Here is a 72,089-nt window from a genome sequence, read left to right on the forward strand (position 1 = left end):
TTTGTTTCGGTTATAAAATGTTGTTTTCTCCTTCACTGGCGGGCACTGATGAGTTGGCACTGATGAGGATGCACTGATATGTACAATTGATGGTTACAAATAGGCGGCACTGATAGGCAGCACTGATGGGCACCAATAGGCGGCATTGATGGGCACTGATATGTGGCACTGATGGGCACTGACAGGTGGCTGTGATGGACACTGACAGGTGGCACTGATTAGCACTGATAGGCGGTACTGATTGGCACTGACAGGTGGCACTGATGGGCAGCACTGATGATGAGGTACTGATGAGGTTCTAACCGGTGTTACTGTAGGGCACTAATTAGCAATGTGATGGGCACTGATTGGCACTGTGATGGGCACCTACAGCTGTTTCTGATGGTGCAGTGACTGGCAGCTGATGGGCACAGAAGCCCCCCGACAGGGAGAGCTGCCAATTGGCTCTCCCTGTCAGCACAAACCAAGGAATGCCGTTTATCAGCACTTCCTGGTCCATGCGATGATCAACTGTGATTGGTCAGAGCTGATCACGTGGTAAGAAGCCTCTATTTTTTTTTACATACAAAATGAAAAATGTTTTTACTTATGTCATTTTTTATTTCTTTAGGTTACACCTATACATCTTCACCTAAGGATAAGATTTATCGTGTCATTCATTTATTACCATTATGTATGCTTTCAACGTGTCAGCTTGATTATGGTGTTTTAGGTGAAAAAGGCTTTTTCCTTTCATCCATTTAAATGTACTTTGGATGTTCACATGTGTTTCCTTAAAGCGGTAGTAAACCCGCACATTTTTTATTTTTTTTTAAACCTGCAAATCAAAAGGCATAATGAGCTAGTATGCACCGCATACTATCTCATTATGAAATACTTACCTTAGAACGAGGCCCCGATCCACGCCGAGGGAGCTGACATGCTCCCTCTGCGTTTCTTCCGGGTATTGCGGCTCCGGCGCTGTGAGTGGCCGGAGCTGCGATATCGTCACTCCCGCGCATGCGCGCGGGAGATTTCATTCCGGCCGGCCGGCCACTGCCGGATTTTCAGGCCGAGAATCCCCTTGTGCGCATGCGCCGCTGCAGTCAGCGGCGCATACCGAGGGGAATATCTCCTAAACCGTACAGGTTTAGGAGATATTTTTTTTACCTACAGGTAAGCCTTATTATAGGCTTTCCTGTAGGTAAAAGTTAAAAAATGGAGTATACAACCACTTTAATTGCTATCTTGTCATACACGTATTTTATTCATTTGTCTAATTGCTTGTGTGTGTGTATAAAGCTCTGTATGTATATTCTGCTCATTAGCTATGACTAAGCACCGTGTTCGGTGTGAAACATGTCAGGGGCTGTGCAGTTAGTCTGTTTACCAGCCTAGATGCTATGATTTTAATTATATTTTTGAAATAAAGTTGAATAATTCGGAGTGCGGCTATCCAGCTACATCTTTTCTACTTCAGTTCCTGTTGCAAACAGAGCCAGCACCCTGTGGGACTTTGGAGACAGCTGTTTTGGGAGAAGTCATTACCTTAGAGCGGTAATTCTTTGTGGTAAGAAGCCTCTGTCAGAGCAGAGGCTTCTTACTGCAATCAGAAATGCAGTGTGTCAGACTGATACGCCGTATTCGCGATCGCGCACCGGCATGTTATCCTGCTAGACCACTTCCCAGCCGTCAATCTACTATAGGCTGGGCGGGAAGTGGTTAATAAAGACAAGACATGTAGCAGAATACATTCTGGCCGAAATGTATTAAGAAATTATATCTTTTTTGTATATATATATATATATATATATATATATATATATATATATATATATATATATATATATATATAATATTGTTTATACATATCTCCCAGCTGTCCCTGATTTTGGGAGACTGTCCCTAATTTAGAACAAAGTCCCTGTCCCTCTTTTCTCCTCTTTTGTCCCTCAGTTTGGTCTGATCTATATAGTTGTGCAATCTATAAAATGCACTTTTTATCTTTCGAAAAGTTTCCCAGTCTCAACCCTTTCATCCAATTTCTAAACTGCTGCATTTGTAAATTTCAAAAGCCAATATAAGGGATTAGTATTGGTGGGTTTAATCATTTTTTGTATAATTCTCCTTTAAGGGGGTGTGGCAGGGATGTGTCCTATGCCTACAGACTTTTGCTAATAGATGTCCCTCCTTCGCATCTGGAAAAGTTGGTAGCAGGGCCATCTTTAGTATTAATTGGACCAGGCCCGGACTGGCCATAGGGCAGACCGGCATTTGCCCGGTGGGCCGCTGCTCGCCTACCACCATACGGCTGTGCCTGTGTCATGCGGAACTGGCGGCTGCATGGGCTGAGCTGTGTGTCTCTCTCACACACAGCTCAGCCTCAGCGCCGCGCTGACAGTTCCGCTCTCCTCCTCCTGCCATGGGTGTCCGCACGGTGGGGAAAGCTGCTGCTGTCACTATTCCCCCCTCGCTCTCCCTCCCCTTCTCACGTCGGCAGCAGGGGAAGAGAAGGTGTTCCTGTATGGTCATTTTCCCTCCCCATTGGCCAAAACAGATGGCCAATCAGAAGAAACTAGAGGGGCATCATGGGAAATGTAGTCCCAGAGATACATGGAACCATTGGTCTCAGCAGGGAGCATACTACAGTCCCCAGCATGCACTCTGCTGGGGTGAAAGAGAAAACCCAGAAACAAGCTGAGGAGTGCTTGTAGCAGCTACTACAGGAGACATGGCAAATGAAACAGGGGACTGTGCTGGGGGAACTAATAGCCCCAGCACAACCAGAGAGAGAGAGAGCTACGCTGTACCTGCACCACCAGAGAGAGTGATGCTGCACCGCACCACCAGAGAGAGCGACGCTGCACCGCATCACCAGAGAGAGCGACGCTGCACCGCACCACCAGAGAGAGCGACGCTGCACCGCACCACCAGAGAGAGCGACGCTGCACCGCACCACCAGAGAGAGCGACGCTGCACCGCACCACCAGAGAGAGAGAGACGCTGCACCGCACCCCCAGAGAGAGAGAGACGCTGCACCGCACCCCCAGAGAGAGAGAGACGCTGCACCGCACCCCCAGAGAGAGCGACGCTGCACCGCACCCCCAGAGAGAGCGACGCTGCACCGCACCCCCAGAGAGAGCGACGCTGCACCGCACCCCCAGAGAGAGCGACGCTGCACCGCACCCCCAGAGAGAGCGACGCTGCACCGCAACCCCAGAGAGAGCGACGCTGCACCGCAACCCCAGAGAGAGCGACGCTGCACCGCACCCCGAGAGAGAGCCACCCTGTACCCGCAGCACCAGAGGGAGCCACCCTGTACCCGCAGCACCAGAGGGAGCCACCCTGTACCCGCAGCACCAGAGGGAGCCACCCTGTACCCGCAGCACCAGAGGGAGCCACCCTGTACCCGCAGCACCAGAGGGAGCCACCCTGTACCCGCAGCACCAGAGGGAGCCACCCTGTACCCGCAGCACCAGAGGGAGTCACCCTGTACCCGCAGCACCAGAGGGAGTCACCCTGTACCCGCAGCACCAGAGGGAGCCACCCTGTACCCGCAGCACCAGAGGGAGCCACCCTGTACCCGCGCCACCAGAGGGAGCCACGCTGTACCACACCACCAGAGAAAGAGCCACGCTGTACCTGCACAACTAGAGAGAGAGACACGCTCTACCGCACCACCAGAGAGCAGGTCAGTGTCACTGGGCCATGGACACAATAGCAGACAGACAGTACTGGCATGGCCGCAATAGGACTGGGAGACTATAATATAAAGGGGACTGTCCCGTAAAAGGGCACTGTAATCATTGCAGTGCCCCTTTTTAGTGCAGTTCCCTTTTATATCACAGTGTCCCTGCACATTACAGTGTGGAGGACCAACACCAGCCACCCCCGCTAATGTCTACCGAACCCCACCCCACCCCGGTCCCTGGAAAGGTTGGCTGTTCAATCTAAAATGCCCGGGCCTATTTTTTGTCCCAGTCCGGGCCTGAATTGGACCCTGGGCAAACATTTTTTTGGGCCCCCCCAAATTCACTTATCAACTTATTTGCAGGCAGTGTGGGCTCGAGGGGCTCCACAACAATGACTGGGCCCGGAGCAGCTGCCCCTTTTGCCCTGTGCTAAAGATGGCCCTGGTTGGGAGGTATGGTTTATGTAATAATAATAAAAAAAAGTCAGTGGTGATTAAACCAACAAAAGAAATCTCTATTTGTGTGGAAAAAAAAGCAATATAAAAGTGCTGCATGACTGAGCAATTGCCAGCTAAAGTAGCACAGTGCTGAATAGCAAGAAATGCAATGGTTATAAATGGGGCAAAACCTTCTAGAGGGCAAATGGTTAAAATTCATACCAACGCATAGAAATGCATTGCAATGTGTTTAAAAGTATATAAAAATGTATGTTACCATGGATGAATTTTCATTTGCGGTGTATTTTTTTATGTTGTAGGTGTGACACATTTAACACTTGTAGACAGTTAGCTGTCGCTAGAAGATTCCCCCTACAATGTCGCCATCTAGTGGTCATTACGGAGAATGCACGCCCATAGAGTTCATTAATCCCGGTCAGCTGACTTCGATTACACAAGGAGGTGACGTCAGTAATGTCGGGTCATCGGTCTGCATAACTTCCTGGTTTGTGTTCCACGACTGACGGGCCAAATACGACATGGCTCTAAACAAGAACCACTCTCAGAATGGGGGAGTCATTGTTAACAATGGAGAGAGGTCAGTGCTGGGGCTGGGATGTGGGGAGATCATGTATGTCTATGACAGCTGTTCTAGGACTATGTACCCCCTTCCCCACCCGGAATGATGTGCCCCCTTCCCCCCCCGAGCAGCCTTGTACTGGAAATCTTTTCATTGTGCTGATGATCAGTAGATATCTATGATAAGACATGGACAGCTATTGGGGAACTACAAGTCCCACCCAGGCTGCGCTGTCCTGGGGCCCCCCTGTGATTGTACAGTGCCATTATAACTGGACCGCATTGCTCACCCACATTCCCAAGTGGTAGAAGTCCTGGGCATGTCACATGACCTGTCATCACATGAGAAAGCAGCTGATCGGGGCATCCTGTGTTGCATGTCATTGGCACTGAATGTGGTGAAATGAGGGCATACAAGATTATGATGAGGTTGGTATAAAACAACAGACATATGCCATGTCAGCTCTGAGATTGAGAACTGACAGATCACATGATTGCTGATCGCTCAGCTCACAGCAGAGAATAGACGTCTGTCACTGCACCCAATATGTCTCTGCAGGGCACAGGCTAGGGAGGGGCATGTGTGCACCTGACTCCAGATCTCAGCAGTGGCCTGAAAGGTGTAGCCAGCTGTCCAATCAAACAAGTGGGTGGATCCTGACAATGTTGTCAGATCCTTCACAAACTTGGCACCGCTTTGCTATATCAGCTGATAGTAGACATTAACACGCTTATTAGCTGAATCCGGAGACCAAAGTAAATGGACTCCTGTATGGCCAAAAAAAATTTTCTTCCATACCTCTCTTATAAGCAGGACAGCAAAGCAATTAGCATTTCAGTGGGAGGTCTGAAAGGGCAGTCTCAGTATTTTTCTCAGCACAGGTCGCTTTTAGATGAAACGTACACTGAGGAAGTATAGAGGCTGCCATTGCTTATCCTGAAAATGCTAGTTGCCTGGCTGCCGTGTGTAATGTCGGTGACCTGCAGAAAATTTTGAGATTAGAAGTTCTGAATTTTTTGATCTGTGTGGTTATTCTGGGTCAGTGACTTAGATCAGGAGTCTCCAAAGTACGGCACACAGGCAACATCTGGCCCACCAGGCCATTTTTTTCTGGCCCACGCTGCAAGGACAGTCCCTTAATGGCTCTGATGGGGACACAAACATTTTGGGAGTCTGATGGGGACACAAATATGCAGGCAGGAGTGGGCTGTGCTGGGGACACAAATGTTTGGAGGTTCTGTGGGAGACACAAATGTGCAGAGAGACTCTGATGGGGACACAAAAACGTGAGAGACTGTAATGGGGACACCAATTTGCGGGTGTTTCGTCATATTAAGCGACCTGTCGGAACGTGTAACGGAAGTGACGTTCCCTTGCCGCCATCTTGCTACACCCCACACTCCTCCACAGTAAGGATTCAGTGAGAAGGGGGCAAACGGACATCTTGTTACACCCACCGGAGTTTTGCATCTTACACTTATTTTTTACAGTAAATTGAGTTTATATAGTGAAATACAGTTTTTAGAACTCTGCGTGAATGTTTAGATGTTAAATTTTAAAAGCAGTGAACTTCTTTCCGATTAGCAACCTGTGAGATCAGCAGGGTTGCCGTGGCTTTTACAATTCAACATCTAAACAGTCAGACGAAGTTCTAAGTATTGTATTTCACTATATAACCTCAGTTTACTGTTAAAAATAAGTGTAAAATGCAAAACTTTGGTGGGTGTAACAAGATGTCCCCTTCTCGCTGTCGGGTGCGGGGTGTAGCAAAATGGTGGTGACTAAATGTTACTTCCGTTACACTTTCTGACCGGTCACCTACTCTGAAGAGTGATGGGGACACAAATGTATGGGGACACAGATGTAAAGCTCCATGGACATTGGAAGTTTAGTCCAACTGCATGATGCTGCAGCATTTAAGTGCCGGTTTTCTGTCCAAAACAGTCCGGCCATCGGATAGTGTCCTCCCCGTACTGCGCAGGAGCAGCGCTTACGGAGGAGAAGGAGACTCCGAAAGTCTCCGAAGAAGAACGGCGCCTGCGCACTGAGTCCAGGTGCAAGCCCCACCATCCAAGTGGATATACGGTAGCACATAGTAACGGCCCCTCGCGGGCTCACCACGCTTCAGGCACGGCCTCTCTTCAGCTATTTTTTATTCTAACTCTATGTCCACTTGGATGGTGGGGCTTGAACCTGAACTCACTGTGCAGGCGCCGTTCATCTTCGGAGACCTTCGGCGTCTCCTTGTCCTCTGTACTGTGCAATCGCAGTACAGGGCGGGCACTATCCGATGGGGGGCAGTATTTGACACATCACCGGCAAAGGATACAGGAGCACCATCCAGCCCTGCTGTCATTAGTATGTCAATTCTATTCTATTCTACTACTGTGGATTTATTTATAAATTATTTTTCCGGCTTACAAATATGTGTAAAATATGCAGCCCTCGAAGTAAAAAAGTTTGGCGACCCCTGACTTGGCATATTGAAGTCGTTGGGTTGCCATGGCAGCCACACAAATGGCATTTTCAGCAATTGCAGTTTCTCTTGGTACAGATTTGATATAAGATAACTTGTTTTATATCTTGACAGACCTGCTATTTACATTTCTTTTTTTCTCCCTTAGTATTCTTAAAATGTGCAAAGATGTGGAACTCACATTCAGTGATATGGCTTACAAGATGGATGCATTTAAAGGCACAAAAAAGGGGTTATTGTATCTCACCCCATTTAGGGTAAGTGCTAACAAAAATGGAACATGGAAATTTTAAAGGCATACTTAGGCATTGCAGTAAAACTCTGTGTCATTTATTCATCAGAATAATCTCCTTACTTGTCCCAGGTCAGACAACAAAAGTGCTGTAATTGTTGACTAAGCGTGTCATACAGGTATCTGGCCTTTTCGTGTTTAATGGCAGCCCAACATAGCTAAGTAAAGCCTTACTCCGGCATTCCTTTCACATTGAATAGTTTGCTTGGGCTAGCCTGGCCCAAACAATTTTCTTTACTAATTCAGGCAGTCACTATCAGCAACGCATAAACTACAGGCGGCATCCGCTACATACAGTATACAGCACTGTGTTCCCACATCACGGTGACTTAGGCCAGCCATAGACCATGGGTTGCAGGAAAGAAAATCGCTTGATTCCCCCATCAACACAGTGAGTGCACTGAGCAGTGATTATTGGTAGTGGCTATAACAGTCACTACCAATAATCACTTTAGGTTGTACCCAAGTTAATCAATCAGATTGGGTACATTTAGCCTGCCCATATGTGGTTCGCATCTCGGATGGTTCCCGCCGGCTTTCTTGACTGTTGACAGAACAAAATCGAGTCCGATTCATGATGTCACAATCTTCACATCTTCAGTATAGAGAAAGCCTTGTATTTACTGATAAAATACAAAGCTTCCTGCTTAGATCCACTCGCCCAACTTTTGTTCTGGCAGCAAACAGAGTCCTCGTGCTGCAGTGAGACCAAAGTGCTGTTTACTGCATGTACTGTAGCTAATGCTACATACAGTTTATACAGCACTGACAGCAGCCATATCAATTAATAAAGTAAAGAGTTAATTTGGGTCAGCTTGGCCCAAACTAACTATTTAAGGTGAAAGTAAACCTGGACTTTGGCTGTAAGCTGGTGATACACTAGTCAAATTAATGTTTTTGCGAACATTTGTACAGTACATTCAGGGACCTGATGAAAGTATTTCAAAATTTGGTTTGCTTTAACCCCGAAAGGTTTACCCCCTTCCTGACCAGAGTACTTTTTACAATTTGGCACTGCGTCGTTTTAACTGGTAATTGCGTGGTCATGCAATGCTGTGCCCAAACGAAATGTGCGTCCTTTTTGTTTCTCCACAAATAGAGCTTTTTTTTGGTGCTATTTGATCACCTCTGTGGTTTTTATTTTTTGCATTATAAACAAAAAAAGAGCGACAATTTTGAAAAAAAACAATATTTTTTACTTTTTGCTATAATATCCCCAAAAATGTTTTAAAAAAAAAACAAATTTCTTCATCAGTTTAGGCCAATATATATTCTTCTACATATTTTGGTAAAAAAAAATCACAATAAGCGTATATTGATTTCAATCGGTGCCCGAGTGCCCAAATGGTCAGTCCGCCCCTGGCCCTAGGTCAGCTAAAAAATTTTGAAAGCGGCAGTAAACCGCCCAAAAAATTGCTTAGCATACTATCACATTATGAAAAACGTACTTTGCAAAGAAGCCCTCCAGCTGCACGCTGTCCCCGCCGACTGGGTTTCCATCTTCACCTGGTCTTCCTTCCGGGTTTGCGGGCTTCGGCAGTTTGACTGGCCGAGCCACATATAGTAAATATCTTATAAACCAGGGATATGCAATTAGCGGACCTCCAGCTGTTTCAAAACTACAAGTCCCATCATGCCTCTGAGTGTCATGCTCGTGGCTCTCAAAGCCTTGCTATGCCTCATGGGAATTGTAGTTATGCAACAGCTGGAGGTCTGCTAATTGCATACCCCCTGTTCTAAACAGTGCACGTTTTAGATGTTTACCTTATTTTAGGCTTAACTGTAGGTACAAGTAAACAATGGAGCTTTACTACCACTTGAAGTGAAACCAGGATAAGGGGGACAGACAGAAAAGGCCCGCCAGATAATAGTTATTAGCACTTTTATTTTTATAAGGGTGACAAGTTTTAAAGTGGTTGTAAACCTCCAGAAATGAAGAATGAACAAAACATCATATCTTTCCCCCCTCACCTTCCAGGACAGCTACTTGAGAGATGATTGGCTTTGCCCTCTACAGGAAACACAAATTGGATACAGGCCCCTCCCTTTCCTCTGAAGCTCAGTTGTTTTGTGTTTCCAGACCCTCCAGGAGCACCGACGCGTTTTTTGTTTTTCTTGGGTCTGGTAACTATGGTTGGTGGACCCCCCTTCTCTGGTTTCATCCAGGACTAGTTGTGGCCAAGTCCTGGGTGATAGTTCCGGGCCCGCCTGCCTCTCGAGCCCATAGGTGGACGAGGCCCAGCCCGACTACGGCACACAGCCCTCTCCCCCCAGAGACGAGGCTGGCCCTCCTACCAGAAGGGTTCCCTTTTTTGGGGTTACTTGCCTGCTTGTGTGAATGGTGGCAACTCCCTACCATTTTTTCCCCAGCTCTGCTGTGTGAAACTGTGTCCTCCTTATGCTTCACCGTGGTGTACCAAGATGGCGGCAGAGGACTTCCGGTGACGCGGCAAGATGGCGCTGGAATCGGAAGTCGCATGACACCCTTCCGGGTGCCTTTTTTTTTTTATTAAGGAAGCATGGGGTGGATACATTGAGGACATGCTCCTTGGCAGTCTGGCTGAACGCCAGACCAGCGCATTTAGCGGTACAGAAGCTGTCTACTCTACGGCCAATCTCCACTTGCTTAATTGAGCTTGAGGACAGGTTTGAGGATGGAGTGCCCGCTCATAGCAGCGGCAGCATCTGGGTCCCATACTGCCCCCAAAATAAGCCCTTGTCTGTGGATAGCTATACAGCCGGGGACCTTTTGAATGGAACCTCTTTTCATTTATGGTTATTGTTTCTGCCTTTTTTATTTATTTATTTATTTATTTATTTATTTTTTTTTTTTTCTAGGCCAAATCGGTGAAGAAGAAATATGGTAACTGTAGGGCCAGGCTTTCTGATATTTATAGAAAATGATTTTGTGAGGATTGTATTCCAGCCCTCTTTTAAAGAGTTAATGTCTTCCATGAAGGAGGTTGTGAACTCCTTTCGGTCCCTTAATGACAGGGTATCTGGTCTAGGGCCTTCCTCGTCTAGACCCGTAGCTCAAGAGCCTTCAGCCTCTAGATACTTTCCTTTTGTTAGTCTCTGAGACCATTAGTTCACTCAATCCTTCTGATCTAGAGTCTTTCCGGTGCACCAGTCACTTAGGGACATTCTTTCTGAGTGGAGAGAACCTGAAAAGAGGTTGTTCCACTCCAGAGGATACAAAAGAAGATTCAGCAGATTCAGTGAAATCGACAGCCTGAGAAGAGTAAACGGTTCCTTTCTTCCCAAAAGGTTAAAACCCAGAATAAGAGGCCTTTTCGTGGCTTCCAAAACAAGGCTAATTTTAAAGCCAACAGGCAAAGAAGAAGTGGTCTTTTAACAAAGACAAGAAAAAATCAGGGGCTCTCTGCTCCTTCAGCCCCTTCAAAAAATCCCCAGTGATGCCAGAATAGTAGGGGGAAGTTTGTCCCATTTCATCAAGAATGGGCAGAGATTTCCGACAATTCCTTTATTCTTCAAACATTGGAAAGGGGTTACAGGTTGGAAATAAAAAATCTCCCCCCTAGAGGTTTTTTTCTTGCCTATCTGCCGAGAGACCAAGAGAGACAGCAAACCATGTCAAATCTGATTTCTGTGTACGAAACAGAGTGAGTTTTTTTTTCTCCTGTTTTGGAAACTCAAAAATTCCGGGGGTTTTATTCTGACATCTTTCTGGTCAGGAAAGCTTCCGGCGGCTTTCATATGGTCATCGATTTAAGTGGCCTGAACAAATACATGGTCTACAGATGTTTCCGGGTGGAGAACATTTATTCAGTAAGGAATTTGTTGTTGCCAGGGGTCTTTATGGTTACCCTGGATCTTCAGGACACTTATCTTCATGTATCAATCTGCCAGAGTCACCGAAGGTTTGTCAGGTTTGCAGTTCTCATGGACAATGAGCCAAGTCACTGGCAGTTCAGTGCCCTTCCTTTTTGGTCTCTCGGGAGCACCCAGAATTTTAACCAAAATCATGGGCGAAGTCATGGCCTGGTTTCGGATTCAAAGTATATCAATCGTCCCATATCTAGATGATTTTTTTATCTTTGCTCGAGACAAGGATTCCCTTGTTCAGGATTTGCAGTTGGTTTTACGGACCTTTCAGAAATTGGGATGGAAAGTCAACCAACAAAAGTCTTGCCTGGTGCCCTCCCAGAGCATACTTTTCCTGGGTTATCTAATAAACTCTGTGTCATGGTTATGCAGTGATCTTCCTGTTTGCTTACCTCCCCTCATGTGTTCAGGCTAAGAGGCCAGCCACTTCCACCTGGTGGTTTTTATAACCTCTCCTCTAAGCATGGCTCCACCCCAGGCCCTATCAGGGAACCTTATATTAACCTGTGCACTGCTAACCAACAGTGCTGATCAACCATTGTGTATTCCTTTGTGTGTTTTAGCTTCCTGTTACCTGCCGTGCGCTCTTCTGTTCCGTTACCGACTTTGGCATGTCTTTGACTATCCCTTTTTGCCTGTGATCCTGACCTTTTGGTGTGTCCCTGACTATTCCTGTCTGCTTATGGCCCCGACCTTGGCTTTGTCCCTCACCATCCCTATCCTCCAGTTGCCTACTGTGGGTGTGAGCTGGGGGACCCTGGGGGTCGCGACCTGGAGCCAGTTGCAGCCAAGTCCATCCTCACCACTCGAGGCTCTGGTGAACACCTGCTGGCTCTTAGACTCCGCGCCCCAAGGAATCTTACGCTCTAACCCCAGTGGGACCTGTCTCCCGTCCGCAGCAGTCAGCCGTAGGGTCCACAACCTTGCGGTGCACTCCTGATCCCTACGGTGTGCATCTGTCACCTCACCTCAAGGTGACCTGACACTGCTGTCCAAAAGATCTTTCTTCCCGAAGAGAAGATTTTGAAAATTCTTCTCTCCGTGCAGGCCTTCAAGTTGCTCCCTCAGACCTCCCTTCGGCGGATCATGAAATTTCTGGTGTTGATCACTGTGGCCATTCCAGGGATGCCTTCAGCCCAATTACACTCCAGACACCTTCAGGCATTTCTCTTGCTCAATTGGGATCGTAGAAGAGTTCTCTAGATCATTGGGTGCAGTTGCCAGGAGAAGATTTTCTCGCTCTCTCTTGATGGGAGCAACGAGAACATCTGCAGAGGGGGAAGGATTGGGCTCAACATTCCCCGGTAAAAATTACCACGGACGCCAGTCTGTGGGGTTGGGGTGCTTGCTCACAAGACTGGCAGGCCCAGGGAGCCTGGTTGCCAGAGGAGGCAGCCCGCTAATTTCAGAGAACTTCTAGCTGTGGGGAGAGTCACTGTGTGTCTGGAAGAGAGGGTCTATTCAAAAGACCTATTCATTTTCTCAGACAATGCCACAACTGTAGCATAACTAAACAAGCAAGGGGTCACTCGCTCAAAGTCTCTTTTGTCATTAACACAGCAGATTCTGTCCTGGGCAGAGATCAATGTCACTTCAGTCAGGGCAGTCCACATCAGGAGGTCAGAAAATGTGCTGGCAGACTATTTGAGCAAGGTGAGCATCAGTTCCAGCGATTGCGAACTGCATCAAGGCACGCTCCGGGAGGTGGTGCTAAGATGGGGTCTTCCCACAGTGGATCTTTTTGCCTCCAGTCTCAACAAAAAACTGCCGGCGTTCTTCTCTCTGAAGGGAGAGACAGAGTCCTTGGGTCGGATGCTCTCTCCTTCCCGTGGGATTTCACTCTGGCTTACGCCTTCCCTCCTTTTCCCCTCCTACCTCTAGTAGTTCGGAAAAGTTTTCAGGACCAGGCAGAAGTTGTTCTGATTGCCCCTTGGTGGCCCAGGAGGAGTTGGTTTTCCACTCTGAAGGGCCTCTCTGTGAATCCTTCCTGGCCTCTACCAGTTCGGAAGGATCTGCTCCATCAGGGACCAATCTTGCATCCAACCTTCTATTTGACAGCCTGGAGGCTGAGCGGCGCATCCTACAGTTAAGGGGATGTTAAGAGAGGGTTAAAAAACTTTTATTTCCTGGCTCAGGAAAACTGGTTTAGATTCTTTTTCCAGTCCCTTTTTAATTTGAATGTTTTGCAGGCAGGAGTGGAAAAGACTCTGTCAGCACCCTTAGGGTTCAGATTGCTGCTCTATCTTTGTTTTCAGAGAGAAAACTAGCGGAGGATCCTTTAGTCAGGAGGTTCCTTTTAGCCAGATCTGGACATGCTCCCAAGGTCATCAAGCATATTTCTTCCTGGGATCTGTTGTTAGTCTTAAATGCGCTAACAAGGGCTCCTTTTGAGCCTTCGCATGAGGTTTACCTGAAATGTATTTCTTTTAAGATTTCCTTCCTTTTAGCTATTACGGAAGGAGGATTAGGAAAAAGGATTTCTGATCTAGAGTCTCATTCCTTTAAACATCCCTTTCTGAGGATTCTAGTGGACAGGGTAGTGATTAAGCCTAATCCTTTCTATTTACCCAAAGTCTCTTCCAACTCTCATAGGTCACAGGAGGTAGTCCTTCCTGGTTTCTGCACCTCTCCCAAGAATGCGGAGGGAGAAAGATTTAGTCTTTTAGACATAAAGAGATGTCTTCTACTTTATCTAGAAAAGTCCAGTCGTTTTTGGAGTTCCTCCCAACTGTTGGTATTATTCAGTGGCCCCAAGAAAGATTCCAAAGCATCGAAAAGTTCTATTGCTAGGTGGATAAGGGGAGCTAATTGTGAGGCATACAAAGCGTCAGGTCACACCCCTCCTAGAATTAGGGCCCATTCAACGTGATCCATGGCCACATCATGGGCAGAAAGAGCGTGGGCTTCATGGGAAGAACTTTCTAAAGCTGCTGTCCGGTCCTCCTCTCATGCAACTTTTTATTTTTTCTTGGCAAGGTTGCTTTAATCTGACTTAATTTGCGGACCAAAGTTCATCCCTTTTGATCTGTAAATGAATAAACCGGTTGACAGATAAGAAGATACAATGGGGTTGATTTACCAAAGGCAAATCCACTTTGCACTACAAGTGCACTTGAAAGTGCAGTAGCTGTAGATTGCTGTAGATCTGAGGGGAAGCTCTGCTGATTTTATCATCCAATCAAGTGCAAGCAAAAAATGCTGTTTCTTATTTTCCTTGCATGTCCTCCTCAGATCTACAGCGACTGCACTTCCAAGTGCACTTGCAGTGCAAAGTGGATTTGCCTTTAGTAAATAATCTGTCTAAGGGTCGTTTCACATTGGGGCAACACAATTTACAGTGTGACTTTGCAAGGCGACTTCAACGCGACGTTGAGCAACTTGCAACATGATTCAAGTCGCCCCCAGGCCAGAATAATCGGCTCTCTGGGAGGGAGGGGTTTGCCTCCCTCCCAGCCGCAATATTGTGTCAATCATCAGTGAGATTGACACTTCGGGAGCCAGCGCAGAGCACTGTGTTTGGTATGACTCATGAGGGGGAACTCCACGCCAAATTTTAAATAAAAATTAAAAAAAGGCATGGGTTCCCCTCCAAGAGCATACCAGGCCCTTAGGTCTGGTATCGATTTTAAGGGGAATCCCCTACGCCGCAAAAACGAACGACCCCCCCCCCCCCCCCTCCTGAACTGTACCAGGCCGCATGCCCTCAACATGGGGGGGGTGGGTGCTTTGGAGAAGGGGGTGCCCTTGGGCGCTCACTCATCCCAGGCTGCATGCTCGGATAAGGGTCTGGTATTGATTTTGGGGGGACCCCCATGCCGTTTTTTTCGCGTACGGGGTTCCCCTTAAAATCCATACCAGACCTAAGGGCCTGGTATCCCCTTGGAGAGGAACCCATGGTGTTTTTTTTTTTTTTTTTTTTTTCATAGCAGAGGCGCTTCTTTCTCACGCTTGCTGCAGTAGGAAAATGTGTTTTTCCTATTGCAGCCAGCGCCAGATGTACAGTACCCTGTCGCCGAGAATTAGCACGATGGGATCGAGCTGGAAATACATTCTCGTGGTCAGGTACTGTAATTTCTTTTCCTGTAAAGTTGCCTCAATATAGATGGAGAGCCGACTTGGAGGCGACTTCCATTGAATTCTATGGGTACAAGTCACCTTGAAGTAGTACAGGAACCTTTTCTGAAGTCGGAGCGACTTCAGTAGTGTACGCTAAGACGGCTCTCATTGACTGACTATGTTGGAATTTCTGATGTCAAGCGACTTGGGGCGACTTGAGGTCTGACAAGTCGGATCCCAAGTCGTGGTAGTGTGGACCAAGCCTTGGCGCTGAGCAATGTTGTTGATAAACATTGCCAGCTGCTTTTTTTTTATTTTTTTTGGACAGCTGTGAGCCAGGGAACTGCTCTGCAGTTTTTACATGAATCGCGGAAATGCTGGATTAAGATCATGTGGGGGTCGAATCAAGGCCAAAATCTTTTAACAGTGTCTCTTTATTGGTCTTTTATACGTTTTAGCTTCCCAAAGAAAAACTTGTTGAGTATAATCAAGATGTTTTGTTGGCAAATTTGATATGAGACTTTGTGTTCTTTTGGTCAGCAGTGGCTTTCTCTTTGGAACTCTCCCATGGATGCCATTTTTGCCCAGACTCTTTCTTATTGTTGAGTCAATAACACTGACCTTAACTGAGGCAAGTGAGGCCTGCAGTTCTTTGGATGCTGTTCTGGGTTCTTTTATGACCTCCTGGATGAGATGTTGTGTTGCTCTTGGAGTAATTTTGTTTGTCCGGCCACTCCTGGGAAGGTTCACCACTGTTCCAAGTTTTCTCCATTTGTGGATAATTGCTCATGGTTCACTAGCGTCCCAAAGCCTTAGAAACGGCTTTGTAACCCTTTCCAGACTGATGCATCTCAATTATCTGTTGAATTTCTTCAGACCATGGCATGCTGTGTTTTTTTTTTTTTTTTTTTTTTTAATCTTTTAGCCTAGGTTCACACTGACAGCAGGATTGAAATCATGGGAGTGCAGCTGAACTCGCACAATTTCATACCTGAATGTCAGTCTGACTTCGAGAACGATTTCAGAGGGTTTTTGGAGTGGCCTAGTCAGTCTGGGCTTGAATCCAACTGAGATAGTGTGGCATGACCTTAAACAGACCATTCATGCTTGAAAGCAGTTCTGCAAAGAAGAGGGGTGCCAAAATTTCTCCACAGCGTGACTCTGTCATCGCAAATGCTTGAATACAGTTGTTTTCGCCAAGGATGACACAATCAGTTCACATAGGGTCAGGCACATTGAACAGCATTTTTTTCCCTTAAGAAAAATGATATCGTCATTTAACCACTTGCTTACTGGGCATTTAAACCCCCCCCCCCCTTCCTGTCCAGACCAATTTTCAGTGCTGATGAACTTTGAATAACAATTGCACGGTCATACAACACTGTACCCAAATGAAATTTTTATCATTTTTTTTCCCACAAATAGAGCTTTATTTTGGTGGTATTTGATCACCTCTGCAGTTTATTTTTTGTTAAAAAAATAAATAAAAATTGAAAGACTGATTTAAAACAAAAATATTTATATTTTGTTTTAAAATTTTGCAAACGGGTCATTCTTCTCCTTTGATGTACACTGATGAGGCGGCACTGATGGTTGGCAATAATGGCCACTAATCAGCACTGGTTGGTTACACTTATAGGCAGCATTGCTGGGTGGCACTGATTGGCACCACTGATGGGCACTGGCAGGGGGTACTGGTGGCACAGATGAGGCAGAATTGCCTCTTCCTCTTCGGGACCAATGTCCCTTGCACATAAGCCAGGGATCGGCTTTTTTTTTTTTTTTTTTTTCCTCACACTGTCACGCATTACCAAGCTTTTGTTTATATCATGTGATCAGCTGTCATTGGCTGACAGATGATCACGTGGTAAGGGGCCGAGATATGCCCCCTACTCGGATCTGTGATCACCCGAGTCTCAGTGATCACAGCGCGCACCCGTAAAGGGGAGGCCGTCATATATGACGGCCTCCCGGAAATTCAGGTCCGTACTGTGGCCGTCATTCGGCTTTAGCATGGATGCCAAGAGGTTAAAAACTGCATGTTGTATTTACTCAGGTTATCTTTGTGTAATATTAACATTTTTTGATGATCTGAATCATTTAAGTGTGACAAATATGCAAAAAGAGAAACAGGAAGGGGGCAAATACTTTTTCACAGCACTATATGTGTATGTATGAAAGTGAGTTAGAGACCTCAGATTGTAAGCTCCTTGAGAGCAGGGACTGATGTGAATGTACACTATATGTAACGCTGTGCATACATTTACAGCTCTATATAAGTACCTGTAATTAATAAAACATTTTTCACAAATATATTTGTGATCTCGCTGACCATTTTAGTTGTTAAATTTGAGGAGGAGAATTGCAGGAGACAGCACTTTTAAATGTGTTGTTGTTATTGTGATTGTAAACACAACAGGAAGAGCCGGTTCACACAGGGGCAACCTGAGATCCGACTTCAAGATGCGCGGTTGAGAAAATAAATGTAAGTGAATGAGAGCCGTCTTAATGTACACTACTGAAGTCGCTCCAACTTCAGAAAAGGTTCCTATACTACTTCAATCTGACTTCTAGGTGACTTGTACCCATTGATCTCAATGGAAGTTGCCTCCAAGTCGGATCCCCTGTCTTAACTGAAGCAACTTTCCAGGAAGTAAAAATCGTTTTCTAGGCCCCTCCCTCCCACAGAGCTGATTATTATGTGATTGGCCACTGGCAAAGTCCCCTGTCCTGGAGGCAACTTCAAGTTGCCTTGTAAGTTGCCTCAAGTCGTGCTGTGATTCGTACTCAAGTCGTGTCCAAGTTGCCTCCCAAAGTCGCGCTGGAAGTCGTGTTGCCCCTGTGTGAACCGGCCCTTAATAGTGAAGTGACTGGCCTTAGGTGATACACAGAGATGATACCAATCCTCCTACATACCTGTTTCTCTGCAGTCTTCTCTTCTCTAACATCAGTTCAAATTTCAGAATTTATACAGCATATATATATATATATATATATATATATATATATATATATATATATATATATATATATATATATATATATATATATATACACTGTACTTGTTTGAGCTTTTGGATAGCAGGGGGCTGAAGTTAGCGGTACACTCTACAGAGTTGAATGAGAGCTGATTGGAGGTAATGGGCAGACCCCCTTCACACAGCATTTTTTTTTTTTTAAAGTGACTTATTTAGAAAGAACACTGTGATGTTCAGTCTTTAGTTACCCAAACGCTGGATTTAGACAAGTACACATAGATCGAGGGAGATGCATGTTCGTATTTCATGTCCGAGGTTTACAACCACTTTAATTAGTAGAGGTATAAGAAAGTGATATTCCCCCATTTGGCCCCATTCATACCTGCACACTGCTGGAACGCCTGCTTTTTTGTGCAACAACATAGTTCAGCCAGTTCACTTGAAAGGGATATCCTACACCCGACAGTTTGCGTGATTTTTTTAATGTGAGTTTTGCCGTGTGACACACAGTGCTTGTTTCCAATTAATTGCACCGCAAGCACAACGTGTGTTTTTTGGCACATTCTGGAACGTGCAGGTGTGAACAGAGCCTTCTTTTTCTCTTCCAATATTATGCATTATTTTTAGTTACAGGAATGTATCTTGCAGACTTTATAGTTCTCACCCTTTTTCAGGTAATCTTTGTGAGCAAAGGAAAGGATCCAATGATGTCATTTATGATGCCTTTCTACTTGGTGAAGGGATGCTCCATTGAACAGCCTGTTTTCTCTGCAAACTACATCAAAGGAACAATAAGTGCAGAACCCGGTGGTACGTAAGTGACATAAACTGACATATCTCATGGTGTACTGCAAGATATTTGCTGTCATCATCTAGCTAAGCTGCAAAGCTTTTTTCACATTTCAGCTTTTACTCAAGATATCAAAGCGAGACTTTCTTTCTAGTAAAAAGTGCAGAAAAGTTGCTCGCATAAAAAAAAAAAAAAATTGAGGATTTTTTTAATTTTGTAAATGTGTTTTTGAAAAAAAAAAAAAAAAAAAAAAAAGCACCACAAATAAAAAGCATTAGTTTGCCATAGATGCTATTAAAGATTCTATTCACCAGTCGTGTCCTGCCTTACGCTTATGCTTGTGCATATGCGTAGAATCCTGCGGTTTTCAGCTTTCAGCTTAAGCACCACGTAAAGATCTCCTCTGTGCTCCATTTTCATGGGAAGTGACTGTTTGGAGAAAACTTGGACAAGTATATCCAAACAATTTCTAGTGGAAAAAGTACTCTTTTGCCAATCAAAAGAAAGTATAAACGCACTTCATTTAAATTGACGACGAATCCATCTGACAATTCGACCGTGTGTCGGCTTCATCGGACCTTTGCTGTCAAAAAATCAGACGGACTTTAGATTTAGAACGTGTTTCAAATCTTTCCGACTGACTTGAGTCCGGTCGAAAAATTTGTTCGTCTGTATGCTAGTCCGACAGATGAAAACCAACACTAGGGCAGCTATTGGCTACTGGCTATGAACTTCCTTATTCTAGTCCGGTCGTGCGTGTGATTGTGTGTGGCCAAGTCCGTTCATTCAGAAAGTCCGTCGGAGTCCACCCGGAAGACCATCGGACCTAGTCTGCTGGAAAGCTGATGGCATTACGGCCTCCATGCAGACTTTTTTTTCAGAAGTGGTTTCAGATTTCACCTGAACCAAGATATTGTCCTGCCATCGTTTTTTCCAAAACCATGTTCCAGGGAAGAATTACATTGTCTTAGCCCTTGTACACACGGTCGGACATTCCGACAACTAAATCCATCTGATTTTGTCCGAAACTGGTGTTGCATACACACGGTCGGACAAAGTTGTCGGAAAATCCAATCGTTCAGAGCGTGATGACGTTATTTAGTTACGACAGGACTACGTTCAAGCTAGTAGCCAATAGCTTTGGTTTAGGAATTTCATCTGAGCATGCGTGGCACTTTGTCCGATCGGAATTCTCTACACATGATCGGAGTATGTCCGATCGAACCAGTTGGTCGGAAAATATTTCCAACAAGTTGGAAAATTGGGTCTGATGGATATTCCAACGGAATCAGTCCGATGCATACCACACACAGTTGGATTATCCGACAAACCGGTCCGATAGGACACATTCCGTCGGAATCTCCGACCGTGTGTACAAGCGCTAAGAGATTCACACACAGAAATGCATATCCGATCGTTCAGAACGTGATGATGTTATTTAGTTACGACAGGACTACGTTCAAGCTAGTAGCCAATAGCTTTGGTTTAGGAATTTGATCTGAGCATGCGTGGCACTTTGTCCGATCGGAATTCTCTACAAAGTCATGTTGTCGGAAAATTTTATAGCCCAGCTCTAAAACGTTGTCGGTTAGATAGCCCACACACCATTATCCGACAACACGGTCAACACAAGGGCTTAGTGTGGCGAGAGCAGTGAAAATCAATATTATTATTATTTTTTTTTTTTTTTTTTATTTTTTTTTTTTTTTAGACAACTGCTCAGATTCATAAGACTTATGTCTTATTTATTTTGCCAGAGGGTCCTAAGAAAGGACAGGCAGCATCAAAATCCACTGTCGCTAAGTGGATTTGACAAGTGATAATTCAAACTTATGATTTAAGGCAAGGGTGTCCAACCAGTGGCCCGCGGAGCCCTTTGATGTGGCCCGCGACCTCCTGTTCTGGAATGGCGGGTTAGCAAGCCCAGGTTGCCAACCCATCATACCACAGCATCGGTGTTGTGAATGAAGCTGGTGGTAGAGGGAGAAAATGGCTGCATAGCCCATAAGCTAATGCTTCCTGTACAATGTCAGCTTTTGCCGCTGGCAGAGTCTATGGCAAAGTTTAGTTAACCCACAGGATAGACACAGGTGCACTACCCTGCACCCACGGTGTGGGTAATCAGTGTGAAACCAGTTTAGGCCCTTTTCACACAATCGGCCCTACCCAATTGGACCCTCAATTCACCTCTACAGAGTGGCAGATGTAAACAGACTTCTGTCCAGGTGGATCGGAGAGCCTATAGAGTAGTCGTGGCCTGTCATTCGCCTGCTCCGTTCACTGTGGCCCGCGACTGGTTACCAAGTTGCTTAAGTGGCCCTCACTCTTTAAAAGGTTGGGCACCCCTGATTTAAGGGGTAAGACACGGTCAGATTCAACCATGCAAGGGTTTTTAGGAAATGGCATTCGGCTCATAGCACCCCCATTCATTGGGGTCAGTGGCAGCAATAATAATCCTCAGCATTTTTATCAGTGGCAGCAGTAAAAAAAAAAAAACTATTCAGCAGCACTGGCACCCCATCATCACTCAATGGCATCAATAATAATGCCCGTTTGTGTCACTGGGTACAATAGTTCCCACCTCTCTGTCTTCATTGGTGTCAGTGAGTACAATAATGGCCCCACTCCCCCTCTTCACTGATATTACTGGACATAATAACACCCCCCCTTTTTCATTTGTGTTCTTGTGTCATGTAATTACCCCCCCCCCCCCTTTACTGGTGTCGGTAGTATGCAAATGTCCCCCCCTCTTCACTGATGTCTGTGGGTACAATAATAACTCCTAGCATTGCTGTTCAGCAATTACTTACCTGATTGGGGGTTCCTGTGGTGTTTACTTTTTCACCAGAATTATATTATCCCTGTCTGGCAAGAGATCACTCTGCCCAACAGGAGGCAGTACTGGGTGCTGGAACCCAGCAAGCATTTTAACACTTGGCACCCCACTCTCTATTGAACTCTGGCTTGTGGAATGCAGTAAAACCTCCCAGGTTACAGAAAATAGGATTTTTAACACAGCTTACCTGTAAAATCCTTTTCTTGGAGTACATCACGGGACACAGCCATAGTAATAACTATATGGTATATAGGCCACCATTAGGTGATGGACACTGGCACGCCCTAAGACAGGAAGTTCACTCCCTATATAACCCCTTCCGTTACTGGGAGTTCCTCAGTTTTGTAGCCAAGCAATACACGTGCAACCAAAGAGGGGAGGGACCTCTGTGTCCCCTGATGTACTCCAAGAGAATAATTTAACAGGTAAGCTGTCATAAAAATCCTATTTTCTTTATCGTACATCATGGCACACAGAGCCATAGTAATAACTATATGGGATGTCCCAGAGCAATGCTATCTGAGGGGAGGGAGAAAAAAACAGGGCACCATCAGACTTGCTGACCTATACTGCAGCCTGCAGCACACTGTGCCCAAAAGCGATATCCTCATGCCTTTTTACATCCACCTGATAGAATCTAGTGTATGTATGGACTGAAGACCAAGTTGTGGCCTTGCAGATTTGAGCCATGGAAGCATGGTGATGCACTAACAGCCCTGGTAGAGTGCGCTTTGATTTGAAAAGGTCTGAGTCTAAAAAGGTGAATATTCCTCTTCAAACCATAAGCTTGAACAATTGCCAAATCCACTTAGAAATAGTACACTTCGCTGCTGCCTGTCCTTTCCTAGGGCCTTCAGGCAGCATGAACAAAATATTTGTTTTTCGAATCTGAGCAGTTGCTTTCAAGTAGACTTTGACTGCGCTCACTACATCCAGCGAATGCAGCGACTTTTTCTCCATAAAACAGGATTCTGGAAAAAATGACGGTAGAACAATATGTTTAGATGAAAACTTGACGCTACCTTTGATAGAAAGTTAGGATGAGGACTAGGGCTGAAACAACTAATCGATTGTGAAAATGGTAATCGATTAATCGGCCAGTAACATAATGGGGTTAAAAAAAAACTAAAATGAGCCCTTTATAGTACAAAAATATAATCACTACTGTAAATATTACTTTCACTGTTCTACAGTAAAAAAAATGAACCCCTTTCAGTAGTGATTAGCCCTTTATAGTACAAAAAAGCACATCATTTTAGCCTTTTTAACCCCATTATGTTACTAAACGTCTCAGGCCTGGTTCACGTCTATATGTTTATTGATGCTTTTTGCAGAAACGCATTACAGTTCATTTACATGGTTTCCTATGGGACTTTCTTCAGCCACTGCATATTTGGAAAGGGTCAGGGACTTTTAACGCAAAACTGTGCTTTTTTGGTTCAATATACTTCAATGGAGAAGCTGCAGAAAATAATGCAATACGTTTTTGCAGCAATTTGTGTTTTTTTTTTTTAATATGCCCAAAAAAAGCAAAAATCGCAAATTGCAGTAAAATCACGTGTGCAAAAATCAAAACGCAAAGCAAAAAGCACTGCAGAAACAGATCAGGTGTGTACCGAGCCTTATGCTGGCCTCACAGGTCAATTTTCAGGTGAGAATATTCAGATGAAAAATCTTTGTACATTCGCTGAATGAAAGAATGTTTTTTTAAATTTTCACTTCATTTCTGAACAAAAACCACATACACTGTCAGAAAATTCCTTTGACCGAGAAGTTTTCTATTATTTCCAAATTTTCCCATCACTGTGATTGAAAATGAACATCAATTTTACCCACTTTTTTTTTTTTTTTTAAGGTTATTAATCGAAACAATAATCGGCCAACAAATCGATTATGAAAATAATTGTTAGTTGCAGCTCTAATGAGGATGCAATACTACCCTATCCTTGTGAATAATTAAATATGGCTTTTTAACAAGAAAGGGCAGCCAACTCTGATACCCTTCTTGCAGAAGATATGGCTACCAGAAAAACTAGCTTCCTTGTCAAAAGGACCAAGGGAATATGTCATATCAGCTCAAAAGGCTGTTTCTGTAATACCGACTGAACTAAATTTTAAGTCCCAAGGGTTCAGGGGTGTCTTAACTGGTGGATTAAGCTGTGTTACCCCCTGTAAAAAGCTACGGACCAAAGAATGCAAAGCAAGTGGTCGTTGAAATAATAGTGATAAGGCCAATAATACTCAAGGGCAGCTTCATCTCTAACCCTAATTGTAGAAAGGCAAGGATTCTACCTATAACATACTTTCTGGGATGCCAACACCTGGATTCATACCAGGAAACCTATGCCTTCCAGGTTCTATAATATGACTCTGGAGGCTGGCTATCATTAATCAAAGTAGATACAACTGATCCTGACAGCCCACGCTTCCTCAGAATGTGGGTTTCAATAGCCAAACCGTTTAAATTTAGCGCTTGTAAGATGGAATAACAGACCCTCCGAGAGCAGGTCCGGACGTGGTGGAATGGTCCAAGGGTCCCCTACCGCTATCTTTACGATCTCTGCATACTGAGATCTTCTGGGCCATGCCAATGCCACAAGACAAGAACCACCAATTTTTTTTTTTCTTTTTTTTTTTCCCTGCTTGATCCTGCGAAGAAGTTGTGGAAGCAGCAGGATAGGAGGGAATGCAAAAAATCTGTGAAAACTGATCCCGCAGAGTCACCAAGGCATCTGTCCTGCATGCTAAAGGATCCCTTGTTCTTGACACAAAGTTGTCGATCTTTTTGTTGAACCTGGACGCGAATAGGTCTACATCCGGGATCCCCCATCTCTGGCATATTGCCAGGAAGATATCGGGGTGAAGGGACCATTCCCCCGGAAATAACTGCCGGTGACTCAAGTAGTCAGCCTGCCAATTTTCTATTCCTGGAATGAAGACTGCCGATAGGCAAGGAACATGATTTTCTGCCCATACTAGGATATGGTTTACCTCTCTCTGGGCCGCAAGACTTTTGCCCCCCTGGTGATTGATATAGGCCACTGTCGTGGCATTGTCGGATTGGATTCTGGCAGGACAATTCTGTAATCTGAATGTCCAGGTCCCTAGGGCCAAGCGTGCTGCCCGAATCTCTAGAATGTTGATGGGCAAGGAACTGCTCCCCAGTCAAAAAGGCTGCCATCTGTTGTTGCCACTTTCCATGTAACCGGTAGGAAGGATTTCCCCTTCTGCAGATTCTTGGTTAACCACCACCAACTGAGGCTCTGGAGCACCCTTGGAGATGGATGCATTGGGAGGTCTAAGGCTTGGACATTTTTGTTCCAAGCGGATAGGATATTGTGTTGCAGCAGTCTCGAATGAAAGTGAGCATAGGGAACGGCTTTGAACAAAGTCACCATCTTCCCTAACAACCTCATGCAAAGGCGAATAGGAGGGTCTTTCTTTGCTTTGATGACCCAGACCAGCTCCTTTTATGGCGCTGATTTTTGTTTGTGGCAAAAATACTATTTTCTGGTCTGCATCTATGATCAGACCCAAGTATTCTAGCCTTCTTTAATGGTTTTAAGGAAGATTTCTCTAGGTTGAGAACCCAACCTAGGCTTTCCAGGTAGTTGACTGTGGTGACCACACTTTTGTCTAAGCAGGCTACTGACCTGTCTATCAAGAGCAGCTCATCTAGGTATGCAATAACGGTTATACCCTGAGCCCTTAGTCTGGCCAGAGGAGGGGGCTAGAACTTTTGTGAACACCTGGGGTGCAGTGGCTAGGCCGAAAGGCAAAACTACAAACTGAAAATTGAGTTTTTCTACCTCGAAACGTAGAAATTTCTGATGAGCAGGAAAAATGGGCACACACAGGTATGCATTGATGTTGATTGATGCCAGAAGCTCTCCTCCTTGCAGGATGGAGATTACTGATCTGATTGATTCCATGCAAAACGAGCAGATATTTAGGAATCAGTTCAGATCCTTGATCTAGAATGGGTCTGACATCCCCATTTGGTTTTGGCACCATTAAGAGGTTTGACAAAAACCCCAACCCGTGCTCTTCCGTGGGAACCTTCATGATCACTCTTTGAGACGAAAGCCGGTCTATAGCTTGAGAGACTTATTTTTCTCTGGAGCTTTGGGGACTTTTGACCTCAGAAAACAAGGCGACAGAAACTCCCGGAACTCTAGTTTATAACCCAGAGTTACTGTGGAGAGCACCCATCTGTCCCGAAGTTCTTCCTGCCAGACCCTTGAGAACTGCAGAGGCCTTAGCATTCTGCTTTTGTAGGTTTCCTTCCCCAGGACTTCTTCTGTTCCTGGGGTTGACCCTAGGGTTTACCCCTTGAACCTGACGGCAGAGGCTGTCGTGACTGCCTAGAAGATGATGCCCCTGAGAAGCCCCTGACTCTGGAGAAGGAGCCCGTTTTTAAATGAAGGACGTTTATTCCTTTTCTTAATTGGAAAAAGGGTACTTTTCCCACTTGAAATTTTCTGGATGTATTTATCCAAATCCTCTCCAAACAGCCATTCATCATGAAAAGGAAAACCAGGCAGGAGTTTTTTGCATGGTACTTCGGCTGGCCAATTTTTCAACCATAAGATCCTACGCATATGTACAAGTCCAAGCGCCAGGCCTGAAGCCTGAAGGATAGAATCTCTAATAGCAAAACATAATGCCCCTGGTAGCTTGGCTAAATCCCCTGCCTGTTGATCAGGGATGACCTTGAGCACCTGTCTCAACTAGTCCTTCAGGGATTGACATACACACACCTATCGCCGCCACTACAGGTTGAGTTACTGTTCCTGCCAAAGAAAATAAGCTTTTTAACAGGAATTCCAATCTTTTATTGGTTGGATCCTTAAGCATTTGTGCATTGTCTACCGAACAAGTTACATTTTTATTGACAGAGGAAATAGCTGCATCGATTGCCGATATATTGCATTTTTTTTGTGAATTTTTCCTTCATAGGGTAAAGTGTAGAGTACCTTTTATAGGAGGGAGAAAATGCTTATCTGGGTGATCCCACTCAGAATACATATGCTGTTCCAACAACGGATGCACAGGAAAAGCATGCATAGCTTGGGGGGACTTTTGGGAACCCAAAGAAGAAGTGGCTTTTTCAGCTGACTCATTTAAAGGTAGCTTAACCACTTCAATACAGGGCACTTAAACACCTTCCTGCCCAGACCAATTTTGAGCTTTCAGCGCTGTCGCACTTTGAATGACAATTGCGCGGTCATGCTACACTGTACCCAAATGAAATTTTTATCATTTTTTTTTCCCACAAATAGAGCTTTCTTTTGGTGGTATTTGATCACCTCCTACGGTTTTTATTTTTTGCGCTACAAATAAAAAAATACCGAAAATTTTTTTAAAAAAAATTTTTTTTTTTTTGGTTTCAAAACTTTGTAAATAAGTACGTTTTCTCCTTCACTGATGGGGCTACACTGATGGGCACTGATAAGGCGGCACTGATGGGCACTGATGAGGTGGCATTGATGGACACTGATAGGCGACACGGATGGACACTGATAGGTGGCACAAATTGGCACTGATAGCTGGCACGGATTGGCATGGATGGGCGGCACAGATGGGCATGGATAGGCGGCACAGATGGGCATGGGTGGGCACTCATAGGCGGCACAGGTGGGCACTCATAGGCGGCATTGGTGTTATACTGTACTAATGGATGCCAATCAGTGATGCCCATTGTGGGACTGGCATCCATTATGGGCACTGATTGGCATCCATTGTGCTGACTGGCATCCCTGGTGGTCTAGGGAGGATTACCTTTTTCCTGGTGGTCTGGTGGTGTCCCTGGTGGTCCAGTGTGGGCATCCTCGGGGGGGCTGTGCTGATAATCGATGAGCACAGACCCCCCCTGTCAGAGGAGCAGCCGATCGGCTCTCCTCTACTCGCGTCTGACAGACGCGAGTGAGGAAAAGCCGATCACCGGCTCTTCCCATTTACACTGTGATCAGCCGTGATTGGACACGGCTGATCACGTGGTAAAGAGTCTCCGTCGGAGACACTTTACCGAGATCGTAGTTGCCGGGTGTCAGACTGACACCCCGCAACAACGATCGCCGCGATGCGCGCCCCCGGGGGCGCGCAGCGGCTCATAATCCTGAGGACGTCATATGACGTCCGGTCAGGATTATGAAACCACTTTGCCGCCGTCAATTTGTAATAGGGCGGGCGGCAAGTGGTTAAATGAGAAGCAAACCATTTCTGTCAACGATCGCCCCAGCAATTTTTCAGATTGAGAAGCTGAAAAAGTCTCTTCCACAATTGATTCCTCAGAAGAGGAGTCGGCCTCCTCACGGTCCCCTGAGGTGGCCTCCTCCTCCCCTGCCCACTGATCCTCTGCTTGAGGGTCCTGGGCGGTAGCAGGGGACCTATTGTGCTTTCTCCCATGCTGGGAAGATGCGATTTAGATCAGTCAATCTTTCCTCCAGCCCCACCAAAGATGAGAAGAAAACATCCTCAGTAATGTAGACAGGGGCTGAAGTGTTGGCAACAGTTGCAACACTTAACAAACCCGATGGCTCACACTGATTAGCTACCTGATCTGGATCTTCAGGGGGATGGCATTGCTGGGGTGAGTCTAGGGTCCCCTTTTTGAGGAATTTGTACGTCCCCCCTTCTGGAATGCATAGTCCTAAGCACAAATGCAGAGGTACTTTACAAGGAAAAAATGCACCAACTGCTGAGCGATAGTTCAGTAATTGTTACTTTTATTTATGCTCGGCCTGATGCAGAGTAAATGTGCCGTGGGGAATGCCTGTGTCCCACACTCACATGCCCAGGTCTGCTTCTGTGTCCCTCCATTAGTCCAAATTAGCTTTTTTTATTTACTAATCTGCCCTGTGCTGTGACGCCAATGTCACGCTAAGCCATGACCCTTTCCTCACTATGCCCCCCTCTTCTTTTTTTTTTTTTTTTAAAGTTATTCCTGTCCGCACGCGGGCATCCGATCAGTGTGTGGAGGGGCAAGTGGAGGAGGAGAGCACAGGGAAGAGGAGAGCCACTGCTGCCAGTGGAGGGGGGAGCAGAGTGGCAAACCGCTGGACTCTACAGCATCCCCCCTGCCTGCTCCTGGAGAGAAAACATTGACAGATGGAGTAATCCCAGCCAAATCCCCCCTCCAACCTCTTGCTGGAGGAAGCTGTGCAGCTTCAGCTGACACAGAGCGAGATCTGAAAGCATGGAAACGGGTACGTGGTCTTTAAAGCCCCCAGTGGTGACTTTAGGTTAGACAACATTTACTGTATAGGAGAAATCCAAAGGATTTTTTTTTTTTTTATTCCTTAGAAATCTCCACTTACCTTATCCCGCCCGCAGAGTTCTGTGGTACAACCAAACAAACCCAATCTTTAGACTGCCTCTGGCTGGAGGTGGGGACATTTGTGTACCTGTCTGGGCAAAGTTAGGGGGGGCTGTATCACAAACTTCTGTGATAAGGTTTATGTTGTATTGTTTTTCTGTAGTATACCGGCAAGTTTGTGGCCGGTTGCAGCCCACGTTGTGTGGCTTGTTATAATATGTATTGTATAAAACAAAATAAAAATAATAATGAGAAAAAAAAAAAACCAGACCCAATCTTTGCCCATTACGGCGGGCTCTGTTAAAAAAACCATTCAAGGACTGGGGTCCCTTTTTTATCAGGGTTCCACTGCCCTAGACCCGTATAGCACCCTGTCAGTAAGCTTTATGGCACTGCAATCTGACCAAAGCACTGAATCCCAGGGTCCAGCTTTCAAAAGAGAAGCGTTACAGGCAAAACCTTGTCTCCTCCAGCATGAGGCGCGGGTACCAACCACCTTGGCCTCAATGGCACTTTGGATGGATCTGGTTGCAAAGGCTTGCTCCAGCAAGGGATACTCCAGTAGAGCCTCTGCATAGCACATCTTTACTCATGACCAACACCTAAGACACTGGCGATAAAACTGAGGTCCTCCCAGTAATAGGAGGGGTTATATAGGTAGTGGACTTCCTGTTTTAGGATGTGCCAGTGTCCATCACCTAAAGGTGGCCTATATACCATATAGTTATTAGTATGGCTCTGTGTCCCGTGATGTACAATAAAGAAATTTTCTTCAAGACGAGCAGATATGTTAAAAGTCAATTTAAAATACTGAGATCCAACTCAAGCACTGGAACATAGCTGCAAGTCAAACGGACAGATCTGTTTATCATCCAGCCCTTATTTGGGAGTGGCTCAAAAAGCAATTAATCTCTCTACATTTCCTTCCAACCAGCTTCAGCAGTAGGATTGTGTTGTATTTTGTGTTTTTTGCAGATTTTTGGCTATGCACGTCCAACAAAGTTCCATTATCATTATTCATGCCAACCTTTTGCTATAATTACAGGTGGATGGGAAGCACAGGCATCATTTAAACTTACCTTTAACAGTGGAGGCGCAATTGAGTTTGGGCAACAAATGTTTAAATTTGCAACCAATGGTATGTTTTATTATGTTCTTATTATATTATAAATGTATTCTTATCATCATGTTGATCTGGTTTTCATGGTGCTTACTATTCTAAGTGGGAAAGCTACAATCTGGTTGGTTATTGTTTGTTCAATTTTCTGTCTTTAAATATATTTTTCCTTTTATTCCAGCTTCCAGAGCACCTCAACCTCCTAATGTTGTATATGGATACACCCCTACTGCTGTGCAAGGTGCTTATGGACCTGGTGGTTATCCCCCTGCCCCAGGAGGATATGCACCTGCACCTCCAGCTGGACCTTACCCATATGTACCTCCTACCATGAATGGATATGCTCCAGCACCACAGCCAATGGGATATCCATATGCTCCACCTCCAGGTAATGAAACAATATATCACTTAAGCTGAAGGAAATTACATGGGCAGCGACTAAAGTCCTCGACTTGTGCTCCAATTATTCAGAGAGACAAAGTATACGTTCTTTACCAAAATTATTATTTATACACACACGTGCGCTCACACGCATATATATATATATATATATATATATATATATATATATATATATATATATATATATATATATATATATATATATATATATATATATATATATATATATATATATATATATTATTATAAATTCCTCCAGGTACTCTGGTTTCCTCCCACAGTCCAAAGATATGCTGGTAGGTTAATTGACTTCTGTCCAAAATTGGCCCTAGTATATGAATGGGCACCTTGGATTGTGGGCTCCTTGAGGGTAGGAACCAATGTGAGTGTGCAATGTACAGGGATAGGGACAATTGTAGACACTCAAGTTGAACTGGATGAACTGGTGTCTTTTATTCAACCTTACTAACTATGTAACGATACCCTTTTTCTATCGGTGAGTACAGGTACCAATACTTTTGGTAAAGTACTCACCAGTATCAATACTTTGCAGTGTGATTTGCATCCATGCAAAATTAATGAGTTCAAATCACACTGCAAAGAATCATATGAAATTTGAACAGGAATGCAGTGCAATTCATGTCCAAATCGCATGCGGTTTCCCTACCACTCCTGTGTGACTCCAGGCTTGTCATAGTGATCCAGAGTTCACATAGGAGTAGTGTTGGAAACGGCTTGCTGCTCGGTCATTGCACCTCATTTATGTTCCAATTGCATGCGATTAGTTGCAGTGCGATTTGCGCCCACTCGTTTTATATGGATGCAAATCACACCGCAAAGTATCAGTTTTGGGTAACCAGAGCATTTTCACGAGTACGAGGTTTAATGTCGGAAGGCATTATGTGTACTTCAGCTGGACGGAGCTGTCAGTTTTTTGTTTTTTTCACTCAGTCCTGCTCGGTTGAACGAAAAAAAACAAAATAGTGTGTACTAGAGCGGCACGATTAATCGTTAACGAATCGAGATTGTGCCCCACTCGCGATCTTTAACGCAGCATTTTCCCAATTCGGTGCAGTTTTCTCTGATCACTGCTGACAGCTGTCAAAAAATAAATAAAAATAAACGGGCAGCTTGCCAAGTTTTAGCTTAGGTGGAGATAAAAAGAAACATCATAACAATTTAGATTAAAGGAATGAACTTCCGTCTGTAAATGAAGTCCGTTTAACCACTTAAAGACATAAACCTTTTTCTGACACTTGTTGCTTACAAATTTAAAATCTGTATTTTTTGCTAGAAAATTGCTTAGAATCCCCAAACATTTATGGATATTTTTTAATAGCAGAGACCCTAAAGAATAAAATGGCGGTTGCTGCAATATTTTATGTCACACTGTATTTACGCATCGTTTTTTTTTTTTTGGGGGGGAAAAAATACATTTAAATTAAAGAAAAACGAACAGTAAAGTTTGCCCAATTTTTTTTGTATAATGTGAAAGATGATATTACTCCTCGAGAATCGAGAGAGAATTGTGATTTTTATTCTAATCCAAAAAATTGTGATTCTCATTTTGGCCAGAATTGTGCAGTACTAGTGTATACTAGGCTTTAGCCTTTCGCTACTGCAGCTGTTCAACCTACAAGGATTGACACAAGATTCCTGTGTAGAAACTGACAAGCGCGGCATCCCAGCATTCTCCCTCCATGATTCCTAGCTCGAGGCGCAGATCTGACAAGCGTGGGAGCACTCTTTCCTTCTAGTTAGTTGATATCACTGTTTCTGATAAAGGCTTTAAGTTTACATTACCGCTGGCCCCACGGTTTGTCGCAGGCTTTTACTTCTACATGCAATTTTATCTCCATTCAAATGTGAGTGCATGTCATGTGGTTTTATTGCCTTTAATAAAAGGTTTAACTGTGCTAGGTCCATGTGCTTTCTTTAATTTATGAATTAGATGGTACTCTACAGTAGCCAGATCTGGTGTGTAGGGAAAGTGCTAAAGCTATTCAAACCCACAAGTATGGCAGCCATAGCAACTGCTGATGCGTGTCTTGGAGCAGTATGTTGGGGAAACAACTCTGCCTTTGGTCAAAGTTCCTTGACATTTTTTCTTCAGGCTACCATAGTATGCTCCAGTGATCCACAATTACAACTCTGTCTACTTTGCACAACTATGTTGCCACCCCACTTCCATCACAAGTAACAGACTTGGCCTTCTTTGGAGTGCCAGCATGCTTCAAATGTTTTGACTCTGGGATATGGTGGTTATACCCATGCTTCAACAGTTTTTTTTTTTTTTTTTTCCTGTGTTTGCTTCAGAGAGTATAGGATTGTTCCCTGAAATGTTTAGTCTGATTAACTTATGCTCCGGTATCGAGGATGTTTTGATTTAATAGGCAGTGATCTCTGCCTTTGTCAGATGTTGTTGTGTGGTTTCCTTTTTTCTTGTTTTTAATAGGATCAGCAGATTCGATTTTTTACATACCAGACATCTGTCTGGCTATTAATGGTTGATCCTGTTACTATTTCTATATTTTCTTCAACCTGAGGGTCATCTTCAACTTTTGTTCTCCCACATTTAAGTTTCACTTACCAATTTTTAAAGCACTGTGTGAAGGAACTTCCCACTTTATAGTGTTGCCACCATATCTTCATTAAAGATATATAGTATTTGGTCCAGTTTGCTTAGTGGTATTTTTCTGTCAGTGATGTGCTGTAGTTCCACCCCCAGGCTTAAGCTCAGTGAATAAACCTTTAGGGCTGTGGAGCTGTGTTTTTTTTTTTTTTTTTTTTTTTTTGTTATAGAGCTGCTGGCTCCCAGTAAATATTTATGGCACCTGCAGATCTATCACACAGCACTGTCAATGCTGACTTCTATTATTGATCATGTAAAAAGATCAGATGGAGCTGCAGGCCTGTGTGATGGAGCTGCCAGCCAATAGTAAACATGTGGCTGGCAGATACATTACACAGCCCTGCATTAAAGGATTGTTTGCTTTTGTAAACAGTCAGCGTATTTGTATGAATGGAACCGACCTTTCCTCTTCTGTGCTAAATATTGGCACTCCTCTTCAGAGCATCCCTGCTGTCCAGAGATGAGCACCATCAGTTGGCCCTCATTTGTTTTTTTGTTAGGAGCGTGATTTGAAAGCTGCGAGGATAGGGTGAACTGTTTTACTATGCTGCTCAGCAAACGGATGGCAGCATATTACATACATAGAAACATAGAAAAGTGAAGGCAGAAAAAGACAGAGTAGGCCATCAAGTCTGCCCATTTTTTATGTTTTTTTTGGGGGGGGTTTGTTTTTTCATTAACTATTTTGTCTGAGTATAGATCTATGTTTGTCCCAAGAATGTTTGAAGTGATTTCCTGTTGACAGTCTCACTACCTCTGCTGGAAGTTTATTCCAAGCACTACCCTTTTATTAAAATATTACTTTCTAAAATTAGTTATTGAACTTTCTTCCAGTTAGTTTGAGGTCATGTCCCCGTGTTCTTGATTTTGGTTTCATATTGAAAAAACTTCCTTCCTGAAACTTATTTCACCCCCTTAATGTATTTAAAGGTTTCAATCATGTCTCCCCTTTCCCTTCTTTTCTCCATACTGTGCATATTAGGTTTCTGAAGTCGCTCTCGATATGCTTTATCCCCCGCACCTTTCACCAGTTTTGTTACCCGTCTCTGGACCCATTCTATTTTAGCAATCACTTTCTGTAAGTGAGGTCTCCAGAACTGGATATTCTAAGTATTCTAGTATTCTAAATGAGGCATCGCCAAAGATCTATATATAGAAATCAGAACCCCCTTCCTCCTGCTGGTGATCCCGCTAGTGATGCATCCTAGAATTCTATTTGCTTTTGCCATTGCCTTTACACACTGTTTTCAAATTTTTCAGTCATCTGTAATAAGTACCCCCAAGTCTTTTTCCACTGTAGTGATAACCAACACTGTATCGCCAATGTTGTACTCTCTCTGATTCTTTTTCCCTAGGTGCATTATTTTACATTTAGAAACCTTGAACTGCAGCTTCCACTGCTTTGACCAATCTTCCAGCAAGCCAAATCATGTTCCATGTTAGACACCTCCAGGGATAGCAACCCTATTGCACACCTTTGTATTATCAGCAAAAATACATACCTGGCTCAACAAACGTTTAGTTTATATCACTTACATAGAGATTACATAGAACAGGATCTAGCATAGAGCCTTGTGGTACACCACTAGTGACTGCTCTCAGGTTCTGAGTGTTCCCCATTTACAACAGTCTGCTATCTATCCTTTAGCCAACTACATGTCCACTGAACCACCCAAGGGTTATATCCTAGCCTGTACAACTTTTGTATTAGATCATTATGTGGAACTATATCAAATGCCTTGCTGAAATCAAGATATGCTATGTACACAGCACCACTCTGGTCCAAAACATTTGTCTGCATTACTTCCTAAATGTTATTATTAAAGCGTTTGTTAACCAAAAAAAATAAATAAGAGGAGGCACCTTATCATAGGCAGACGGTGTTATCAGTACAGATATAACGGAGACACAGGGGAACTTATTGTTCTAATACAGAGGGGATTAACAGCCACTTTAAGGAACCATCTAGTCTGCATGTGATCAATATGTCAGGGTTGACATAGTGAACACACGATCACGACCCACTCTAATTGGTTCTTCTTTGTAATTTGGTTCCTGAGTGTTGTTAGGAACCCCATCTGTCAATTACATGGCTGCTGGCACTTAAAAAGGTAAGATGTTTATTAACACACACTAATAAACAGATTGTTGGTGGCAAGAGATTAAGGGCGAGGACATTTTTATTTTTTCTCATCAGAAAACCATAAATAAAATAAAACTCTTTAAAAAAAATTAAGAGAGAATCTTAGGAGCATTTTGTTTTTTTTATTTTTTTATTTTACCTTAGATTATTTTATGGCAAAGTTCAATCAATCTGACTACTTTAGTTTTAAAATAATGCAAACTTAAATGAATGAGAAATGCAAGCTTAACATTATTTAGTTTTGTTGATATGCCAAGGGCTCTTGCACATGCCAAAGACACCACGCTTTTCAGCATTGAGGCAAATTTTTCACTGGTCTGAATGCAGCCCATTTGCTTTCTATGGGCCTTTACACACAGGGGTGTAAATATCAGTAAACTAGCACCACGTTCAGATCATAAAAACAATACAAAATCTGTTACTGCTCAGTATTTTACATGTGTAAATCACACCTTCCCTGATTATAATATAGCTGAGGATGTTTGTGTGGATGTAAACATGTGCACTATATAGACCAAGCTTTGCATTTTTAGCGCTGGGAACCTGATCCTGGAAGATCCAGTTCTCATACATAAGTACTTTGTGCAGGGACCCCAATACTGTTCTGCTACATGATATCCTACAGAGAGCGGAACAAATGCCTGAAACCTGTTACCCAGCACATCTAAACCTACAGCTGTAACCTAACTTTATCCAGTCTTTTTCTACTGTTGTCTGAAGTAGACCTTCCCTGTGTACTTAAAACTGCCTGCTGGCTATTAAATTGGAGAGAGGCATCTATATTCTACAATTTGTCTATACGATGTATATCTCTGTGTGTCTTTATGTTTTTATATGTGCATTTTTACCTCTCGCTCAGGTCCTGGCATGTATCCACCTGAGTTGAACCCAATGTACATGGCACCTCCACCTCCTTACCCAGGACTTCCATACAATGCAGCCCAAGCACCTCCTGGCCCCACTGTTTGGTCAGAACCTGGTATGCTAGGTAAGAATCTGATGCTAGATGTACTAATAAAATGACGGGTGGGAAGTTGCTTTCTCTCTCCATATCGATAAGAAATAAAACGTTACAGCACACAGGAACATAGTCATATTCGTTTACACCTATGTGTAGTATACATTATCTCACAAAAGTGAGTACACCCCTTACATTTTTGGAAATATTTAAATATATCTTTTCATGTGACAACACTGAAGAAATGACACTTTACTATAATGTAAAGTAGTGAGTGTACAGCTTGTATAACAATGTAAATTTTCTGTCCTCTCAAAATAACTCAACACACAGCCATTAATGTCTAAACCACTGGCAACAAAAGTGAGTACGCCCCTAAGTGAAAATGTCCAAATTGGGCCCAGTTAGCCATTTTCCCCTCCCCGGTGTTATGTGACTCGTTAGGGTTACAAGGTCTCAGGTGTGAATGGGAGCAGGTGTGTTAAATTTGGTGTTATCGCTCTCATACTGGTCACTGGAAGTTAAACATGGCACCTCGTGGCAAATAACTCTCTGAGGATCTGAAAAAAAAATAACTGTTTCTCTACATAAAGATGGGCTAGGCTATAAGAAGATTGCCAAGACCCTGAAACTGAGCTGCAGCACAGTGGCCAAGACCATCCAGTGGTTTAACAGGACAGGTTCCACTAAGAACAGGCCTTGCCATGATCGATCAAAGAAGTTGAGTGCATGTGCTCGGCCTCATATCCTCATTCATAGAGCTCTTTTTATTGTTTGATGCTATAGTGCAACTTCTATGTATGGGGGAGGGGCAGAAAGGGGAGGGATAGTGTGACCAGTGCCTAACGCAGGTCCAGTGGCTCGTACTAACCCTTCAGTAACAGAGGATTACTGCTATGGGGTTATTGGGGGGAGCTGATTAACGGGCAAAGGATGGAGTATTTTAACTAAGATCAATCACTTCAGGTTCGTCTCTGATTCTTTTTTCTTTATTTAGCTATATTTGGGCTTTAAAGAAGCTGTCATGATAGAAATGTGGGTGCTACCTGAAATAAATATGTTGGTCACTCACCTGACATAAATGTGCATTAGGAATAGGCTTGGGATGGTGTACTCCCCACCCTACAGCTACATGTGCACATAAGAGCGGGGCTGCTGTTGACATCATTGACCTAAAATGGTCATATGACCATGCTACACTATTAAAGTTATCAGCAGTACTTTAATTCTTTCTACTATTAGACTGCCTAAAACTATTTATGATAAAATGTACTGTGAACTGCAACCTGAACTTTTACATGCTATTCCAGTGCATTATGTCATACAAGATCTTATTAAATCATAGTAGTCTGATGCACATCAGAAACTCTTTATTCTTAGATGAAATAAACAGACACCTGTTTTATGATAAAGATATTGGTATATTCATTAAATATCCTAGAGTAGATGTGGCTGTATTGAAACTGACAGGGAGCTCATCTCTCCCTTTTGATGAAACAGATTATCAGACTATAAAAAGATAAAACATAACAGGGATGCATCAGCAGCTTTGTTTTACCACATCTTGGTGCCATGTGTTACAAGATGTTTAGTTATATGGCTTGAGCATCTAGATCAGTGATGGCGAACCTTGGCACTCCAGATGTTTTAGAACTAAATTTCCCATGATGCTCAACTACACTGCAGAGTGCATGAGCATCATGGGAAATGTAGTTCCAAAACATCTGGGGTGCCAAGGTTCGCCATCCCTGATCTAGATGATCATATCAAAGGAGGTACACCTACAGAAGAAATTTTGGAGTCCTTTACAGTTCTTAAAGCCGACCTTTCACTTTCCACTTGAGTGTTGCACAGGTGCGTTCTGCCATATTTCTCCCGCCATTTCAGTCTAGAGGGAGTACCTGCCTGCTGCTGCACTTCTGAAATGCTTTGTGGATCATTCCATTGTCCGTTGCTTTACACTGTCCACCTACTGTGATTTGGTCACCTTCAGCCACATAAAACTCTCTTCAGCATCTGGAGCTTGGGCTTGTGAGTACCTGGGGCCTTACTTGAATTCCAGCCCAGTTGTTTTGTTTTCCGCTGCAAAATGCAACACATCTTTCTCGGTATTCCCAGAAGAGTCCCAATATCTTTAACCACCCAAGTGTGCACAAGACAGAAAATAACCTGACTCTATTGGACCTTCACCTCTAAGTGTGCCTGAGGCCATTATAACCACTTCTGACTCAGACACCTTACAGTCTAATTCCATATGATTCAGATTTACAAAGAACGCTTGATAATCTGATTGATACAGTGCATTAGAGACTGCAATGGCTTTCAAATACAATTGGTATGTGAAACATTCCTCTGTGAGGACCAGAAACAATCTATGGAATCATCGATGTGTCCTGACAATGTGAAGGGGCCTTTTCCCTTCAAAATTGAATTCATTAATAATTGGTCTCGGTTCACTGTAGACAGTCCAGTCATCCGCCCTAAGAAAAATACCATCAAACGGCTTAATTATGTTCTGAGCTTTAGAGCAGTGGTCTCCAAACTGCGGGCCAGGGGCCAGATGTATCTCTTTGCTTGCCTCTATCCAGCCCTTTGGAGACTATTCCTCCAACTGACACCAACGATGAGGCACTATTGATCCCACTGACACTGTTGATGGGGCACTATTCTTCCCACTAATATCAATGATGGGGCACTATTCCTCCCATTAATACCAACCTGGTACTCCTACTGTTCACTGGCCTCAATGTAGGAGAGCTTTAAATGGAAAGGAGGAACCTCATTCTTTACTACTTCTACAGACTAACTACATTTTCCTCAAATCGTGGAGAACGTCTGGAAAATTCTTTTAGAATTCAAGCGCCTTATGAGAGGGAAGAATGTGGAGATTAATTTAGACCATGTCAAAACAGTAGCCCAATTGAATGAGCAAGGAAGGACACACAACCTAGTTCTTTTTTCCCTTTCGCAAACAATTTGTGCCTGGGTGGAACTCATAGTTGTGTCCATTTTTAGGCTCCATGCACACTGAAGCTGATAAACTGCAGTTTATTGGAGTTTGGGCGTTTTTTGTAAAAGCCCATAAACTCCACTCTATGTTAGCCTATGTGTCCATGCACACACGGACGTTTTTCAGCTTTAATGAGCAGTGGAGTTTATGGGCTTTTTTCTGAACGCCAGAAATTCGCGTTCAAAGTGCCGTTTTTCAGCGGCAAAAAACGACAAACGCTCATTAACGCTCGTTCATTAGTGTTCGGCATTCTATTTTTCAATGCATTGTGGGATTTTTGGAGTGTCCTCTGTGTATTTCTATAAAAAACGCCCATTAACGCTAACGCTGTAAAACGCTCATTAACGCTCATTAACGCTAGTATAAAACGCTGTTAAAAGAAGGTTTTTCAACCAGCGTTTTCTGCCAGAAATCTGGCGTCCAGAAATAGCTTTTTTGAGCTTCAGTGTGCATGGAGCCTTAGCAGTGTCTCTAAAGAGCACAGAAAAACATGTGGAAAATTACCACACAAAACTCCTGCACTTCTTTTCCTTGAATCCACATCAGAGTCCAGTGTTTCAGCCTCGGATAAAGAGCCTTCAGCTCGAGGTGTGAAAATTGAGAGGAGGTTACAGTCTAAAAAGGATCTCTTTTCAAGTATTTTACTCTACTCTTTCAAAAGGAATTGTGCTACATCATTCATCTATTTAAGAATGTTTAGTGTGTGTGCAGCCTTTGCCTGCAACGAGCATTATTTTAGAATTCCTGCAAGCAGGATTAGGCAAAGGGCTGAAACTAAGGATTTTCACTCAATAATCAAAAATGTAAAAGTCCTGTAGCTGCTGACTTTTTGAAAAACGCACACTTAGCTGTCCCAGAATCCAGCGATGACCTCACCCGACCTGGTTCTTTGCCGGTCTTTGGGCTCAGGTACCAGCATCTTGACAAGGGGTCCAATGGATCAAAAAACTCACAAATCGGATTGTTCCTCGGATCAGAGTCACGGATCGGATCATTTTTCGGATCAGCAAAAAAAAAAAAAGACAAGACAAATCTTGTTACACCCACTGGCGTTTTAGATTTCAGTTATTTTCAACACAAAACGGCTTATATGCTTAAATACAGTATTTCGTTAAATGTGAAAATCCGAGGTGTTCTGTCACATTAGCAACCATGTAAGGTCAGCAGCTTTGCTGCTGATTTTAAAATTTAACATCTAAACAGTCCGTCGGAATTTTCAAATCCTGTATTTAAGCATATAAGCTCAGTTTTTGTGTTGAAAATAACTGAAATCTAAAACTCCAGTGGGTATAACAAGATGTCCATTTGCCCCCTTCTCACTATCCATTACTGTCTAGGAGTGTGGGGTGTAGCAAGATGGCGGCGACGAAGCATCAGTTCTGCCAAGACAGTGGCCACTAGGTGTACCAAGATGGCCGCCGCTCCAGAGCTAGGCCGAAGCCGAGGCCTTTCCAAAGCCACGCCACGGATCGTGTGGTGTGCCGATCTGGACAGGCTGACCCTTTCGGATCACGGATTGGTGACGATCCGTTGCACCCCTAATCTTGACTATGGGCAGCCAACTGACACCTTGTGGCTTCATAACTGGCTGCCTGCTTCACATGTGGAAGCCGCGCTGTGCCCTGTGAATAGTCCTGCAGTCCCCTGTAACCTATGACATGTTCCAAGCAGCTGCGAGGGGGAAGAAAGAGGGGCCAAACTTCTGCTCGGTTGGCTGTGACAGTCCGACCAGAAGTGGGAGCAGGTTACCTGTCAAAATTGGGTGCTCAATTCTCTACCAAAAAAAGACATTCCAAATTTGGAAGAGGGGGAGGTGGAGGAGGAAAAGTGGAAATTCAGATCTATAAATCCAAAAAGTTGGTTAGAACTGTGTGCTTATAACATACAATCCCATTTCCACCTGGGACATATAGGCCTTAAAGGAGAAGTTCACCTTTTTGTTACATGTTGCACCCTAAATATGGGTGTAACATGTTACTGTTGCAGCGGCCCCCAATCCCCCCGTTGTGACAGCGAGGAAGGAAACTTCGGTGTTTCCCAGAAGTGGGAGTGGGTACCTGTCAAAACCAGGTCCCCCGCCTCCCTCCAACCCCCTTCCAAAAAAGTGCCAAATGTGGCAGTGGAGGGGAAAAGGAGCCAACAAGCAGAGCCTCCCCTTTTTGGTGGAGCTCCGCTTTAACTAAAGCTCTATTTAAATCTTTACCAGAAACCTCATTTAACAATAAATATTTTGTCTTCGAGATTTTACGTAACTGGTAGAATAGGAGAGCCTTGAGCCTTCTTTATTAGACCCCCATATACTGTATGTCTACTATTGCTTTCTCAGATATCTTTTTTTTTTTTTTCTTTTTTTTTTTTCTGGGGTGTGTTGAAATTTCATTAAAAAAAAAGTGCATATATGAGAGGAGTGCCAGACCAAATGTTGAGTCAAAATGTATTTATTAATATTGTGTTAAAAGACAGCCAAAGTGTTTTGGGGGTCAAAGGAACTCCCCCTTTATCAGGGCTACATCAAAATATAATATCTTGAATATTTTTTTTTATTACGAATTTTCAAACTTTACAGATAAGGTAGAAAAAACAAATGTCTCTCTAGTTCTGATAATATATCAAATCAAATTGGGCACATAGGCACAACATTCAGAGTATAAATGTAACCATAGGTAGAGATGACCTCCATCTAAATGACATAGCTGTGAAGACTATCATATAAATCAGTAAAATATGTAATATCAACCAATCAAGTACAGGAAAGTAATCATTGGAAAACTCTATGTACATGGTATACAGAGGACTCTGTAAATACCTCCTAAGGCATTTCAGGAAGTGTTTTCAGTGTCCTCAGATTAGGTAGAAATGCAACCAACACAGAAAACGAATAGGAAAGGGTATTGGGAACATGAAAGTGAGGAGAAAGAAAGAAGGGGAGAAAAAAATCTCAGACCTTAACCGCAACAAGGAATATTAAAAATGAGACCATGCTGTCCACAACAAAACATACTATAGTGTAAATTTAATTGTGACTGATGAAATCATGAGCCTAACAACGTTAAAACATCATGGATAACATACATATACATGTGTGTACACATATGTGCAGCCAAAAATACCTGCATATACACAAACATGCATACATGCAAAGGAATTAAGATGAAGAGTTGAGTAAATATCAGATAGTAAGTGAAAAGGTGCAATGGGTTCATTTTCAAAATGAATGTCTTTTAGATTCTACATGGTTCGTAGATGTCATTGCACCATTATACATATAACTGAAATAATACACATGAAAACAATATAAAACTAAATGTGCAGATATCTAAAATAAAAAAACTCACAGGTTAAAAACGAATTAAGTGCTTCCCTACCTGGCTTCCCTGGGCGACCCATCGTAGCTGTATGTTGGGTCTTTAAGACGCTGCATCGGGCATACACGTGCCCACAGCTTGTCCCCAGAGCGCGTGTCTGGTGGGTGCGATGACCGCCAGAGGCCCCCGCCCTTTCTCGTGACAGAGCGAGAACCGGTATCTGTGTGTGAAAACACACAAATCATGGTTCTGTCAGGGGAGAGGAGAGAGATCGTACTAAGTAGGAAAAACTATCTCTCTCCTCCTCTAGTCAGCCACACCCCCCCCCCCCCCCCCCACAGTTAGAAACACACGTAGGGAACACAGTTAACCCCTTGATCGCCCCCCAGTGTTAACCCCTTTCTCTGCCAGTGACATTTATACAGTAATCAGTGGCTATTTTTAGCTCTGATTGATTGCTGTATAAATGTCACTGGTCCCAAAAAAGTGTCTGTTGCAATGTTGCAGTCCTAATAAAAATCAGATCACTGCCATCACTGGTAAAAAAAGATAAATAAAAATGCCATAAGTCTATCCCCTAATTTGTAGACACTATAAGTTTTTTGCGCAAACCAATCATTATACGCTTATTGCGATTTTTACCAAAAACGTGTAGAAGAATACATAGCAGCCTAAACTGATGATTCTTTTTTTTTTTGGGGGGGGGGGGTATGTATTATAGCACAAAGTATTGGGGATTCCAGTGGCGGCTGGTGAAGTTTTTGGATGGGGGGGTGCCAGACCCCGCCCATCATGACCCCGCCCATCGTTTTGGCCCCTCCCACTTCTCATAAAACACGCCCCTTATGTAATCTGAAAAAAAAATTGACGTGGGTTCCCCCTCCGAGAGCATACCAGGCCCTTAGGTCTGGTATGGATTCCAAGGGGAACCCCCTACGCCGAAAAAACGGCATGGGGGTCCCCCCCATATCCACACCAGACCCTTATCCGAGCACGCTACCCGGCCGGCCAGGAAAGGGGGTGGGGACGAGCGGGCGCCCCCCCCCCCTCCTGAGCCGTACCAGGCCGCGTGCCCTCAACATGGGGGGTGCCTTGGGGGAGGGGGGGCGTGCGGCCCCCCCACCCCAAAGCATCTTGTCCCCATGTTGATGAGGACAAGGGCCTCTTCCCGACAACCCTGGCCGTTGGTTGTCGGGGTCTGCGGGCGGGGGGCTTATCGGAATCCGGGAGCCCCCTTTAATAAGGGGGCCCTGGATACCGGCCCCCCACCCTATGTGAATGAGTATGGGGTACAATGTACCCCTACCCATTCACCTGTGAAAAAAGTACAAAAAAAACACAACACAGGGTTAAAATATTTTATTGCACAGCTCCGGGGGTCTTCCGTCTTCGGGGGTCTTCTCGCCGGACTCCTCCGCTATCTTCTTGTAGCTCTTTTGCTAGCGGAGGAGTCCGACTTTCTTCCTCGCCGCCGGCCTCTTCTCCTGACTTCGGGGGTCTTGTCCCCCTCTTCGGTTCTGCCGGGCCACCGCGCCTTCTTATAGCTCTTTTAGAGGCGGTGGCCCGGTCTTCTGTCGTCGCCGCCGCCCGTTCTTCTTCTTCTTCTCCTTCTTCTCCAGGAGATGTTGCCTCGACGATCTCCCTGGCCGGAATGCCAGGGACGCGCTGCGCTGCCACTTATATAGGGACAATGGGGCGGTGTCACATGGGTTGGTCACATGGGTTGATGTCACAGTCGCCATGTGACATCAACCCATGTGACCAACCCATGTGACATCAACCCATGTGACACCGCCCCATTGTCCCTATATAAGTGGCAGCGCAGCGCGTCCCTGGCATTCCGGCCAGGGAGATCGTCGAGGCAACATCTCCTGGAGAAGGAGAAGAAGAACGGGCGGCGACAGAAGACCGGGCCACCGCATCTAAAAGAGCTATAAGAAGGCGCGGTGGCCCGGCAGAAGAACCGAAGAGGGGGACAAGACCCCCGAAGTCGGGAGAAGAGGCCGGCGGCGAGGAAGAAAGTCGGACTCCTCCGCTAGCAAAAGAGCTACAAGAAGATAGCGGAGGAGTCCGGCGAGAAGACCCCCGAAGACGGAAGACCCCCGGAGCTGTGCAATAAAATATTTTAACCCTGTGTTGTGTTTTTTTTTTTTGTACTTTTTTTTCACAGGTGAATGGGTAGGGGTACATTGTACCCCATACTCATTCACATAGGGTGGGGGGCCGGTATCCGGGGCCCCCTTATTAAAGGGGGCTCCCGGATTCCGATAAGCCCCCCGCCCGCAGACCCCGACAACCAACGGCCAGGGTTGTCGGGAAGAGGCCCTTGTCCTCATCAACATGGGGACAAGGTGCTTTGGGGTGGGGGGGCCGCACGCCCCCCCTCCCCCAAGGCACCCCCCCATGTTGAGGGCATGCGGCCTGGTACGTCTCAGGAGGGGGGGGCGCCCGCTCGTCCCCACCCCCTTTCCTGGCCGGCCGGGTAGCGTGCTCGGATAAGGGTCTGGTGTGGATCTGGGGGGGACCCCCACGCCGTTTTTTCGGCGTAGGGGGTTCCCCTTGGAATCCATACCAGACCTAAGGGCCTGGTATGCTCTCGGAGGGGGAACCCACGTCAAATTTTTTTTCAGAAATTTGGCGTGGAGTTCCCCTTCAGAGCTCATTCTCTGATTGGCCACGGCAAAAGTCGCCTGGCCTGGGGAAACCTTTCTGGCTGTGAAAGCTTTTTGCATTCATTCAGCTAAATGCACGAACATTCTCAACAAAGTAGAAGCTAGAAAGCCTTTATGCGGTGACTCACCTCTCACTGTCTGGCAGCTCCGCTCGGGCTAAGGAACGGAGCTGCCTACGTCACTTCCGGGTTTCGTGAAACAGCCGAAAGCCGGAAGTGACTGCCTGTCTAAGAATGACAATGCTCCCGCCCGTAGAATCTGTGATTTTACGGGCGGAAGCTAGTCGGCGTTCTGCAGTGCGCCGCAAGGCGGGTTTTTAACCCGCAAATGAAGCGCCATGGATGCAATCTTGTGATTGCATCGACGTGGCGCTTCTCATAGTGCACTGTGACCGGCGCCACAGTACACTGTGTTAAATTGTTAAATTACATTTTATTTTTTTTTATTTTTTATGTCTTAAAGGGCCCGTTTTTATTTATTTATTTATTTATTTATTTTTTACTTTTATTTATTTATTTATTTATTTTTTACTTTTTTTTTTTTTTTTTTAACACCTAGGGAGAGGGGGGGGGCGGTGCCCGGGCGCCCCCTATGGGCGGGCCGCCACTGGGGGATTCTTTACGAAAGACAAATCCACTTTGCACTGCAAGTGCACTTGAAAGTGCAGTCGCTCTAAATCTAAGGGGTAGATCTGAAATGAGGGGAAGCTCTGCTGATTTTATCATCCAATCATGTGCAAGCTAAAATGTTTTTTTTTTTGTTTTTTGTTTTTCCTTGCATATCCCCCTCGGATCTACAGAGACTTTACTTCCAAGTGCACTTGCAGTGCAAAGTGGATCTTCCTTTAGTAAATAACCTCCATTTTGTCTAAAACGAAAAAAATAAATACTTAAAATGTTAAACTGATACAATAAAAATGCTGCATATGAAGGTTATAACAAAGAAATGGCCCTAAGGCATATCCTTCCTATGCATTTTTTGGTATAGCTTCCATATGCAGCATTTTTTTGTGTTTTTAACAGGAGTCTTGGAAATGTAATTCTTGGTAAAAGTAATCCTGAATTTTCCTGTGATGTTTGTAAAAGTTGGAAGTATAAAACACCATGAAAAGTATTGTCACATTGTAAATGCTAAATAATAAGAATTGATTCAATTAGTAGACTGCAAAAATGAAAACCACTAGAACCTATATTATTGCTTTTTCTTCCCCAAGGAAATGGCAAGGCAGCAGAAGCTGCTTCCAGCGCCTACTACAACCCAACAAATCCTCATGATGTCTACATGCCTATGGTAAGCAAGAATTACATTCCACAAAGGAGTCTGCTTTTCACAAATAATGGTTTCTGTAGTAGATGGTTATGAAGGGGATGCATGAGAAATACAGTATTTCAAAGACTGGCTTCGCTTTTCTTAGCGAAGAACTGTCTCTTACATATAACACTACAAACAGAGGCTGATAAGAAGGCCCAGAGAATGATCTGCCGCATCACAGAATTCACATGGATTCCCACAATATTGCCAGGATTGATATAGTTTTAAGAAGAACCCAGTGTTTCAAATTGGTCCTATCCTAGTCCTTCATTGATGCTCTCTGTAGACCCCTATCCCAAAAGTAGATTGGTTTTATAATGTTGGATATGTAACTATAACAAAACTTACAACCTCTGTCTAGTGATGAAGTGGGTCTGTTTTGCAAAACGCGATTCAATAATAGTAAATTTATTGATGGACTCTTTGCAACAAGAGATGTAAATGGTGGTAATATAGCTATAATATTGGGAAGTTTATGTTTCATTACACTTTTTTAGTAGGTAATACTTTGTTATATAACATTAATAAATATACATTTTTAGAATCATTCTTTGGTCACTTATTGACTGTAAATGTTTGGCGCCTTTTGAAATCTCCGTAAGTTCCCCAACTGTTGGCTCCAATATCCATTTTTTTTTTACCGTTAGTTTTATGCATATTGTCAGCTCAAGGAATTTATAAGGTAGTTAAAGTGGGGTGCCCCTTAAAAAATAAAATAAAAAATTAAGTCAGCAGCTACAAATACTGCAGCTGCTGACTTTTAATCAGACACTTACCTGTCCCAGGGTCCGGCGATGCGGGGGAATGAACCCCCCCCCCCCCCTCGTTCCCCACACCGCTTGCGGCACCGTCATTCGTACTGTGGCCACACAGCTGTGGCTTCACAGCTGGGCACCCACTGCGCGAGCGGTGCCTTCATACGCTGCACCGTCATCTGGGACACGTGACAGGTCCCAGATGACTGTGCACCGCGAGGAGAAGTGATGTCACCAGCCCGGGCAAGGAAGACTACAAGGGACCCCCTAGCAACAGGTATTTAGAGGTGAGTAAAAAATTATTATTTTTTCCAATTATTAATTTTTTAAAGATTTTTAAACACTTTTTTTTTTTGGTGGCAACACCACTTTAAAATACTTTTACCTATTTTTGGGGGGGGGGGGGGGGAGGAATCACACTAGAATGGTGAATCATGAGAATAGTAGCAAGCAATTCTATGTGAGAATGTTTTTGCATTGATCTGCTTCACTTACTGATATTGTGTGATTTATACACCACATGCCTTCATTTAGCGCCCATGCACTTTTTGAAATACAAATGTACAATTTTTTTCGTTATGGCTCAGCAAACTGCTACACAATTGTTAGTTTTTATATTTAGAAAGCTGTTTAGTTGTTTCAGTTGAAACTACACCTACAGATTGCCTAAAATTTGTCAATAATGTTTTGTTTTTTCCCTATAGGAACGACCCCCTCCATATGCACCTACAGATGACAAGAAGACAAACTAGCAGGACTTAGTCCTGAGCCTGATAACGTGGATTCTTCTGTTTTCTTTATTTAGATATCTCTGCTTTCAGCTCTTTATAACAGCGATCACGCTGCTGGTACCCCTAGGACATTACTAACTGGTAGAGATCAGCAAAGTTATTTGCAGAGAGGCTAGTCATATATACCATATTGTGGTTTGGAACCTAAAACTCTACCTGCCTCCAGTGTTTTGTAAGACGAGAAGATGTCAGAGATAATTTGTGTGTGTGTGTGTGTGTGTGTGTGTGTGTGTGTGTGTGTGTGTGTGTGTGCTTTTTGTTTTTTTTGTTTTGTTTTTTCTTTGCCCAGGATGTAATGTGTGGAGTGATTTAATTCTAAAGTGTATATAGCATGTCGGCCTACTTTTGAGAAAGGTGTATAAAATATTCTCCATCAGAGAGAAGGGAAGATGTAATGTGAGAGCGGTGTGTGTGTGTTATGGACTTGTCCTGCTGTTTTATGTCACCAAAAAAAGATCTGTACGCACAGATTGTACGTTTTAGAAATCATTATAGCTGTTTTCTCACCCAGGAGTGTGTATGTACATATATAAAATTACGTTGGTTCCAAATCTATATTCTAACAAAGAAGAGGGGGTCCCCTGGGGGTGGACTTTTAAGGCACGTACAAATTATAATAGTATACAAATTATTTTATTACATAAAACCAACAAAAGGTAATTGAATATACAGTATACATTAAAAAGTACACCAACAGGTATATATACAACCAGTATTGATGCTATGTTGTATCATTCATTTGAACAGAAACACCCTACGCGCTTCGGAGCTTGGAAAAGCGTGTCCTTCTTCAGGGGTGTGTGGATACAATGTTCCTGTAGAATCTAATACATGGCAAGGAACAGGGTAGCAGTTATATAGTATATAAACAGGTGGTGACAGATACCAGATAACAGATTTAGATACTATATAACTGTGCTACCCTGTTCCTTGCCATTTATTCGATTCTACAGGAACATTGTATCCACACACTCCTGAAGAAGGACACGCTTTTCCAAGCTCCGAAACGCGTAGGGTATTTCTGTTCAAATTAATGATATGACATAGCATCAATACTGGTTGTGTATATATACCTGTTGGTGTACTTTTTAATGTATACTGTATATTCAATTACCTTTTGTTGGTTTTATGTAATAAAATAATTTGTATACTATTATAATTTGTACGTGCCTTAAAAGTCCACCCCCAGGGGACCCCCTCTTCTTTGTTGTGATGTTTTAGGATGTGGCACAACAAATTTCCGTGACCCTGTCATACCCTCTCTTTTGTTTATACAAATCTATATTCTACAACCTCTTTTTTAATACCTTTTTAATAAAAGTTGAGTAGGTGGAAATGTTATTGACAGATTTTTTCCCTTGGTTGTCTGCATTGCACATTTGTTACCTGTTGCTGGATTTCCTGTAGCAAACATCACTTGTATTGACTAGTGAGTAACTATCTATAACAACATCTATTTGCAGTGAATATGGATTTTGTTTTTTTTCAAGGGCTGAATCTGAACCACTGTATTAACTAGTATACATATATAAATATATTCTATATAAAACAAATGTATATACACTTATTTTGTGTTTACCTATTCAATCCAAGTATTTTGTAGGAAGCGTAATATTATTAGTATTTTAAATAAGACTGTAAATTATAGGTTACATGGTTTCGGAAAATTTCATTTTGTTTAGGCAAAGCACAGCAAAACAGAATAGAAGGAAAGATTTTTTTTTCGCATAACGGGTGGATTGAAAACGTTTTGTACCCATTTTAATCTGTAAAATAAAGCTCTGTCAGAAATATGTTAAATCGTTTTGCACCCTTAAACAGGATAAATGGTGTGTGTGTGTGTGTGTGTGTGTGTGTGTGTGTGTGTGTGTATAAACACTAAATTAAAGTATTGGGGCGGCTGTCCACCAGGTTTAGGAGTGTGTCTATGGGAATGTTTGAACATTCCTCCCAGAAGCACATTTGTGAGGTAAGGCACTGATGTGGAGGAGAAGGCCTGGCTCGCAGTCCCTGATCTAATTCATACCAAAGGTGTTCTATCAGGTTGAGGTCACGACTCTGTGCAGGCCAGTCAAGTTCCTTCACCACAAACTCGCTCATCATGTTTTCATGGACCTTGCTTTGTGCACTGGTCAAAAATCATTTGGCAGAGGTGGAATTATGGGGTGCGGTTGTTTTTCAGGGGTTGGGCTTAGCCCCTTAGTTCCAGTGAAGTGAACTCTTAAGACGTCAGCATACCAACACAATTTCATGCTCCCAACTTTGTGGGAACAATTTGTTGATGTCCCTGTTCCAACAGGGCTGCACACCAGTGAACAAGGCCCATAAAGACATGGATGAGCACGTTTTGGGGTGGAGGGATTTGCCTGCACAGAGTCCTGACCTCAACCCAATACAGCACCTTTGGGAGGAATTAGAATGGAGACTGTGAGCCAGGCCTTCTAGTCCACATCAGTGTCTAACCTCACAAATGCTCTTTTGGAAGAATGGTCAAACATTCCCATAGACTCCTAAACCTGTGAACAGCCTTCCCAGAGGAGCTGAAGCTGTTCTAGCTGCTAAGGGTGGGCCAATTCAATATTAAACCCTACAGACTAAAACTGGGATACCATTAAAGTTCATGTGCCTGTAAAGGCAGGCAATACTTTTGGTAATCTAGTGTATGTTGAAGTTTAAATCCATATGAGTCGATCAGCAACGCCAAAAAGCTGCAGTTAAATCTTCCTTTTAATAAACCATACACAGGAATGGTGAATGTGGATGGTTTTATAAAAGGAAGATTTAACTACAGCTTTTTGGTATTGTCGATTGATGTGTATGGATGGCATCTTAGCCCTTGTACACACAGTTGGACATTCCGACGGAAAATGTCCGATCGGACAGTGTTGTCAGATAATCTGACCGTGTGTGGGCTTCATCGGACTGTTTCCATCGGAATATCCGATCGACAACGTTTTAGAGCTGGGCTATAACATTTTCCAACAACATGATCCGATCGGACTTTGTACAATCGTTTGTAGAGAATTCCGATCGGACAAAGTGCCACGCATGCTCAGCTTAAATTCCTACACCAAAGCTATTGGCTACTAGCCTGAATGTAGTCCCATCGTAACGAAATAACGTCATCACGTTCTGAACGATCGGATTTTCGGACAACTTTGTCCGACCGTGTGTATGCAACACCGGTTTTGGACAAAATCCTTCGGATAAAATATGACTGATTTTGTTGTGTGTGTGTGTGTGTGTGTGTGTATGTGTATGTGTGTGTGTGTGTGTGTGTGTGTGTATATATATATATATATATATATATATATATAAATATGCCCTGCGTACGGGGGAGGAGCTTGTTGCGGACGTCACCCGCTGTCCAGTTCGTGCTTTTGTTCTTTGTTTATTTCCAGTGTATTTCCTGCTGCAAGCTGCTCAGCTTTTACCATCATATGTTCAATGTCTGCTAATATATACACTATACTGGCATCTTGTGGTGTAAAGCAGTATTGACAGCAAGTCACTGTTTTCAAGTAACTTACTCATATAACTCAGGACTTTATAAGTGAAAGTTTTTTTTGGTGTTTAATCTTTTTATTTTTATTTTTTCTAATGTGTATCTTAATAAATTGATCTGTTTCAAGCTACACTTAGATCGTTTTTTTTCCTGGATTTCTCCTGCTTATACATGCCTGCCCATTTATATCTGGAGTGAATTTGTTGGGCTTCCATCTGGAGTCGGCCGCACCTGACTAATCGGATTTGAAAATTGCCTCATCCGTACATGGAAATCAACTAATAAGGCTCCGGCACACCCCGAGTGTGAATCTGCGCTTTTGACCATCTGAGATTTCAGAGGTCCATATGAGCTGGTAAGAGTTTATTCCTACTGGTGGAAGGAGGGTCACATACAAGCGAATAGTTGTCTCTCCACGTGGTGTCTCCTCTCTACATGCTCTTCTTCTGTCATACATGAACAATATATGTGGACTTTTGTATTTTGCGCTGCACCATTTGTATAATTTCATGAACAATGGAACATAACAAAATAACTGTACAGACCTCAAATTTTCAGTACCGATCTATTCAAGTTATTGCTATTCTCCCATATTTCCATATCTTAGTTTTTCCTTTTTATTAGACATTGAAAGATTAATTAACTGAACTCCTAAAGAAAGCAACTAACTCCCCCCTAGGGATCTCAGCATTCATTGTTGTTTTGCCAAAAAGAAAATGCACGCCTCTGCTATGTACTAGCTTGTGCATTATTCCCAGTCCCTCTTAAATTTTGCAATAAGATAAAAAACCTTTTTGGTCATGTTCAGTAGTCAGTTACCCTTCTCCCTCCAGAGTGTTCTTAGATTCTACCCATCTGAACCATACCTTCCTAAACTTTTTGGGAGCTCCTCTAGCTTCATAGATCATTGTATACATCATTACATCCGCATTAACAATCTTTAGCCACATTCCAAGTTTCAGCAGTTCCTCATGAATCCACCTCCTGGCAATAAGTTTCCTTACTGCAAATTACAGGATTCTAAGAAACAATTTTGTATGAGCAGTCATCTCTTCCTGGTCAAAGACCCCCATAAGGCAATGTAAGGGAGAACATATATTAGGCAGGTCAAATTGGTCTGAAATAAATTCAGATACCTGAGACCACAGTGGTCTAATCTTCGTACATTCCCATACCATGTGAAGGAAGGTGCCTTCTCCTCCCATGCATTTATGACAGAGTGCAGAATCCCTTCTTCGCATTCGATAAAGTCTCACTGGCGTATAATATACCTGGTGTAGGTATCTAAATGTAATCATTTTATCCGTAGAAGAGATAACAGATCCCAGATATGCATCTAGTACCTCCTGCCACATTTTCTCTGACAACTCCGTGAATGATTGCCACCCACCTTGCCTGAGCTTTAGATGTGGACCCTATTTCCTCCGGGCCAACTGCCCTATAGTATCTAGAAATTCGTTTAGCTGGATCCAGATCATTCTGAACTTTTTCCAGTCCCATGTTTTGTACTTGAGGCTTATCACTCCCCCGAATTACGTGAGCGCCGCATGGCGCAACTGCACATACCGAAAGAACCACGTTCTAAGTATGCCAAACTGGTCCCTGAAAATGTGGACAGACCCTCCTCCTGACATATGTGATGTCGATATTTTATGCCATATTTAGCCCAAGCCACCTGTCCATCTTGTAGTTTAATAAATTCCCTCAAAGATCTGTTACACCATAAGGGGTTATTTGGAGATAGCCATAACGGCTCATCCTTTCTCCGTTGGGAACAAAGGTGGAATATTTTCCCAGGTAGTGCCATGACTGATCCTACCTTCCTTCCCGGAACCCCCTTCCTATACACCATATTTTGCAGGGTTTCTTGTGAGGTGGCAACCGCTGCCTCCAACAAAGTAGTGGCATTGGGATACTGGGAAAAAAAGTCGCCAGTGTAGGTAAGATAATTGTGTGGCAAAAAAGTAGGAAAGCAAATCCGGAAGGGCCATTCCCCCTTCTGTGACAGGTAACTTCAGGATCACCAGAGATAACCTAGGGGCTCGTGATCCCCACAAAAAACTAACAATAATAGAGTCAATATGTTTGAAATTCCTCATTGTCACAAACACCTGGGAATTGGAGAGGATGTACAGAAATTTGGAGAGAAAATCTTAAACAAATGTATTAATCCCAACAACGTAATCGGCAAATTCTGCCATCTCTGTTCCTTCTCCCGAAAACCCCCAATAATCGGTGACAAATTGGCTTCCAGATAACCTGAGATAGGAAGTTGTACCTCAATCCCCAGATACCTAAAGGAAGAGGACATTGGGATGGGACAGTCTGCAGGGACCACCACTGCTGTATCAATGGAGAAGAGAGACAATTTTGCCCAGTTTATTCTAAATCCTGAGTAGTCTTCAAATTCCTGTATCAGTTGAAAGGCCCCGAAAGTGAGGGTCCCGGATCCTGCAAATACAGCAGCATGTCATCTGCATAGAGAGACGCACATTCTTCAAACACAACAATTCTTAACCCGGACAAGGTATGAGTGGTTGTAAACCCTTACAACACACTTTGACCTACAGGTAAGCCTAGATTAAAGCTTACCTGTAGGACCAAGAAATATCTCCTAAACCTATACGGTTTAGGAGATATTTGCCCGAAGACAGGTACCGCTGTCTACGGCGCATGCGCTGTAGACAGCGGCACTCAGGCACACTGAGCCCCGCTGTCTACGGCGCATGCGCTGTAGACAGCGGCACTCAGGCACACTGAGCCCGGCACTGTCAACGACGAAGATGCCGCGTGTGTTGGCTCCAGTGCGCATGCGCGGGAGTGACGTCATCACAGCTTCGTGGAATGACAGCGGCGGAGCAGCGAGACCCCACCGAGAAGATCGATGCGCCGGACTACAGGGGACAGTGGTGACATCGCTGGCTCCTGTGTCAGGTAAGTGACACATAATGGACTACTATGTGATGCATAGTAGTCCATTATGCTTTGCCTTTGCAGGGAATGAAAGAGGAAGTAAACTCATCAGGGTTTACTTCCTCTTTAACTTTACCGCCAGGGGCTCTATGGCCAGGGCAAACAGGAGGGGGTGAAAGCGGACACCCCTGCCTGGTCCCCCTAAATACAAAGAAGGGGTCTGAGAGAATGCCATTCACCCTTAGTCTGACCATCGGATCTGTGTATAATAGTCTCACCCATGAGATGAAAACGGGTCCAAAATCGAATGACTCCAGGAGGCGAAAAAAATACGCCCATTCCACAGAGTTAAACGCCTTTTTTTGTATCGAACGATGCCATTATTCTAGTCCCGGAGTTGTCATGATCCATCTGTAAATTCACAAAAAGTCTCCTGATGTTCATTTGTGCATACCTACCCTGTATAAATCCCGTATGATCTGAGTCAACCAGTTTGTAACCTTCCTGCAAGCATTTTTGCCAAGATTTTTGTATCAACATTCATGAGCGATATTGGAAGGTAGGAGTCGCATTCCTTGGGGTCCTTCCTCCCCCTTAGGGATCAAAACCAGTGCCTCCCTCATAGATGGAGGCAGTCTACCATCCAAACTCACTGCATTAAATACTTTGAACAGGCGAGGTGCCAAACCATATTGGAAGGTATGATACCACTCAGAGGGAAGGCCATCCAAACCCAGAGATTTCCGAGGGGAAAAGGAGGCAATTGCTGCTTCCACCTCCTCCACAGTTATTTCTCCAGTGCCTCTGTCTCTTCAGAAGCACAGAACCTATATAGCTCCTCATAAAATTGGGCAAACGTTTGAAGTATGTCTATCGATTCGCAAACCTCCACTCTCTGCTTGTCATACACAGTTTTAATGTAGACTGGAACATATTCCGGTCTCACGAGATATGCCAGGAGTCTGCAACTTTTACCACCAAATTCAAAGATGCGTCTATGCTGTGTAAGACTAAGCTTTGTGGTTTCGGTCAGTCAAAACAGTCTGGTATTCCCTTGTCTTTTCCCACAATGTCAACAACCTCTCCCTAGTGGGGTCCCTAACATACTCCGCTTCCACTAAGGTAGTCTCTGTCTCTTTAAGCTGTACCATGGAAGCCAACTTCTTTTTGAAACCATGCACCTCTGCAATGAACATCCCCCTCAATCTGGCTTTGAAACTTCCCATTGAAGGAGGGAGGATGCAGTATTACCATTTTCAGCCCAAAAGAGTTTAATAGCTTCAGTACATTTAATCAGCACATATTCTTCTTGGAGCCAACTCGCCTCCATCCGCCATTGGCGTATGCCTGGCTTTGGCCCCAGGTTTAGTTCCAACCACATAGGAGAATGGTCTGATAAGGCTCTAGGCAAATAGGAAACCCTCCTAACCAATTCCATGCCGTCTCCCTCAGTCAGGATAGTATCTAATCTGGAGAGCGTCTTATGCATTTCCGAATAGCAGGAGTACTCTCTGATGTCATGATGATGAAAACGCCTGACGTCCTTAAAACCATGAGTAGACAGCCACCCCGCGCCAGGGGAGCTGGAGCTCCAGTTGACTCACCCAGCCTATCCAAGGCCGAGTCAGCCACTGAGTTAAAGTCACCCAAGATGAAAATCCTCCCTTCCGCTACCTCACAAGTGGCCTTAAGCATGTCATCAGGGCCGGATTAAGAGCATCACGGCCCTGGTGCTGAGGATTTTGATGGGCCTTTTTTATGGGAATAAATAAAATGAGAACACATTTTGTTTTGTTAAAATAAATGAAATATTAAAATAACAAATAATAATAATTGAAACCACTCATTCACACTGTATGCACAAGAGAACCTATGTGGATGAGCCCTTCAGGGAGACAATCATGGTGATGGTGCTTGTGATTGCCCCCCCCCCACCGCACCAATCACCCCCGACTTTCAGATCCCTCCCTGCTGCAGGAAGTACAAGGAGCGTCTCATGCAGTGCAGTATCCAAATGGTCAGTCCATCCATGCTGGGCCTATATGAAGGTAATGGCCTGGAGCTGCAGCTCCAATAGCCCCTATGTTAATCTGGCCCTGCATGTCATCCAAATGAGATAGCGAAAAGGGAGGAGGCACATATAAATTCACAAATGGTAAAAATATGTTCATTACTTGTACCACCAGTATGACATATCTTCCCTTAACGTCAGTCCTAATTGCATGTATGGAAATGGGCATAGCTTTGGTAACCAACGTTGCGACCCCTCTAGCGTAGGGGGGAGTAGCTGGCATGGTATGTTCCTGCTATGTGAGCTCTTTTCAGGGAAAGAACCCTGGAGCCCTGCAAGTGTGTTTCTTGTAAAAGGATTGAATGTGGTTTGTACTTTTTTATGTAGTCAAAGAGTGGTATGAAATGGGGGACCACCCCCCCCCCCCAATATATAATTAGCCAGCACCACAGAGCTCCAACCTTCCCGCCCCACATACACAATGCAGAGTATCGGCTTAATAGCAAATGACTTTTGACACTTACATCGAATGCAGATAATCCCAGTAAACCATAAACACATATTCCCCAGCAAAAAAACCTTCCCAACTTCTCCCTCCCCCCTCCCCACACCCAGCTACAATCTGCTATGCACTTTGATCCCATAACCCTGTTTCAGAAAAGGCACAGAGGTGCGACTTAATGTAAGCTCACAAAAACCATCACCTGAAGGTGATTGTTTTTAGATGCAGTCCAAAAAAACAAAAAAAACACAACAATAATGCAAAAAGAATCAGATGAAAATTGTCTTATTATCACCTGCTGTCGTATGCTATAGACAGAGCGGTCTGAGGTTCATATAAATAATTTCTGAGCAAAAAAACAAAAAAAAAGCCAAAAAAAAATCTCCAGATATAGGAACATTTATATAGCATCTTATCCATAGGATCAGTCCCCCAGACTGCCAGGGAGCTCAGACAACAGAGCAGTGTGACCATGCAGGTATCATATTCTAGCAATATAAAGTCAGTAGGAATAAAACAAGAGAGAGTTAACCGAGAGAAAAAAAATGAAGGGGGGAGGGTCAGCCCTTTACATTACCCTCTTTCCCCCGGTCTTCATCCAGTGTCCTGACCTGAAAAGTATAGACTGCTAGGGGGGACGTTGAGAGGTTCCTCCCCTTGGGAGCCCCCATGCATCTAACCAATCTGAGGCATCAGCAGGGGTTGTGAAAATGTGTGCTTTTCCATTCTCCACAATACGCAGTTTTGCAGGGTATAACATGCTGTAGATCAAATTTAAATCTCTAATGCCCTGTACGTCGGATTTTTTCAGATGGATTTTGGCCGAAACTTGTGTTGCATACACAAACATGTATGTCGGGACTATAAACGGGCCAGTAGCCAATAGCTTTAGTCTCTTCATTTATTCTGAGCAAGCGCGGCATTTTGTCCGTCTGAATTGTCTACACGCGATCGGAATTTATGCGTTCTGATTTTCTGTCAGAAAATTTTAGATCCTGCCCTCAAACTTTGTGTGTCGGAAAATCCAACTGAAAAAGTCTGATGGAGCCCACACACGATCAGATTTTCCGACAACAACCGATCACACATTTTTCATCGGAAAATCTGACCGTGTGTACAGGGCATTAGCCTCTTCTTCATCTACTGAAAGGAAGCCATTTGTTTCTGAGTAGTAGTAGAAAAATCAGGGTATATAGATACCCGACATCTGTTATATTCCAGTTCAGGTCCTGTTCTGGCTTCTTTCAAAATATTTTCCCGGTCTCTAAAGTGCAGGATGTTTGCAATCATGGGTCTGGGGATAGCACCCTTCAGCAGTGCTTTACCCGGCACACGGTGTGCTCTTTCTATGGCAAACATATTAGTAAAGGTATGAGGAACCATATGCTCTTTAAGCCATCCTTCCAAGAACTCCTCAGGGTGCTTCCCCTCTGCTCCCTCTGGGAATCCCACTAGCCTGATATTGTTCCTTCTCATTCGGTCTTCCATGTCGGCCATCTTTAAAGTGTGCTCAGAGAGGGTTTTTTGTGCCACATGTACAGTTGTAGCCATAGGTCTAACAGTATCCTCCAGACTTGCAATACGGCGATCAGAAGCCTGTGCTTTCTCTCTCATGTCTTTTTTTTCATAAAAGAGAATTCTAGCTGCAGCTGTCCAAAGCGATCAATCAGTTTTCTTTGGCATCCCTGTATGGCTGCCATAATCTGTGTTAGGGACGGCTCCTCTCCCTCCTCCACCTCCCTGCCCTTTCTATATATGCGGGTATCCAATCTATCTAGGGAGCTTCCCCTGCGCTTGCTGTGTTCCCTTTTGTGGTTCACGACTCTCCGATGTGGCAGTGGAGATGCCAGCTGAGCAGGATCCTCCGGCCTATGCAGCAGTGGCCATTCCTCCTCCTCCTCCTGCCGGGCACCAGCGCCATCTTGGGATCCCCAGGCAAAGCGGGCCAACCACTCTCCCACTGTTTTTGGCCAAGGAGGCCCGTATTTAACCATCCCTGGATGAGCCCGGGGTAATCCTGAACACATAGTGTATATAAAGTGAGAAAAAAACGCGCTATTCGCAAACAACAAATAAATAATAGCTGCCAGCACCGCAGACTTACTGCAACAAACAAAATGGTGAAATAATAAAAAAGGTGCAGCGCTTAGATTATGACAATATCTATATAATCTTTTACCAGTGTAAATAATATAATCAACTTTAATAGTGAAAAAAACTCTGCATACATTAACACTATTAATGATTCTATGTTTTAGACAACACTATATCCAAATATACAAAAAAAAATTGATATACGTATATCCACCAAGGTGAACGTGTTAAGAGTCCATAAGTGAAACAATATAGTGACAAAGTGCAATATCTTGAGAAGTTATAGTGACTTCAGTGAATACTTTGTAGAAATTCACCACCACTTGAGAGGAGGCTTACCAGATGTAATGGACCCAGTTAGGTATATACCTAGTGAGTCACACGAGTTTATTGATGTAAATCCACACGAAAAAACAGCTGGCAGATGCCTGTTTAGGAGAAACGCGTCGGGAAGGGCTCGTTGATGCCACTGCGTTGCCAGATTTTATTTCCATGCTTGTATTTGCCTGTAATATGTGAGTACCCATTTACGCTTTTAATGTTTAATAACATTTTTAAACGGTATTTCACTATGAGGCAGTATTTTCTTCTTTTTGGCCTATAATATACGTGGAAGAATCTCTGTCCTCAGTCACCCCAAAAGGTGGATAGCCATTTCATCTATTTTTGGGTCATCTCTCTGTCTATTCGTGTGGATTTACATCAATAAACTCGTGTGACTCACTAGGTATATACCTAACTGGGTCCATTACATCTAGTAAGCCTCCTCTCAAGTGGTGGTGGATTTCTGCAAAGTATTCACTGAAGTCACTATAACTTTTCAAGATATTGCACTTTGTCACTATATTGTCTCACTTATGGACTCTTAACACGTTCACTTTGGTGGATATACGTATATCAATTTTTTTTTTTGTATATTTGGATATAGTGTTGTCTAAAACATAGAATCATTAATAGTGTTAATTTATGCAGAGTTTTTTTTCACTATTAAAGTTGATTATATTATTTACACTGGTAAAAGATTATATAGATATTGTCATAATCTAAGCGCTGCACCTTTTTTTTTAATTAATCCTGAACACATATCCCAGCAGTTCCGGCACTTTCAGAGTGATTTGCTCCCAGGATCACGGCAGTATCTTGAACCTGCGGGGAGAGAGCTCTTCCCCATGCTTCCTTACATGCTGCGCGCTAGCTCCGCCATCACTCTCACTCTTATACTGGTCACTGGAAGTTCAAACATGGCAAAGAACTCTGAGGATCTGAAAAAAAAAGAATTGTTGCTCTACATACAGTGCCTTGCAAAAGTATTCACCCCCTTGGCATTTTTCGTGTTTTGTTGCCTTACAGCCTGGAATTAACATGGATTGTTTGAGGCTTTGCATCATTTAATTTATAGAACACACCCACAACTATGAAGATGGTTGTTTTTTTATTGTGAAGCAAACAACAAATAGGACAAAATAACAGAAAAAGTTAATGTGAATAACTATTTACCCCCCTAAAGTCAGTACTTCGTAGAACCACTTTTTGTGGCTATCACAGCTCCAAGTTGCTTTGGATAAGTTTCTATGAGCTTGCCACATCTTACCACTGGGATTTTTGCCCATTACTCCTTGCAAAACTGCTCCAGCTCCTTTCAAGTTGCATGGTTTGCGCTTGTGAACAGCAATCATTAAGTCAGATTTTCTATTGGATTGAGGTCTGGGCTTGTTTTCCCTTAAACCACACAACTGTTGCTTTAGCAGATCACACACAGAATGGTACATGTTTTGCTCAAGAATATCCCTGTATTTAGCACCATCCATCTTTCCCTCAACTCTGACCAGTTACCCAGTCCCAACTGCTGAAAAACCTCCCCACAGCATGATGCTGCCACTACCATGTTTCACTGATGGTGTTCTTTGGGTGATGTGATGTTTTGGGTTTGCACCTGACATAGCGTTTTCTTTGACCAAAAAGTTCAATTTTATTTCTCACCAGACCAGAGCACCTTCCTCCATACATTTTGGGAGTCTCCGACGAGCCTTTTTTTTGCAAACTCAATACATGCCATTTTGTTTTTTTGCTGAAAGTAATGGCTTTCTTCTGGCCACTCTGCCATAAAGCCCAACTCTATGGAGTATGCGGCTTATTGTCGTCCTATGTACAGATACTCCAGTCTCTGTTGTGGAACTCTGCAGCTCCTCCAGGGTTACCTTAGGTCTCTGTGTTGCCTCTCTGGTTAATGCCCTCCTTGCCCGGTCAGTTTTCAAAAGGTGTGTGTATATGTAATAACAGATCGTGTGACACTTAGATTGCACACAGGTGGACATAATTTCACTTTCACTTTCACTTTTCTTTGATGCCTATAAAATTACATTTTAGTCTCGTCAAACCAGAGCACCTTCCTCCATACATTTTGTGAGTCTCCGACATGCCTTTCGCAAACTCAAAATGTGTCATTTTGTTTTTTGCTAAAAGTAATGGCTTTCTCTATGGAGCGTATGGCCTATTGTCGTCCTATGTACAGATACTCCAGTCTCTGCTGTGGAACTCTGCAGCTCCTCCAGGGTTACCTTAGGTCTCTGTGCTGCCTCTGATTAATGCCCTCCTTGCCCGGACCTTGGGTCTCTGTGCTGCCTCTGATTAATGCCCTCCTTGCCCGGTCCTTGAGTTTTGGTGTGTGGTCGTCTCTTGGCAGGTTTGCTGTTGTGCCATGTTCTTTCCATTTGGTTATGATAGATTTGTGTCAGAAACTATGAATCAGACTGAGACAGTACAGTTAAATCACACTTGTTTAATAATAATAAAAAAAAGATAAACAGTAAACATAGTCAAAACATAGCCAGAGTTCAGGAACTGGAACGGATAGTCAGAGAAGCCAAAACATCAGGGAGCCAGAGATGAGCGTAGTAGAACAGCAAGCAGTATCTGGAGCCAGAAGGAATTATCAGCCAAGCAAGTCTTTAACAGGAGTACAGAAGAGCGTCTCTGGAGATGTGACCAAGGCGAAGGCAGAGATCATCTGGACTGGACAGCTTAAGTAGGCAGGACTGACGAGCAGGATATCATCAACAGGTGAAGCACTGTGGAGAGATAGGAGCTGGCAATTAGCCGACAGCTGAGCGGCCAGCTTTGAGAAGGAAGGATTGATCCCAGCCCTGACAGTACCCCCTCCTCATTAACCCCCTCCCCCTCAGAGGACCACCAGGCTTGAGGAGAAAATGTCTATGGAAATCACGGAGGAGGACAGGGGCATATACGTCCGAGGATGAAACCCAAGAGCGTTCCTCCGGACCGTACCCTTTCCAATGCATCAGGTACTGTATGCGCCCACGGAACTTACGGGAGTCAACAACTGACTGTACTTCATACTCCTCCTGGTTCTCAACCTGTAAAGGGTGAGGAGGAGGCACAGATGTGGTAAAGTTGTTGCAGACCAAAGGTTTTAATAAAAAGACATGAAATACATTAGAGATACACATATTAGAAGGAAGGTCTAATGCGTAAACCACTGGGTTAATCCTGCGAAGAATACGGAAAGGCCTAATAAACCGAGATGCAAACTTCAGAGAGGGAACATGAAGTTGGAGGTTGCGAGATGACAGCCAGACCCTGTCCCCAACCTCATAGGAAAGCGCAGGCAGGCGTCTGCGGTCAGCATGGAGTCTGTACCTGGCATTAGCATGTCGCAAAGCCTCCTGGACTTGTGCCCAAGTGGAACGAAGACCACGGAGATGCTCCTCTACTGCAGGAATACTCTGCGAAACAAATGAGTCAGGCAACATGGAAGGTTGGAAACCATAGTTCGCCATAAACGGGGACTATCGGGAAGCAGAATTCAAGGCACTATTGTAAATCGAGAGCATGGCAGTACGAAGACTCTCTGGAACAAAGCAGCAGTCACAAGGTTTCTCAGGAGGAGCATGGACCTGAGCAGCAAGAACTTTTTCACCCAAAGGAGACGTGAGACTGGTGAGAACCATAGAATATGGTCAGGAGGTATCGCAGGAACCGGAACTGACTCCATCTTGGAAGTGGAGGAAAATTGTTGTGACAAGGCGTCACCCCTTACATTCTTAGTACCTGGTAAGAATGAAACAATGTAATTGAAACTAGACAACAAAAGAGCCCATCGCACCCTTCTGGGAGAGAGGCGTTTAGCCTCAGACAAGAATGTGAAATTCTTATGGTCAGTAAGAATGAGAACCGGAACAGTGGTATCTTCGAAGAGATGTCTCCATTCTTTCAGGGCTAAAATGATCGCTAACAGCTCTTTGTCACCAATCTCGTAAACTGCACTCCGCAGGTGACAATTTCTTGGAAAAGTAGCCACAAGGATGCGTAGCACTTCCAGAGGTAGGACGTTGAGACAGAAGGGTTGAACTGGATGGACTGGTGTCTTTATTCAACCTTACTAACTATGTAACTATATAAGGGCACCAACTCCAGTCTCAGAAGCATCAACCTCAAGAATACAAGTTAATGTAGGATGAGGATGTGCCAACACAGGAGCAGAAACAAAGGCAGCCTTGACACTCTCAAAGGACTTAATAGACTCCGGAGACCAACTCTGTGGGTTACCATCCTTTCTGGTCATATCAGCCAGGGGCTTGACCAGAGGTGGGAAGTTACGAATCATTTCCGATAATTGTTGGCAAAGCCAAGAAAACACTGCAAAGGACGTAAACCCACAGGTCGGGCCACTGTAGGACTGCTGAAAGTTTCTCTGGGTCCATCGAAATACCAGCAGTGGAAAATGACAGGAATTTAACCTGTTCACGATGGAATCCGCACTTCTCCAATTTACAATAGAGATTGTTCTCTCTTAGTTTCTGAAGCACACGACATACATCTGTGTGGTGGTTCTCCAGGGACTTGGAAAATATGAGGATATCGTTGAGATAAACCACCACACATAACTGCAAAAAATCTCGGAGGACATTGTTAATAAATTCCTGGAAAACTGCCTGGGCATTACAAAGGCCAATTATATTACAAGGTACTCATAATGGCCTGTTCGGTTATTAAATGCAGTTTTCCACTTTTCGCCCTCCTTAATCCTCACGAGATTGTATGCCCCTCTCAAATCAAGCTTTGTGAAAACCGTTGCTCCCTTGAGGCGGTCAAATAACTCCGTAATGGAATTGGATAGGCATTCTTAATCGTAAAACGCTTGAGACCCCTATAATCAATACAAGGTCTCAGTTCCCCACTCTTCCTCTTCACAAAAAAAGAAACCAGCACCAGCAGGAGATGAGGATTTGTGGCTGAAACCTTGAGAAAGTACATCTGCAACATACTCCTCCATGGCCTCATCCTGCAAGACTGACAAAGGGTAAACCCAGCCACGAGGGGGTATGGCACCAGGTTTAAGGTCATTTGCACAATCATACGACCGATGTGGAGGCAAACTACCGGCTTGACCTTTGTCAAAGACATTGCTAAAATCGCAGTACTCCTTCCGGCAGGAGGGGTGAGTGAAGAGGTGCACAGGTCCATGGCTACCATCTGGAAGCATATCTTACTGCATTGTGGCGACCAGGAGAGAACCTCAGCACGGAGCCAATCAAAAGAGGGGTTGTGCCTCTGTAACCAATAACCAGCGGAAACTAAGTGAGGAAATAACTTGGAATTGGATTATCTCATGGTGAAGAACCCATACGGCCATGAACAATGGAACAGTCTCATGAGTCACATGGGCAGGCTGTAGAGGTCTTCCGTCAAGAGCCTCACTGCCAAGTGGAGTGTCACGCAGCTGCAGCAGAATTGAGTGCTTCGAAACAAAGGCAGCATCAATGAACAGGCCTGCAGCCCCAGAGTCGATTAGAGCCTGGTTCTCGATGGACGACTCGGCCCAAGAAAGGGTAACCGAAACCAGTGCTTATCCTTCTGGATAACTGGGGATGAAACAATGCCACCTAAGGTCTGTCCGTCAAATGTACAAGAGGCTTCCACAAGAGCTCCTTAAAAGGGAGTCTTTCTTTGAGTATGGAGTCAATGAGGATGACAAACGTGATCAAACTCTCCAGCTCAGTGGGTATACCTCGGGTTGCTATCTCATCCTTGATGATATCCGAGAAAATCGAGACCATGAGAAAACTTGTGGCATTTAAGGGAAAAATCCATACCAGACCCTTATTGGAGCATGCAGCTCGCAGGTCAGAAAAGGGGGGGGAACAAGCAAACACACCTCCTGCATCATACCAGGCCACATGCCCTCAATATGGGGGGTGGGTGCTTTTGGGCAGGGGATGCCCTGCGCCCCCACCCCAAAGCACCTTGTCCCTAAGTTGATGGGGACAAGGGTCTCTTCCCGACAACCCTGGCTGGGGGTCGTTGGGATCTGCAGGCATGGAGCTTATCGGAACGTTCTCCCCCGCTGTAATGCTGGGTCCGCTGTTTGCCATTATTTATAAAGCCAGGGGCCACCTGGTGAAGTCACCCAGAGGACCCACCCCCTGTGAAGTCACCACTAGGGGTATGATAGGTGGTGACATAGCAAGGGGTGAGGCATCTGGATGACATCACCAGGTGGCCCTGCCCCATGGCTATATTAGTAAGGGCACACGGCGGACCCAGCATTACAGTGGGAGAGAGCATCAGGAGAACATCGGAGGGAGAATGGAAGGAGAAGACAACAGAGAGAGGAGAACCGGCAGTGGGAGAAAACAGCGGAGAGAGAACTGGCAGCGGGAGAAGACAGCTGAGAGAGGAGAACCAGCAGCGGAAGAAGACATCAGCGGCAGGAGAAGAAACGGAGGATGAAGAAATCAGAAGAAGAAGAGATGTCAGAGCTGCTGCAATAAATTACATTGTCGAAAACATGTGTATTGTTTTTATATTTGACCCTTTTTTTGGGGGTGTATACAAATAAGTTGTGCTTATAACATAAGTGGTCCTGTGTGATAAATGAGAAAACACAAAAGGTGCAATATTTACAAAAACAAATCCTGAGTAAACAAAACGTGAAGAATCTGTATATGAAAGTCTATATTAAAAAAAAAAAAAAAACTTCATCAACAGTGAAAATAACTACTACTAATTGAGTCTGTGGCAGAAACAAAAAAAAACTGTATAATTCCAAAAGTGTAGTAAAAATCCAAGAATCCTTCAACATTCACCCAAGAAGAAAAAGAGGATGAGACAGGAGGAGGGGGAGGGAATCCTGGAATCAGAAGACCAAATACCACTCAGTGTGTGGGGACCCTTACCTGAACTGGTGGACACTGTAAAGAGCAAGGTCTAATGCGCCAGCAGATTTAGCCCTCTGCAGGGTCTAACGTGCCTCCGTCCTCTTGGGGCATTCCAAACGCAGCAGGAATCCTAGCAGATTTGAAAAAAAGACAAATGACTTTCTCCTCTGTGCACTTGAGTTCATACTACAACATAACTACTTTACCTTCAATGGTTCCCACTTCCTCCAGGTACAGGGTGTTGCGATGGGGACTTTGTGTGTCCCATCATACGCCAATATGTACCTGGAGGAGTGGGAATGTATGATTGGTCAGTCTCAAAAATGTACCTCCCTCATGGTGAACTTTCCTCATGTGGGGTGGCCCTCACAACCAATTGGAAACTTTTCTCTCATTGTTGAATCAAAACAACTTTAACTTGACCTTTACCATATGACATGGGACAAATCCTCCATTACGTTCTTGGACGTTGTCATACACAAGGGTGTTAATGGCCTAATTAGTAGCATTCTATTTAGAAAGACCTTGGCTGGCAATTCCATTCTGCATGCCAGTAGTTTCCACCCCAGGGCACTTATCTCATCTATCCCATATAGTCAGTATTTAAGAATTAGATCATTTAGTTTTCAAGCGAGAGGCTGATTCACTCAGACAGACTCATTTTACAGGGCTATTCAAAGACCTGTCTTAAGAAAGCCTATAAGATGGCCATCTTAACCACTTCAGCCCCGGACCATTTGGCTGGCCAAAGACCAGAGCGTTTTCTGCGATTCAGCACTGGGTCGCTTTAATTGACAATTGTGCGTTTGTGCGACATGGCTACAAAATAGGGGATAGTTTTATGGCATTTTTATTATTTTTTTTTACTAGTAATGACCGCAATCTGCGATTTTTTTTTTTTTTTTTTTTTTTTTTTTTTTTTTTTTTTTTTGTGACTGTGACATTATGGTGGCAGATTGGACACTTTTGGCGCTATTTTGGGGCCATTCACATTCATACAGCGATCAGTAAAATTAAAAACACACTGATTACTGTGTAAATGTGACTGGCAGTGAAGGAGTTAACCACTAGGGGGGGCTGCAGGGGTTAAGTGTGTCCTAGGGAGTGATTCTAACTGTGGGGGGGTGGGCTTCGTTTGACACGACATTTGACTACCACTCCCGATCGCAGGGAGCTGTGATCAGTGTCCTGTCACTAGGAAGAATGGGGAAATGCTTGTTTACATCAGCATTTCCCTATTCTTCCTCTCCGCGAGGCGATCACGGGTATCTCCACAGACATCGAGTCTGTGGGACCCACGATCACACTCATGGAGCTCGCGCCGGGCGTGTGCGTGTGCCCACAATGCCGGGTCTTAAAGGGCAACGTACAGGTACGTTAATATGCCTGTACGTGCCCTTCTGCCGACGTACATCGGCAAGGGGTTAAGGATACGTAATGATCTTTTGTATAATCCTTCTTCAAAGACTAATAAAAATAAAAAGAACTCCATTTCTATCATAACTAGATTTTCCAACCAGCAGGCAACCATTAGGGGTATAGTGAATAAGTATTGCACGTTTTAACCATGGATCCTACCATAGGCCCTTTTGTGACTGATACTCCATCCTTCACCTTTAAACGAGCAGAATCTCTGCGAGACCAGTTGGTGTCGAGTAAATTTAAGAATGATGGGTGCAAAGATCCATGCAAACGCACAGGAACGTTTACCTGTGATGGCTGCAATTATTGCAGATTTATCAATAATTCAAAGGATATTAGATTACCTAATGGTGAACAATACAAACCCAGGCATTTTTGCCAATTGGCAAACGTCTAGCATTGTATACATCCTTCTATGCAAATGTGCCTGTTTCTGTGTGGGGAAAACAATTCAGGAATTTTGGGTGTAGAGCCTATCGTCATATCATGTCAATGAAAACTGTAATCCGAGTCTCCCTCTTAGTAGCCACGTAACTGCTATACATGATGGGGTGACACCACAAATATCATTCCTGATCCTTGACCGCATACATCCAGGTCTGTGGGGAGGAGACTGGAATAAGTGCCTTTTGCAATTAGAACAAAGATAAATTTTTCGTTTGAATGCAACTCAGCCACCTGGTTTAATTAGTGCCATTTCCTTCAGACCATTAAGCCCCATACACACTATGAGATTTTCTGCTGATTTTTGTCATCAGATTTACCAAAACCATGTAGTGGAAGGGCCTGCCTGATTGCATACAAATTGAAACTCCTAAGGTTTGACCTCATATTATATGGTTTTGGTAAATCTGAATGAAAAAAATCAGTAGAAAATCTGATGGCTCCCTGCCATCGGTATGGGGCTTTATCCCCACAACCCTTACCCGGTGGTTATGGGGGTCTGCGGGTGGGGGGCTTATCGGAATCTGGAAGCACCCTTTAACAAGGGGACCCCCATATCCCACGCCCCCTGCCCATTCACCCAAAAAAGTATCAAAAAAGTAAAAATTACAGGAGACAGTTTGGTACAATTACTTTGTTAAAAAATAACAAAAAAATGCCCCACAATGTCTATTCATCTTTGATCATAGTGCCGACGGAACGAGAAAAAAAAAAGGGAAAACGTTGCCTCTATGGGAATCGTCCCTGCGACTACAGGCTTTTTGTGATGACAGCTGTTGTATAGCTGAGGGCGGGGCCGCCTGATGACGTAAATGTGTGACCCCCCCTTTGACTTACGTGACGTTACATGACATCAGAAGGGGGTGGGATCATCTGTTCACCTCACCGGGTGGCCCCACCGTCAGCTATATAAGCGTTGTCAGCGCAAAAATGCTGCAGTCTGCAGGACACCTCCCATCGTGGAGTTTTTGTTTTTTAAGGGGTTTTTTTTCCCAGGTCATTGGATGCTGTGATTGAAGATGAATAGACATCGCGGGACATTTTTAACATTTTTTTTAACCACTTCAATACTGGATACTTTCCAACCTTCCTGCCCAGGCCAATTTTCAGCGCTGTCATTTTTTAAATGACAATTGCGAGATCATGCTACACTGTACCCAAACAAAATGTTTATCATTTTTTTCCCACAAATAGAGCTTTCTTTTGGTGGTATTTTTTGTTCTTTTGCTAAACAAATACATTTTTTTTATCATTTTGAAAAAGAAAACGTTTTTCTTTGTTTCTGTTATAAAATGTTGTAAATTAGTACGTTTTCTCCTTCACTGATGGGTACTGATGAGGCTGCACTGACGGGCATTGATAAGGCGGCACTGATGAGGTGGCACTGATGTTGGGCCCTGATAGGCGGCGCTGGTATGCAGCACTGATGGGCATTGATAGGTGGCACTGATAGGCACTCATAGGCGACACTGATGGGCACTGAAAGGCTGCACTGATAGGTACTTATGGGTGGCACTGATAGGAATCACTGATGGCACTGGCAGGCATTGCAGATGGGCACTGGCATCATGCATGGGCACTAACTGGCATTCCTGGTGGTCCAGGGTGGCATAACTGGTGGCCATCCATGATCAGCATCCCTGTTGGTCCTGGAAGCATCCCTAGTGGTCCTGGGCAGGCATCTGTGGGGGGGGGGGGGGCTGCGCTGATTGAATATCCTGTCAGGAGAGCAGCCAATTGGCTCTCCTGTACTCGCATCTGTCAGATGCGAGTAAGGAAAATGATAATCGGCTTTTCCTGGTTACACTGTGATCTGCCGTGATTGGACATGGCTGATCACGTGGTAAAGAGCCTCCATCATAGGCTCTTTACCGAGACCTGTTTTGTGGTGTGTCAGAATGACACGCTACACCACCAATCGCCATGCTGCGCTCCCCCATGGGCGTATACGCCAGATGTTATCCTAAAAAACATCATATGATTTCCAATCAGGATAACTGAACCACTGCCCGGCCGTCATTTTGCTATAGGCTGGGTGGGAAGTGGTTAATAAGGAATTGTCAAAAACTGTATGCTGTAATTTTTTCTTTTTTGACACTTCTTTTGGTGAATATGTAGGGGTACAATGTACCCAATACCCATTCACATAGGTTGAGGCTGGGATCCCCTTGTTAAAGGGGGCTTCCAGATTCCTATAAGTGCCTGCCCACAGACTGCACATACTGCACTTCTCTAGAGACTTTTGTCACAGGGTCATTTAAAAAATGACAGGCAGAGGAAGAGGCAGGCCCTTCCGCAGGGGTGGTAGGGGTAGGGCAGGAGCAACAAACTTAAGCCAAAGTGGCAAATTACAAAAGGTGCGTGCGATTACGTCAAAGGACGCACCCGACTTGGTTGAGTGGCTCACTCAGCCTTACTCTTCTGCACCCTCCTCATCCTCTCGATCTGCACCCTCTTCACTCTCTGCTGTGTGCACCCCCAAAGACACTACCACCAACAGTGCTCTCTATCATGGTGCTGCTGTCAGTGCTCTCTATCTCGGTGCTGGTGTCAGTGCTCTTTATCTCGGTGCTGGTGTCAGTGCTCTTTATCTCGGTGCTGGTGTCAGTGCTCTTTATCTCGGTGCTGGTGTCAGTGCTCTTTATCTCGGTGCTGGTGTCAGTGCTCTTTATCTCGGTGCTGGTGTCAGTGCTCTTTATCTCGGTGCTGGTGTCAGTGCTCTCTATCACAGTGCTGGTGTCAGTGCTCTCTATCTCTGTGCTGGTGTCAGCGCTCTCTATCACAGTGCTGGTGTGGCGTCAGTGCCCTCTATCACGGTGCTGGTGTCAGTGCTCTCTATCTCGGTGCTGGTGTCAGTGCCCTCTATCACGGTGCTGGTGTCAGTGCTCAGTCTCTATCGCGGTGCTGGTTTCAGACAGTGAGGGAGATAGCAGCGGAGAAGACAATCAGCAGGCAGTGCCAGCACCATGGCTGAGGATCAGCACTGGACTGGCACCTCCGGACCACCACAGTGGAGCCCTGCATAGATGGGGGTAAGGGCCGGGCAGAGGGAGGGGTCAGGAGCTCAAGCACAGGTTGGCACACTGGGACACTGGCACAGGACTGCGCTGCCCTGACTGTGGCACTGATAATCTCCTGCTCTCCCTACATAGCCTGCCCTGACCTTGCCTCTCCTCCATGGCCTTCATGCGCTCCTGAATTGTCAAAATTTCACAGATAAAAAAAGAATGCTTGTCGTTGTCGATCCCAGATTCACTTAATACTTTATGTCAGTGTCCATGTTGCGGGACTATGTGTGCACAGCTAGTAAGTATTTTGTGGCTGAAAATATGACCTGTAGGTTTTTAAGGTTCGCCTGCCATTAAAGTCAATGGGGTCCGCGCAAACTTTTGCGGTTCGCAAACTTTTGCCCGCTTTCGCGGTTTGCGTTCGCGAAGCGTCCTTCCGGAAGTTCGTCCATCACTAATTATTATCAAAAATATATTGCTTGTTTATTGATAGAGATTAAAGATGTCCAGGTATTTTGGGGGCATGTGGCCTGGTACAGTTCAGGAGGGGGTCACTCTCTCACCCCCCCTTTTCCTATGGCCCGCCAGGTTGCCTGCTTGGATAAGGGTCTGGTATAGTGTTTGGGGGGATGGTAA

At 44.2% G+C, this 72,089-nt stretch overlaps 1 protein-coding gene across 1 annotated transcript; it reads left to right on the forward strand.

Annotated features, from left to right (window-relative positions):
* Window positions 1–4,542: 4,542 nt before the first annotated feature.
* WBP2NL (WBP2 N-terminal like) lies at window positions 4,543–48,987 on the forward strand. The gene is made up of 8 exons (XM_077452518.1): window positions 4,543–4,706; window positions 7,313–7,421; window positions 19,011–19,146; window positions 30,326–30,418; window positions 30,579–30,785; window positions 36,434–36,562; window positions 46,733–46,809; window positions 48,290–48,987. Exons 1-8 carry the CDS (start codon window positions 4,648–4,650, stop codon window positions 48,335–48,337), a joined length of 858 nt encoding a protein of 285 aa, XP_077308644.1. The 5' UTR covers window positions 4,543–4,647; the 3' UTR covers window positions 48,338–48,987.
* Window positions 48,988–72,089: the final 23,102 nt, after the last annotated feature.

This window comes from Lithobates pipiens, unplaced genomic scaffold, assembly GCF_037356315.1.
Source record: "Lithobates pipiens isolate NorthernLeopardFrog02 unplaced genomic scaffold, aLitPip1_a1.2 Scaffold_23, whole genome shotgun sequence".
NCBI lineage: Eukaryota > Metazoa > Chordata > Amphibia > Anura > Ranidae > Lithobates > Lithobates pipiens.

What these genes read in the sequence shown, in the direction of transcription:
- WBP2NL (XM_077452518.1), top strand. Translation starts at nt 4,648, where the DNA reads ATGGCTCTAAACAAGAACCACTCTCAGAATGGGGGAGTCATTGTTAAC. An exon ending in AATAAGTGCAGAACCCGGTG is followed by an intron (nt 19,147 to 30,325) that starts GTACGTAAGTGA and finishes CTATAATTACAG; the next exon opens with GTGGATGGGAAGCACAGGCA. An exon ending in ATGATGTCTACATGCCTATG is followed by an intron (nt 46,810 to 48,289) that starts GTAAGCAAGAAT and finishes TTTTCCCTATAG; the next exon opens with GAACGACCCCCTCCATATGC.